The sequence below is a fragment of the Thamnophis sirtalis genome, unplaced genomic scaffold (genome assembly GCF_051295495.1).
Source record: "Thamnophis sirtalis isolate CommonGarterSnake01/CBP01778 unplaced genomic scaffold, rThaSir2_p1.2 scaffold_16, whole genome shotgun sequence".
Taxonomy (NCBI): Eukaryota; Metazoa; Chordata; class Lepidosauria; order Squamata; family Natricidae; genus Thamnophis; species Thamnophis sirtalis.
In genome coordinates this window covers 2,131,124-2,202,437 of record NW_028261396.1, presented here as the reverse complement: position 1 = coordinate 2,202,437, position 71,314 = coordinate 2,131,124, and the positions used below count along the sequence as shown (strand labels likewise).

The following is a 71,314-nucleotide window of genomic DNA, read 5'->3' as shown; positions in this document are numbered from 1 at the left end:
AAGCGCGTCGCTGACGTCATCAGCAGCGCGACAACAACGACCGCGGAGAAAAAAGGGCGCTTTAAAAAGCGCTTTTAAAGCAAGCCGATTCACGTTAAGGTAAGGGTTAGGTTTAGGGTTAGGGTTAGGTTAAGGGTTAGGGTTAGGTTTAGGGTTAGGTTAAGCGTTAGGGTTAGGGTTAGGGTTAGGGTCAGGTTAAGGGTTAGGTTTAGGTTTAGGGTTAGGGTTAGGTTTGGGGGGGGTTAGGTTTAGGTTTACGCGTTAATTTCAGCTTTACCGCTCACAGCGTGCTTTTTTTGTCGCGCTGTGATGACGTCAGGTACGCGGTTTCGTCGTGCGCGCTTTAGTCGACCGCGGTTTTGTGGTGGAACCAATGAAAAGTACCTCATCTTTTAAACTACATTTGAGAGAGAGTACCACATCTCAGGACTGGATTTTGAGCACCCTGAACTGAACATCTCTTTAAGTCCAGTCAATCATCCAGTTTCCCCTCTTTCCTGTAGGCCAGGATGATCTCTGCTATCAGCGTTTGAAAATCTTGCAAGTACAGAACCTGTTATTAAACAAGTAACAATTCCAACACATGAATGGAAAAGCTGAACCACAAAATAAACTCCGTGCGGTTGCTGTCACTGCTTTTCTTAGAAAATGTCCTATTTTCTGCTGGCACATAGCACTACATTTCGGTCCACACTGCCATGATCAGAGTCTATTTGTTCACCTATAGTTTAAAGTGGCACCTTAGCATGCAAGCAATCTCCTGTTCTCGTGTCCAGTGCATAATAAAGAAAGTAGTCCTTGAATTATAACAACCATTGGGACAGGGAAATTCATTGTTAAGTGGCAATATATGACCACACCTAATTTTCTGACCTTTTTTGCTAGGGCTGTTAAATAAGACATTTTGTGATTGAGATTTGAGACCTTACTCACTGACTTTGCTTGTCCAAACTGGCTGGGAAAAATCACGAATCATGATCAACGGACTGCCGGAGGCCGCAACCATCAAAAATGTAAAGAGGTTGCCGAATCACAGTCATGTGATCACAAGGATGGTTTGCGAGTCACTTTTTTTCCAGTACCGCCGTAATACGCTTCAAGGCGCTAGTCGTCACTTATAAAGCCCTTCATGGTATTGGACCTGGGTACTTGAGAGACCGCCTGCTGCCAATTACCTCCTCTAGACCGATTAGATCCCACAGATTAGGCCTCCTCCGAATTCCATCCGCCGGCCAGTGTCGACTGGCGACTACCCAGAGGAGAGCCTTCTTTGTGGCTGCTCCGACCCTCTGGAACAAGCTCCCTGTGGAGATTCCGACCCTCACCACCCTCCAGGCCTTCCGCAAAGCCCTTAAAACCTGGCTGTTCCGACAGGCCTGGGGCTAAAGAGCTGTTGCCCCTGTCTCGAATGGTATGACTGTTGTGTGTTTTAAATTATGCATTGTTATGTGTCGTTTTTTTAATTTTTTGTCTGTATCCCCCTTCCCTGGTTTGAGTTGTGAGCTGCCCTGAGTCCCCTTCGGGGGAAAAGGGCGGCATATAAATATAATAAACAAACAAACAAACAAACAAACAACAATATCTCACTAGTTAAACAATTGTAAGTTAAGGACTACTTGCAAATCCCTTTTGTGCCTTAGATTAGAAATTGTTCTCCTTCCTCAACGTGCTTCTACTTCTACAAGGTGCATAAAAACTACAGCATGTTGTCACCTACTATTATTACCATGTAGATCAGGGGTAGTCAAGCTTTTTATACCTACCACCCACTTTTGTATCTCTGTTAGGGTTCACCGACAAATGCACAAACGACAAAACCGCGGCGAGAAAACTGCAACGTCGAAATCGCGCCCACAACAGCACGCCGACAACAGCGCGCCTTCAACAAACAACGTGAAAATAACGTAAGAACCCTAACCCTGGACCTAACCCTAACCCTAACCCTTACCTTAACCCTAATCGCGGTTTTGTCGGCGCACTGTTGTGGGTGCGATTTCGATGTCACGGTTTTCTCGCCGCGGTTTTGTCGGCGCGCTTTTGGCGTGCGCGCATTTGTCGGGTCACGCTCTGTTAGTAGTAAAATTTTCTAACCGCCCACCGGTTCCACTGTAATGGTGATTTATAAAGTAGGGAAGTAACTTTACTTTATAAAATTTATTAAAGCAGAGTTACAGCAAACCCCCCCACCGCCTACCATGAAAGCTGGAACGCCCACTAGCGAGCGGTAGGGACCAGATTGACTACCACTGATGTAGACAAAGTATGCATATAACCAGAGCACAGTTCAGGAGTTCGATTCAAAGTACAGGCTCACCTCCTTCCCTCTGATCACTAATTGGTGTTCACCATCACCCACCCACCCCTTGGGATTGGGTCATAGGATCTTTTCCCCCGTGCCAACTCAGTGAAGCGGTTGACGTGATGTGCCAGGACCTCGAGGCTGTTAGGGACTGGATGGGGGTTAACAAGCTTGTACTCAATCCAGATAAGACCGAGTGGCTGGTGTGCTTCCCTCCTACTAATTGGCCAAGTGTTCCATCTCTCAGGCTGGGGGGTCAAACAGTACGCCCCTCAGACAGGGTTCGCAATTTGGGAGTCCTCCTGGACCCACAGCTGACTTTTGAACACCACTTGTCGGCTGTGACCAGGGGGGCATTTGCCCAGGTTCGCCTGGTGCACCAGTTGCGTCTCTACCTGAACCGGGAGGCCCTCACAACAGTCACTCGCACCCTTGTGACCTCTAGACTGGACTACTGCAACGTGCTCTACATGGGGCAGCCCTTGAAGAGCATTCGACAACTCCAGCTTGTCCAGAATGCAGCCGCGAGAGCGATCGTGGGTGCACCTCGGTTCACCCATGTAACACCTATCCTCTGCGAGCTGCACTGGCTGCCTATTGGTCTCCGGATATGCTTCAAGGCGCTAGTCGTCACTTATAAAGCCCTTCATGGTATTGGACCTGGGTACCTGAGAGACCGCCTGCTGCCAATTACCTCCACTAGACCAATTAGATCCCACAGATTAGGCCTCCTCCGAATTCCATCCGCCGGCCAGTGTCGACTGGCGACTACTCAGAGGAGAGCCTTCTCTGTGGCTGCTCCGACCCTCTGGAACGAACTCCCCGTGGAGATCCGAACCCTCACCACCCTCCAGGCATTCCGCAAGGCCCTTAAAACCTGGCTGTTCCGACAGGCCTGGGGCTAAAGAGCTGTTGCCCCCGTCTCGAATGGTATGACTGTTGTGTGTTTTAAATTATGCATTGCTTTGTGTCGTTTTTAATTTTTTGTCTGTATCCCCCCTTCCCTGGTTTGAGTTGTGAGCCGCCCTGAGTCCCCTTCGGGGGAAAAGGGTGGCATATAATTAAAATAAACATTCAAACATTCAACATTCAACATTTTCCGGGGGGGGGGGCAATCTTTCTTGGTTTTCAGCCAGAAAAAAACAAACCCGAGAGGTCAGTAGAAGAGAGAGGTTCTGCTTCTCGGAATAATCACTTTCTCTAGTGCTGTAATAAATGAGGTTAGCAGTGGCCAATTTTAAATACTTAGCAATCCAGAAGTCAAGTTGTCCCTTCAGCGCATAACATAAATACCAGACTCTGGTTCACAGGCTATTTCTGCCATAGGATTTCCCTAAGCATGTGTAATTATATCTGTCTGACCTGGAATCTGTTTTGGGATTTGGTCAGTTACTTTGAGAGCCAGGTTAAATTATATTTAATTCATTTACGTTTTGAAAAAATGGCTACACACGGGGATTAATGATTGGGTGCCCTCTCCTTGTGTCTTCCTTGCTTTAGCCCATCAAGTGTTCAAACGGTGAGTAGAAGGAAGAATCAAGGAATCAGTACGGAGAAGCCAAGAGAAAGAGTGATCCTTGGAATCTGACCTACCCTTTGGACCAAATTACACCCGATATGAGAATAGATACTAATATTTGTAACTCCGAGTTGGCATAAAGGGGTCCTTGCTGCTCTCTGAGCTTGTTTTCTTGCAGGTGTTTCATTACCCAAACTAGGTAAGCCGAGGTGGCGCAGTGGTTAGAGTGCAGCACTGCAGGCTACTTCAGCTGACTGCTATCTGCAGTTCAGCTGTTCAAATCTCACCGGCTCAGGGTTGACTCAGCCTTCCATCCTTCCGAGGTGGGGGAAATGAGGACCCGGATTGTTGGGGACGATATGCTCACTCTGTAAACCACTTAGAGAGGGCTGAAAGCCCTATGAAGCGGTATATAAGTCTAACTGCTATTGCTATAGGTAGCATTGGTGCCAGCAGAATAGGTATATCCTGCTGGATGGTGATGTGCCAAGAGCTGGCTGGCCGGGTAGGTAGGAAAAACCAACAGAGCTGTGAAAATTGGTCCATTTGCAACAGAGGTGAGTTCCTACCAGTTCGCACCTACTCGGTAGAACCGGTCCGTCAAATCTACCGAACCGGTTAGAAGAGGTTCCACCAGTGGACCCGGAAAGCAGGCCACACCTACAGAAGAGGCTCCAAACTTTTTTTGAAACCCACCACTGCCACACACACAGACAGACAGTCAGACAGACAGACAGACAGATTGACACAGAGAGAGAGAGAGAGAGAGAGAGAGAGAGAGAAGAGAGAGAGAGAGAGAGAGAGAGAGAGAGAAAGGAAGGAAGGAAGGAAGGAAGAAAGAAAGAAACAAAGAAAGAAACAAAGAAAGAAAGAAAGAAAAAAGAAGAAAGAAAAAGAGTGAGAGAGATGAAAGAAAAAAAGAAAAAAGGGACAGAGACAAAAGGAAGGAGAGAGAGAGAGAGACAGTCAATCAGACAGACAGACAGACTGACACAGAGAGAGAGAGAGAGAGAGAAAGAAAGGAAGACATAAATAAATAAAAAAAGAAAAAAGAAAGAAAAAGTGAGAGAGAGATGAAAGAAAAAAAGAAAAAAGGGACAGAGAGACAAAAGGAAGAAGAAGAGAGAGAGAGAGAGAGAGAGAGAGAGAGAGAACACATGGCCGGCAAGCCACTCCCACAAAGGAGGCCACACCCACAGAATAGGTTCCAAAAAATTTTGAAACCCACCACTGATTTGCAAATACAAGGAATACATTTTGGCAAGGAATTGCAGCGATCGACAGAGGCCTAGGATAGGCCCCTGCGTTAACAATACTCAGTTTTAGACAATTTTGTATATAGGGCTTTAAACTTATACTGCAGGAGGAACGTGGCCTCCTGGGAACGCTGAGCCATTGTTTGTGCTTTCCACCCCCAGATGTTTTAAGGAAACTATTCCTGGAGTACAGTCTCAGGTTCGTACAAGAAATTCAGATTTTGGTAATACATTACGGAACCAAGTACCGATTAAGGGAGTAGCCACAAGAGGGCGCTGCTTTATAAACACTCTGCTAAAAGAAAACAAGGATTCATTCCACCAGCAAAAATCTGGAACTAAATTCAGCATATTTTCAAAATCCAAATGTCATTTTCACCATTTGGTGAAATGGTGGCGCAGTGGTTAAATGCAGCACTGCAGGCTACTGCTAGATCAGCAGTTCGGCGGTTCAAATCTCACCGGCTCAGGGTTGACTCAGCCTTCCATCCTTCCGAGGTGGGTAAAATGAGGACCCAGACTGTGGGGGCAATATGCTGACTCTGTAAACCGCTTAGAGAGGGCTGAAAGCCCTATGAAGCGGTATATAAGTCTAACTGCTATTGCTATTAATAAAGGCCTCAAAGAAGTCCTTTGACCCATGAATATCTCCCCTAAAAAAGCATGGAATTTTCCGCATTAATTACATCCCAAAGGCAAACACAGACATAAATAGATAATAAGCTCTCGGTGATGACTCAGAATTGTTTCTAACTCACTAGGTTCTTCCTTTTCCTTTCAGGACACCAAATGTTCCCAAAGGCCAAATATGAATAACTGCAGATATGCAGGATATTAAATTACATCCACACTGTTGCCATGAGAACAACATAGATAGAGTCATGTTAGTTCCCAAGAGCCTAGATCGGCTTGAATGAGACTTTCTTTGTTACACATAAAGAAGAAAGTCCCGGGGGGGATTAAACTGTTCTAATTAAATAATTAGCTTTTATGAACCAATTTCAGTCTGGTCTAGGGAGCAAAAACGGCTTATGTATGCAAGATGAGTGACAGTAAATTAAGTTGTACAGAACGTAGGGTAGAATTCATGCTTTACAGTACACAGAATTCACTGCTATTGCATGGTTCACCGACAAATGCGCGCTCGACGAAACCGCGCCAACGAAACCGCGGAGATAAAACCGCAAGTTCAAAATGGTGCCGACGAATGAGTGCGCCGACAGAAGCGCGCTCTAAACCTAACCCTAAACCTAACCTTGAACCTAACCCTAACCCTAACCCTAACCCTTACCCTAACCTTACCCTAACCTTAACCCTAATCGCCCTTCCGTCAGGGCTCTTTGTCGGCGCGCCTTTGTGGGCGCGCTGTCGACGTCGTTTTATCGCTCCGGTTTTGACGGCGCGCTGTTGTCGGGCACGCATTTGTTGGGTCACGCTATTGCATGGTATCCTTGTAGTGCAGTGGTGGGTTTCAAAAATTGTTCGAACCTACTCTGTGGGTGTGGCCTCCATGGTGGGAGTGGCTTGCTGCCCATGTGACCGGATGGGAGTGGCTTGCCGCCCATGTGACCGGATATGAAGATGCCGACAACATTTGTCAGAACCACCTTAAATTACCTCCCACACAGCACTGGCATGCATAAGAATAGGATGTAAACTTGATTTTTAAAGGGCATCTTTGGTTTGCGTTAAAACAACTTCAACACACGCAATGTTCTGATTGCACCACAAACGCAGTAGTTATCCTTACCTTTCACAGAGGCCCTGAGTTTTATAAATAGGAGCATGATAGTGTAGAATAATCATATCCAAGGACCAGTGGTGGGTTTCAAAAAAGTTTGGAAGCTCTTCTGTAGGTGTGGCCTGCTTTCCAGATCCACTGGTGGAACCTCTTCTAACCGGTTCGGTAGATTTGACGAGCCGGTTCTACTGAATAGGTGCGAACTGGTAGGAACCCACCTCTGTTGTAGTGTCTCAAAATTTCAATATCCAATGGAAACTTCCATCAGCAAGAGGTGATTTCCTTTCCTGCCTACAGCCCGTTCAGAAGCTCCAGAGTGTTTGGGGACCTTCTTGGAAGCTGATAAGGACAAAATTGGGCGGCAAGGAATTATGATCAATCAGTTTGCCAGCATTATATCATACCAACTTGTCAACTCCGAACCCACAACAACGTTATCAGTAAGAACTATGCAATCTACTACAAAATCCTTATTATGTGGATGGAAACCATCACTCCTGAATGAAGCTTCTGCTAATTTGAATCAACAGGTGCCAGGAACCTAATGCTGTTCTAGTGATGCTGCTTTCCTGATGGCCTGTAAGATTTTGCTTTACACTAAGGTATGAAGTTGGGAGCTATAGCTCCAAGCAATACTTGGAATCAGGGCTTAATAGTACAGCCTCATCTGAGAGATGATCCGATCGAGAATCAAGCAAACTTGGAATTGGAATAATCTCGTTGAAAACTGTTTTATTTCATTTTCATTTTCATTTTATACAATCACTTATATACTGTGCATTTAAAAAAAAGCAATAAACACAACTCATCTTCCACCATGGAAAACCAACATAACACTTCAATCCTCCATACACCCTTTCTTCTCCCCCTCCAACTTTCATTTCTCCCCTCCAACATTCCCCTTTTCTACTTCCCTTCCCCCTCAGACATTCCTTTCTCCCCTTCCCTCCATCTCACCCTCCTTACGTTCCCCTCTCACTCCCTCTTTACTTCTCCCTCTTCTTTCCCTCTACTCCTCACTTTGGTGTGTTATTTCTACTATTCATTAATCTATTCAATTTATATTTTACACTCAAATTGAAGAAAAAAAAAGGAAAAAAAAAGGAAAAAAGAAAAAAAAAGAAAAACAGTATACAACAGTATACAAGTGCGTTCTTATTGTTCTGAAAATTGAAACTATATTTCCACCCTCCCCCCCTCCCCCCCATAAACCCCCCTCCCTAACCCCCTTCCGACTTCCCGGGTCCCATACCCGGCATAACTCTTTATCAAGCACAGTCTGGAGTATATTAAAACCAAATAGATTAGAAATTAAAAGATAAAAGATAAAGGGGAAAAAAAGGGAATAAAAAAAAAACAAAAAAGGAAAAACGAGAAAATCAATAAACTCTCTACATTGAGCTCAGCTTCCCATCATTATTAAAACTTAAACAATGTACATCATTCCTAATCTCAATTGGAATAATCAAGGAACTCACAGCAATGGGTTTGAGCCAGTCCGGGGGCCAAATTGTGCCTCGGATGAGAAATGTGTTTTGCAATCACGCACGGACTTTCCAATTTGCAATTATTTTATTTGTAGCCCATTTCTTTATAGCAATAGCAGTAGCAGTTAGACTTATATACCGCTTCATAGGGCTTTCAGCCCTCTCTAAGTGGTTTACAGAGTCAGCATATCGCCCCCACAGTCTGGGTCCTCATTTCACCCACCTCGGAAGGATGGAAGGCTGAGTCAACCTTGAGCTGGTGAGATTTGAACCGCCGAACTGCAGATAACAGTCAGCTGGAAGTGGCCTGCAGTACAGCACTCTAACCACTGCGCCACCTCGGCTCTTTAATTCAATACACGTTTTATCTACAATGATTGACAGTCATGGATGTTTCTCCCATATTAAAAACAAGTTAATATAGTGGATAATTTGGCTTGCCTGTGTTTCAAGCCTGTTTTAGATCAAAAGGCTTGGACATAATATAACAATCGGATTTTGTGTTTTATTTATATATATATATTTATTTTATTTGAGAAAATAAACATAGCATAGGTCATTCCTTTCCTCTGTGTTATACTCGTAATAAATCTCGGTGGGAGGATAGATTAGTCTTCAAATTGTGTCGGCAAATTTCATTTCCCGTCAGCTTCAAACGGTGTGGCTGTATTCAAGAATACTGTAGCAGAGCGCAAGCTTGCGCTCAATCCAGACAAGACCGAGTGGCTGTTGTGTTTCCCTCCCCAAAATTTGGCTAGTATTCCATCACTCAGGCTGGGGGGTGAAATTTTACGCCCCTCAGACAGGGTTCGCAATTTGGGAGTCCTCCTGGATCCACAGCTGACCTTAGAACATCATTTGTCAGCTGTGACCAGGGGGGCATTTGCCCAGGTTCGCCTGGTGCACCTACCTGAGCCGGGAGGCCCTCGCAACAGTCACTCATGCCCTTGTGACCTCAAGACTGGACTACTGCAATGCGCTCTACATGGGGCAGCCCTTGAAGAGCATTCGGAGACTTCAGCTCATCCAGAATGCAGCCGCGCGAGCGATTATGGGTGCACCTCAGTACACCCACGTTACACCTATCCTCCGCGAGCTGCACTGGTTACCGATTGGTCTCCGGATACGCTTCAAGGTGCTAGTCGTCACTTATAAAGCCCTTCATGGTATTGGACCTGGGTACTTGAGAGACCGCCTGCTGCCAATTACCTCCAATAGACCGATCAGATCCCACAGATTAGGCCTCCTCCGGGTTCCGTCTACTAGCCAATGTCATCTGGCCATTACCCGGGGGAGGGCCTTCTCTCTGGCCCTTTGGAACGAGCTCCCCGGAGAGTTTTGGACCCTCACCTCTCTCCAGGCCTTCCGAAAAGCCGTTAAAACCTGGCTGTGTTGGCAGGCCTGGGGTCGATGAGTTCCCTTCCCCTCTCGAATCGTGTGGCTGTTGGTTGTTTTAAATTGCCTTGTACTTTTTTGTTGTAGTTCTTTGTGTTTCCGTTTCCCTTCCCCTCCTTTGGGTTTGTGCGCCGCCCTGAGTCCCGCTGGGAATAGGGCGGCATATAAATAAAATGAACCTTGAACCTTGAGAGTTTGAAATATCTCAAAGAACGATCAGGTTTAGCTGTAACAGGTACCTGGCTGATCTCAAAAACTTAAGCCAGTGTTTCTCAACCTTGGCTACTTGAAGATGTCTGGACTTCAACTCCCAGAATTCCCCAGCCAGCGAATGCAAACTATTTTGGTATATGGGTGCTGAGAAAACAATTTGGACAGACCCACAAAGCGACTAGGGGTGCCCCCTCACTCAGTGGGGGCTGTTTTAATTAAATACAGGAAAACTAGCTAAGAGTTCAATGACACCAGTTGTGACTTTGATGGCTGTACAGCACAGGTAGTCCTCAACTTACGACAGTTCATTTAGTGACTGTTCAAAGTTACAACGGCACTGGGGAAAAAGTGACGTGGCCATTATTTTTCACAGTTATGATCTTTGCAGCATCCCCATGATCACGGGGTCAAAATTCCGATGCTTGGCTATTGGTTCATATTTATGACCCTTGATGCATCCCAAGGACATGTGACCCCCTCTTTGGCAGCAAGCCAGATTCACTTAACAATTGGGTTACTAACTAATCAATGGCAGTGATCCACTTCACATCTGTGTGTGTGTGTGTGTGTAGCCAGATTCACAACAATTGGGTTACTAACTAATCAATGGCAGTGATCCACTTCACATCTGTGTGTGTGTGTGTGTGTGTAGCCAGATTCACAACAATTGAGTTACTAACTAATCAATGGCAGTGATCCACTGTACATCTCTCTGTGTGTGTGTGTAGCCAGATTCACAACAATTGAGTTACTAACTAATCAATGGCAGTGATCCACTTCACATCTGTGTGTGTGTGTGTGTGTGTGTAGCCAGATTCACAACAATTGAGTTACTAACTAATCAATGGCAGTGATCCACTGTACATCTCTGTGTGTGTGTGTGTAGCCAGATTCACAACAATTGGGTTACTAACTAATCAATGGCAGTGATCCACTTCACATCTGTGTGTGTGTGTGTGTGTGTAGCCAGATTCACAACAATTGAGTTACTAACTAATCAATGGCAGTGATCCACTGTACATCTCTCTGTGTGTGTGTGTAGCCAGATTCACAACAATTGGGTTACTAACTAATCAATGGCAGTGATCCACTTCACATCTGTGTGTGTGTGTGTGTGTGTAGCCAGATTCACAACAATTGAGTTACTAACTAATCAATGGCAGTGATCCACTGTACATCTCTGTGTGTGTGTGTGTAGCCAGATTCACAACAATTGGGTTACTAACTAATCAATGGCAGTGATCCACTTCACATCTGTGTGTGTGTGTGTGTGTGTAGCCAGATTCACAACAATTGAGTTACTAACTAATCAATGGCAGTGATCCACTGTACATCTCTGTGTGTGTGTGTGTAGCCAGATTCACAACAATTGAGTTACTAACTAATCAATGGCAGTGATCCACTTCACATCTGTGTGTGTGTGTGTGTGTGTGTGTAGCCAGATTCACAACAATTGAGTTACTAACTAATCAATGGCAGTGATCCACTTCACATCTCTCTGTGTGTGTGTGTGTGTAGCCAGATTCACAACAATTGAGTTACTAACTAATCAATGGCAGTGATCCACTGTACATCTCTGTGTGTGTGTGTGTAGCCAGATTCACAACAATTGAGTTACTAACTAATCAATGGCAGTGATCCACTTCACATCTCTGTGTGTGTGTGTGTGTGTGTGTGTGTGTGTAGCCAGATTCACAACAATTGAGTTACTAACTAATCAATGGCAGTGATCCACTTCACATCTCTGTGTGTGTGTGTGTGTGTAGCCAGATTCACAACAATTGAGTTACTAACTAATCAATGGCAGTGATCCACTTCGCATCTGTGGCAAGAGAGGTCGTACAACGGGGCAACCCCCCCCCCAACCAACGTCTCCCTTAACAAGGGAAATTCGGGGCTCCGTTGTGCTCCTAAGTCCAAAACTTCCCGTGCAACTGAGGGTCGCCCAGATGTTGGGCAACGTTTTCCAGCAGCCCCGCCAGTTCAGCCAACGCAAAAATAGCAATAGCAATAGCAGTTAGACTTATATACCGCTTCATAGGGCTTTCAGCCCTCTCTAAGCGGTTTACAGAGTCAGCATATCGCCCCCAACAACAATCCGGGTCCTCATTTCACCCACCTCGGAAGGATGGAAGGCTGAGTCAACCCTGAGCCGGTGAGATTTGAACAGCCGAACTGCAGAACTGCAGTCAGCTGAAGTAGCCTGCAGGGCTGCATTTAACCACTGCGCCACCTCGGCTCAGGTGGTGCTGGGTGTTGCAATTGGCAGCCCGACCTATAAAGACGCGCATCCCTCCGCTTCGTCCCCCGCTCTTTCCCCGCACGCATCCCAGCCACGCTCCCTCCCCGCCGCTCGGCCAAGCAGGTTTACCTCCGCCGCTTCCCGCTGCCTCCCGATCTCCTCGCCGCCGCCGCCGCCCTCTGCCCGGCGGCGGGAGTAGCAGTCTCCGGAGCCCCAGCGGGGCGCGGCGGCGGCGGGCAGGAGCCGGGGACCGTCCGCCTCCTCCTCCTCCTCCTCGCACTCCTCCAGCACCTGGTCCAGGAGCTCCGAGTCCGAGTCGGGCTGCTGCAACGGGGGCGCGAGCGGAGAAGCCCGGCCCGCAGCGCTCGCGTACTCCGCCTCCCCGTCGTCCGCCGAGCCCGGCCGAGAGGGGGCGCTGTGGCTGCCGCTGCCCCTGCCCGGTCCGGGACCCGTCGGGCTGAAGACGCGCGCCTTGCCCTCCCTGCTGCTGCCGGTGCCCATGGCGCTGGGCTCCCCGTGCGCGGTTGCAGCTGCCCCGGAGCCGCTGGGCTGCTCCCGGTTGCTTTTCCAGATGGTTCTGATTCCAAAGCCCAACTGCTGCGGCTTCCTGGCGGGCGGCGCCCCCGATCCATCCTCCTCCGCCCTTTTCCTTCTCCCAATAAGGTTCCTTTGGGGTTTAAATCTGCTGGTTGGGGATTTCCCCCCCCCCACAAGCAACCCACCCCCAAATCCCCAGCCGCTTCTCCGCTCCCCACCGCAAAGGGCTAAAAGGGAGGGAAAACGTATTTTAAGTTTATTTCCTTTTCTTTTTTAAAAAAAGATTTTTTTATTAACAAACATGTAAAACACACACACACACACAAAAGTTAGACGTACACCACGTTTACACAATACAATAAGAACAGGAGCTTCCTGTTCTTTCTAATAACAATCATCCATCGATACCGCTCACCTTATATCATATATGTGTGTGTATATGTATGTGTGTGTATATGTGTGTGTGTGTGTATGTATATATGTGTGTATATGTGTGTGTATGTATGTATGTATGTATGTATGTATGTATGTATGTATGTATGTATGTATGTATCAGGGCTGGGTTTCAACCGGTTCGCACCGGTCCCTGCGATCCGGTTGGTCGCCGAACCCGGAAGTAAGTAACTTCCGGGAACGGCGAAGCCCCCCCCCCCCGCGCCCGCGTGCGCCCGCACACCCGCGCCCGCTCCTTACCCGTTTTTTTTGAATTTCGCGCTTTCCACGCATGCGCAGAACGCCTGCGTGATCCTCCAGGAGCAGCTGGAGCATCGCGCAGACGCTAATACGCATGCGTGTGCCGCGTGCGTGCACACGGCGCCGCGTGCGTACGCGAGGACGCCGCCGGCCTCGTTCCAACCGATCCGGTTGGAACGGGGCGAGAAACCCACCCCTGGTATGTATGTATATAAAGTCACAACCCCTGGTATGCCCAAATATGGGAGGAAGTTCACTGCTTCCATTCTCTGTCCATTGGCTCGTCATAAGAGATCATCCAGACAGAAACCCAATATTTTTACTGTTGCCTTTTTTACATATATATATGTATGTATGTATGTATGTGTGTGTGTGTGTGTATGTGTATGTATATATATATGTGTGTGTGTGTGTGTGTGTGTGTGTGTGTGTGTGTGTGTGTGTGTGTGTGTGTGTTGTATTTGTGCTGATAAATAAATAAAGGGAGACTAGTATAGATCTATTTCAAGGTATTTAGCTCTCATCAGCTAGCCATACCCTTACTGGGATTTGAACCTGGGCTATATTACATCCTAGGCAAACTTCTTAGCCATTAGGCCACAGGCTCTTATCCGTTATCAGCGAAGCCACCCTGGTGTGTGTGTGTGTGTGTGTGTGTGTGTGTGTGTGTTGTATTTGTGCTGATAAATAAATAAAGCACAAATACAACACAAATGTAACAAAGGCAATGTAACAAAGGCAACAGTAAAAATATTGGGTTTTTACAGAGAAAGACAGAGAAAGGAAGCAGTAGACTTCCTCCCATATTTGGGCATACCAGGGGTTGTGACACTATACACACACACACACACACACACACACACACACACACATATACATATATACATTGACACTATGTGACACTAAATATATATACATATATACATATACACAAATACAACATACATATATACACACCTTCTATTGTATTTCATTTGGATTTCACCATTCTTAACCCTCTTATACACAACTATTGTTTTTTGAGTTTTATTATATTCCTTCATTGATTTTTATTTCTTTCCTCCATTCACCTATACCATTTATCCCATATCTGGTAGAATTCTGATTCTTCTTTCCCCTGGATTTCTTTAGTTAGTTTATTCATTTCGGCACAGTCCATAATCATTCTTATTATTTCGTCTTCGCTTTGGATTCATTTGTTTTTTCCATTTCTGGGCAAAGGCAATCCTTTTTTTAAAAAAAATATATATTTTTCTTTTCAAAACAAACATACAAATCCTCCTTCTTTACATACTGTAGAAAGTGTAGCAGCTGGTTGCAAAAGGCTTTCGTGCATCTCTTCCACCGTCATCAAATATAATTCATATTAATTCTAATATCTTAACTCGGATATTTATTATATTACCATCATCATCATACCTCCACTTTTATTTGACTATGATTTATGTAATCGTTCCTTCATCATAAAATATACCAAGATTTAATACGTAACCACATACTGGCATTTCATTTGCTTACTTATAAAATCCTCCATTAACATTAAATCCTCATATCCTATTTCGTTTTCTTATTCCCTCTTTTCTGAAATCTCAAGCATTTGGTTTTGGACAACTGTGCATGGGTGTAACCTTGGAAGGAGGCTAGATTTCAACAAAGGAAGGGAATGCCAAAACGCTGCTCTTCGGCCTTACTTGGCCTTAGTTTAGCCGTAGATAGTTTTACTATTGCTAGTAAAAGAAGAAAAAGAGTAACAAAAAGGGTTATCTAAACGATTCCAAATAAATGGGCTTTTGCAATAAATATTGTGGGACTTTTGGTGACAGGATACTGACCGTATATCTCGAGTTCCCAAAAAAATGTTTTCTTTTCATAACAGCTCAGGAATCCAGCAAGTTTGTTTTTAAAAGTTCTTCATTATCTTTTTTTTTTCATTAGCAGATTTTTAAAATTATTTTTTCCCTTCTACAAACACCTTACAGTCATTACATCAACATTGTTATGTCATCATACCTGTACATGTGTATAATATTTTGCTTCTATATTTACACACCTTTATACACGGTTCTATATATATTTATATATATAGTTTGTTGGCTTAATTAATTTTATTTTTGTTTTGCAGCCATTTGTACCAATTGTTCCAAATTTCATAGTATTCCGACTCTTCTTTATCTTTTAATTTCAGTCTTAATTTGTCCATCTCTGCACAATCCAAAGTTTATTTTATCACTAATTTGTCCGAGGGGGTATTATTTTGTTTCCAGCATTGGGCAAATGCTATTCTAGTTGTAGTTAGCAGATGTGTTAATATGTATGTAATTTTCTTTGTATATTTCCCTTTGATTATTCCCAGTAGAAAGATTTCGGATTTTATCTGTTCTCCTGTAATTTCTTGCACCCATTTCCAAATTTTTGTCCAATATTTTTGTGTTTCTGGGCAGCTCCACCATACGTGATAACAATTCCCTTGTACTTTTTTACACTTCCAGCAGGTCGGCTTCATGTTTGGGTGCATTTTAGCCAATCTTCTTGGTGATAAATGCCAACGATAAAACATTTTGCATATATTTTCTTTAAGTGCTGCTGATCGTGTTAGTTTATCATTTGTGTTCCAAATTCTTTCCCAATCCACTAGATCTATGTTGTAACCAAAGTTTTTGGCCCACGCTATCATGCAACCTTTAACTTTTTCTTCTTCTAAAGTTACTAGGAGCCAAGGTGGCGCAGTGGTTAAATGCAGCACTGCAGGCTACTGCTAGATCAGCAGGTCAGCGGTTCAAATCTCACCGGCTCAGGGTTGACTCAGCCTTCCATCCTTCCGAGGTGGGTAAAATGAGGACCCAGATTGTTGGGGGCAATATGCTGACTCTCTGTAAACCGCTTAGAGAGGCCTGAAAGGCCTATGAAGCAGTATATAAGTCTACTGCTATTACTTCTTCATTATCTTAACCACATTTGTCAAAGTGAATTGCATAATGATAGCTAGCCATTGTACGTGTCTCAATTTACATTCAACCGAGCATTCTTTGGGATAAATGTGCCTTTGAAGCCTCTTGCTTTTTTATTTTTTATTTTAATGGGAGGGCTTAGATGTGGAGCAAAGAAAGACAAAAAGGAAAATATATTTTAAGCATGAGAAGATTGTTATTACAAGCGAAGAAAACCATAGATCTAGAGGGGGAGGTATGCTTGAAGAATGTATAATTGTACGATTATTCTGGTTTCCAAAGATTAAAATTTTACTTCTGGGATTTCTGTTTTACTGGTGTTCACTTTTAATATAGTTGAGAATTTCCAGAACAGTTAGGTCAAATTGCAGGATATTTTCTGGGGAGGAAAAAAAAAAGAATAAAGGCTAGGGTTATCATTGGAAAAACACTGCTGTTGGAAAAAGAGCTGGAAAAACAGAAGCGCCAAGGAGATTTGGACAGAATTTTACCAGCTGTAGAATAACACTTTTTCTGGCTTTAAGAACCCTGGTTGGTTAAAAATAGATCTCACATAGCTATTTATGTAGACATGAGCTATTAGGAGCGTTTTCTTTTCCTCCAAAATGAGTTTGGCAACTGTACATTTTCCATCCTTTTCTTCGCATTTGGAAAATCTGAGAAGGGAGGAGAGACTGCCTAGGCTTGGTTCCAATAAAAGGGACTTTCTTTAACTAGGTAGCTTTCAACATACAACTATAATGGAGAATTCCATGTCATAACAGCCATTAGGTGAAATGTCTCCCCATCCCTGCTTTCCCCATTAATTGTTAATGACACTTGTGGGTCATTAAGCGGAGTGTGGGATGCCTTAAGGGTGGGGGGGAGGCCCTTGAAGGCCTTGAACAGCTTAGGTCTGCCTGGCCTGCTCCCCCCCTGGTGTTCCCCACACTAGTAGGCACCCCGTGTTCTACTTCCTGCCTATTGGGCCCCCGCAGGCTTAATTCCCACCCCACCAGGCCAAACACTCTCCTCCTCCTCTCCACTTATTTTTAAAGACCTCCAAGGCCAGAGTGCTAGAATGCATCTCAAGGATTCAGAGGGCAATTCCTTTTGTGTGATACATTCCTCTCTGAATAGCACACGACCCAGAGATTAGCAGCAAAACACTGGCCCCCCCTCGCTTTTTTTTTGCTAGAAAAAGTCTGCAAAATCTGCTTCATCTTTTTCAGCAGTTTTCAACAGTGCCAAGTTAACTTGTTTTCTCTGGAATGGATCCAGGAACTCAAAATTCAGGAATGAATGACTAACCCCTTTCTCATTAGAATTCACATGGTGTCCTGCAGATTATTAGCAAAGCCAAAATCAATAGGTGCTGGTCGCTACTTACATGGCATCGGACCTGGGTACCTGAGAGACCGTCTCCTGCCAATTACCTCCCAAAGACCGATTCGATCGCACAGGCTTGGCCTTCTCCAGATTCCATCTGCCAGCCAATGCTGGCTGGCGACCTCCCGAGGGAGAGCCTTCTCTGTTGCTGCTCCGGCCCTCTGGAACGAGCTCCCCGTGGAGATCCGGACCCTTACTACCCTCCTGGCCTTCCGTAAAACTACTAAGTCCTGGCTGTTCCGGCAGGCTGGGGGTTGTTGAAGTACCCACCCCCGTTTCAATTGTGACTGTTGTGGATTTTTAATATTGTTTGTATTGTCTTATTTATTCCCCCCCCCCCCCCGTTTATTGTGAGCTGCCCGGAGTCCTTCGGGAGTGGGCGGCATACAAAACCAATAAACCTAACCTAACCTAACCAATAGACTCCTTGGGTTGTCTTTAAATCAGAAAAAAAAAGGGAAATAGGCACATTTTCTCACCTTCAAAATAAATAGCAGTTATTCCCCTGGAGGCTGCATTCCTGCAACAGGGGTGCAAATATTGGTGGTTATTCCAGTCAATTCACATATTGAACCCTTATTAGCAAATAAGAGGTATTTAAGTATACTGCTGCTTAATGAAGTTATCAAACAAGAAAGAGAGAAAAACAGGTATGGCATGTGGAACAACTTAGTCTAAAGTGTAGAAAGCTATAGCAATAGCAGTTAGACTTATATACTGCTTCATAGTACTTTACAGCCCTCTCTAAGTGGTTTATAGAATCAATAGAGCAATAGCAGTTAGACTTATATACCGCTTCATAGGGCTTTCAGCCCTCTCCAAGCGGTTTACAGAGTCAGCATATCGCCCCCAACAACAATCCGGGTCCTCATTTCACCCACCTCGGAAGGATGGAAGGCTGAGTCAACCCTGAGCCGGTGAGATTTGAACAGCCGAACTGCAGTCAGCTGAAGTAGCCTGAAGTGCTGCATTTAACCACTGCGCCACCTCGGCTCTTATATGGTTAAAAGTACCATATTTGCACTTGGTTAATGCTTTTCCCTGTTGAAAATGGAACAGGTGTATTCCTTTTAGATCCAAGAGAGAGGAGGGAGGGAGAGTGAGCGAGCTTCAGATACACCTTAACACAACTGAAGGAGACTGGAGGTATCAGAAATTCAACAAATAGACAGCTAAATAGAACCACATAGGCACTGCTTCTTTGGAATATCAGAGTACAGCAAAACGTTCTGAAGATTATATAGCAATAGCAATAGCAGTTAGACTTATATACCGCTTCATAGGGCTTTCAGCCCCCTCTAAGTGGTTTACAGAGTCAGCATATTGCCCCCAACAACAATCCGGATCCTCATTTTACCCACCTCGGAAGGATGGAAGGCTGAGTCAACCTTGAGCCGGTGAGATTAGAACCGCCGAACTGCAGATAACAGTCAGCTGAAGTGGCCTGCAGTACTGCACCCTAACCACTGCGCCACCTCGGCTCATTCATTCTTATAGGAATGAGTGTTATTCACTATGACAGTTACACTTTTCTTTATTTGGAAAGAATTGCATTTATCTAATTAGACTCATTGCCTTTGCTCCTTCGGGTGGCCAGGAACCACACAAAGCTGTTTGTTTACACTATTAAATGTAAACAAACATTATAGAAATATTTGCTCCAGCAGATGTTCAGGACTGCCACGATCCTCCTTGGTCAAATTCAGTACATCAAATTCAGCGATGTGCTCTTTTGTGGATACAAAAAATAAATAAATAACACAACATGCACTGCTGAGGTTGTTTTAGATATTTATGCATGTATTAAATGATATAAATTAACTGAATTGGATTGTAAGCAGCAGGAATACCCGACATGGTTTAGCGGCTCTGGCTCAGAAAGCACTATTTGTAACCAGTAGCTTCCAACTTTCTCTGACCCAGCACCTCCGCAGAAGACGGTGGCTCAGCAGTCCTAGATAAATCGTCTATCCGCTTTGCTCTTCGGTGGTTCCCTTTCACAAATCTCAGTAGTTGACAAACAGCAGCTGGCGTAACCCCAGGGATGCGGCTGATGGCACCGATCTAGAACCAGAGAAGGCAAAAGAGCAGGTTTTATAAATATAACTGTCCCGAGGCTATTCGATGCACAAAGACAGAAGACTACAGAAATACAGGGATTTTTAACTTTCCCCGTTTTAAGTCCCTGCTGTTCTCCTTGTCGCCCACATATACCATAAGTTCCAACTAAGATAATGTTCCGTTTCTCCTTTGTCCCTCAGCCAACCTGTCGTTCTGTCCATTTCTGCACATTCATAGATCTTTTTAATTATAGCATCTTCCGACGGTATGGTAGTGGATTTCCAAAATTGTGCATAAGTTATTCTTGCGGCCACAATTATATGTAGGCTCAAATGCCATATTGAATTGCTCATGTTTTCTGGGGAAAGTTAAAAGTGAACATGGGTATTGCAATAGATCCCTGAATTTTGTAATGAGAAGATGTGGCTTAGAGACCTAACAATGAGGAAGGAAAAAAAGTTGGGCTGTGAATGACTGTCACCGCGGGGGGGGGGGGGAGGGAAGGGGGGGTTGTATGTTTAAAATTGTATTTGTATTTGTATGGTTTTACTCTTAAAAAAATGTATAACTAATAAAGATTACTTTAAAAAAAGAAAAAGAAATACAGGGATTATGAGAATGACAAGAGCTTACAGAAATGGTTAAACCGACCTGCTTGATTCAAGAAGAAGCAATTACTACCTTTATAAAAGATTGGAAACCCTTTATGGTCTTTTTTTTTTTTTGCGAGAATGAATAAAAATGAGCTGGTGAAGTCCAGATTTACCGATTAAAAAAGGGATGTTTATGGGAAGATAACCAAGATGAACAATTTTGGGAGAGTGGACATGGTAATTATTATCTCTGTAACTGCTACAAAGTAGATTGGAAGTGTTTCTTTAGGTTCCACCACAAAACCGCGTTCGACTAAACCGCGCTCAACGAAACCGCGTCGCTGACGTCATCACAGGGCGACAACAGCGCGGAGACAGAAGCACGCTGTAAACGCTAAACCTAAAATTAACCCCTAAACCTAAACCTAACCCCCCTTAACCTAACCCTAAACCTAACCCTTATCCTAACCCTAAACCTAACCCTTAACCTAACCCTAAATCTAAACCTAACCCTAAACCTAACCCTTACCTTAACTTGAATCGGCTTGCTTTTAAAGCGCTATTTAAAGCGTCCTTCTTTCTCCGCGCTCACTGTTGTCGCCCTGTTGATGACGTCAGCGACGCGGTTTAATCGGGCGCGCTTTAGTCGAGCGTGGTTTTGTCGTGCCACGGTTTCTTTAGATATATTTCTCCTGTTTTATTTCAAATAAAGGCAGACAGGTTGTGGATTGAGGTCTACTTGTACGTAACACCACATTTGAAAATTTCTAACTCTTCCAGAATACACATCACACCGTTCACACAGCCTTCATTAAGCTTTCTGCCTCCTCCAGGAATTTACCGTTGCGGGGCGGTGGGCCTGCAGTATCTCTCGCGCTTCCTGGGATAGCGATACATCGACAGTGAGATAATCCAGGTCCTCAGGTAAACGGAGAGCCTCATCTTGACGTACTTCCTCTATTTCCAGCTTTTGATTGGCCACGTGGAAACCATAAACAGCTGGTAGGAAAAGCCATGAAAATAATAATTAAAAATAAAAAAGATTGAACCAGCAAAAAATAGGGTACAGGGGGAAAAAAAACCCTTAACTGTATACTCTGGCAATTGCTTAGGATTTTTTATTTATTTATTTATTTTTCAATAAATTTTTATTTATTTATTTATTTCCAAAACAAACATATGTTGTAAAAAGTATATCAGCTGGTTACAAAAGGCTTTTGTGCATCTCTTCCACCGTCATCAAATATAATTCATATTAATTCAAATGTCTTAACTCAAATATTTACTATATTAACATCATCATACCGCCACTTTTATTTGACTAGTTATTTAAACATCCTTCATCCTTAAATATACCAAGATTCAACCCATAAAAACATGCTGGCATTTCATTTACTTATTTGTAAAATCCTCCATTAACATTAAGTCCTCGTATCCTGTTTTAGCTAAACTTCCATAATATTTAATACCAAAGATTTCTAATCCTCCATGTATATAATTTATTATCATTATCCTTTCTTTATTTAATTATATCCTATATCATAGCATTTTCCCTCTATTAGTTAAAATTTAACTGTATAGTTTTGTTATGATAATTATTGTTATTAATAATCTTTATATATAGTCCAAAAATATTTCTAACCTTCCCTTCTCATATCCAATTATTACTTATCATATCAACTCAACATTGTATACATTACTATCATTATCAATTTTTATTTAACTAGATTTTTTATTTATTTCTTAATGTAAATGGAGAATAAATGCCTTATCATGAGCAATAATATCACAAGAAAAGTGATGTGAGTAAGCTTGGCTTTTTTCAAAGCCACAAGTTAAGGTTGGAAATAATTCCATTATATTCAATTTCGCTTTTTCCATAGTTCACATAATTAATTTCCTTCTGCATTGCAAAAACATTTTCTTTCTACAGCACCTATTTTTCACAGAAATTCAGTGTGCCACCAGTTTGACAAGACTTTACGACCTATGTCTTGGGCTAAATTGTTGTAAAAGAAATTCTAGGACTATTATAATTATGTGTCGCCAATAAAATATTCTGAACCTTCTATTTTCAGCCTTTCTGCCAATGGTTTCCATTCAGTGATTTTTTTCATGGATTCTGGGAGCGCTCTAGCTAAAACATCCATACTGATCGCTGGATTCTGGAAAACTTCTAGAGCACTAAACGAAAAGAAACAAACCATTCCATTATTCAGTGAAATAATCTCTAAATCACAATAAATGAAACAAGTATATACCCAGGAACTCTTTTCTATTTTGAAATTTTGATTACATTTGAATCACAAGCTTTCAGCAGATGACTCCATTTTTCCTATAAAATATTATTTACTATAGTTCCTACTTCATCTAACTGAAGTTGTCAGCACACAGGCCCACATCCTACTAAGGACATTTATCTATCTATCTATCTATCTATCTATCTATCTATCTATCTATCTATCTATCTATCTATCTATCTATCTATCTATCTATCTATCTATCTATCTATCTATCTATCTATCATTATCTATCTATCATCTATCTATCTATCTATCTATCTATCTATCTATCTATCTATCTATCTATCTATCTATCTATCTATCTATCTATCTATCTATATTTATTTGACTTATATACCGCTTTATAGGGCTTTCAGCCCTCTCCAAGCGGTTTACAAATTTTTTAGCAAATTGAGTCAGCGTATTGCCCCCACAGTCCGGGTCCTCATTTCACCCACCTCGGAAGGATGGAAGGCTGAGTTCGACCTTGAGCCGGTGAGATTTGAACCGCTGAACTGCAGATCACAGTCAGCTAAAGTGGCCTGCAGTACTGCACCCTAACCACTGCGCCACCTCGGCTCAATACTAGGTGAAGGTAAAGGTTCCCCTCGCACGTATGTGCTAGAGTCATTCCTGACTCCAGGGGGCGGTGCTCATCTCCGTTTCAAAGCCGAAAAGCCAGCGCTATCCAAAGACGTCTCAGTGGTCATGTGGCTGGGCATGACTAAATGCTGAAGGCGCACGGAACACTGTTATCTTCCCACCAAAGGTGGTCCCTATTTTTCTACTTGCATTTTTCACATGCTTTCAAACTGCTAGGTTGGCAGAAGCTGGGACAAGTAACGGGAGCTCACCCTGTTACACAGCACTAGGGATTCGAACCACCGAACTGCCGACCTTTCGATTGGCAAGCTCAGCGTCTTAGCCACTGAGCCATTGTATCCCTTAAGGACATGGTTACATAAGGAGGTTACTTGAGGAGTGCCTTTTCCCATATGCACCTCCTTGAGTCTTCAGTTTTTCCAAGGTGGGGGGTGGGCTCCTTGAAATCTTCCCACCAAAGAGGTGGGAAGTGGGTCTAGACCAGGAAAGATTGCTTCCTCTGTGATGGCACTTATAAAATGCCCTCCCGGAGATGCTCAAGTGACACCGACATAAGCAGGGGTGGGTTTCAACTGGTTCGCGGCGGTCCCCGCGAACCGGTTGGTCGGCGAACCCAGAAGTAAGTAACTTCCGAGAACGGCGAAGGGCCCACCCGCCCGCCCGCGCTCCTTACCGGTCTTTGAAGGCTTCTGCGCTTCCACACAGGCGCATGGCACATACAGCGCCTGCGAGATTCTCCGCGAGCAGCTGGATGGCACATACAGCGCCTGCGCGAGTCTCCGCGAGCAACTGGAGCATCGCGCAGGCGCTAAGACGCATGCGTGAACTGCGCGCGTGCAGGAGGACGCCGCCGGCCCCGTTCCAACCGAACCGGTTGGAACGGGATTAGCAACCCACCCCTGCACATAAGCATCATTTTGACACCAGATGAAGAAGACCCGTGTATTTTCTCAGGCTTATTAATTGGTTTTTGCTTGCAATTTAACTCACATTTTTTTTAGAATTGGAGCGAACACCTTTCTGCTGCCTAGTTTGTGTAGGCAAACTTTTTATTTTTGCTGTGAGCCGCCCAGAGTCCCAATGGGAGTGGGCGGCATACAAATTTTATTAAAGTAATTAAAGTAAAGGATGCTTTTATTTTACATTTCATTTATTGTTGGGGCATTTTTATCCAATTTGCATCTTTTAGTGAGTTTTATTATAAATGCCCGGAGAGACTATGCATGGGGCAACTTAAACTTTTAAACAAACAATGTTCAATCCCTCATGGATCTGGGCTCATTCAAATCAGTGGGGAAGGAAATGTATTTATGTTTTCGAAGAGACACCTGGGCAGCTTTGTGCACTCAAAGAACTTCTTAAAATCCATACATATACTAGATTGTTCCAGGAAAAGGTGAGAAATCGAATGCAACAGAGGTGGGTTCCTACCAGTTCGCACCTATTCGGTAGAACCGGTTCGTCAAATCTACCGAACCGGTTAGAAGAGGTTCCACCAGTGGACCCGGAAAGCAGGCCACACCTACAGAAGAGGTTCCAAAAATTTTTTGAAACCCACCACTGGTCCTTGGATGTGATTATTCTACACTGTCATGCTCCTATTTATAAAACTCAGTGCCTCTGTGGAAGGTAAGGATGACTACTGCGTTTGTGGTACAATCAGAACATTGCGTGTGTTGAAGTTGTTTTAACGCAAACCAAAGATTCCTTTTAAAAAACAAGTTGACATCCTATTCTCATGCATGCCAGTGCTGTGTGTGAGGTAATTTAAGGTGGTTCTGACAAGCGTCGTCGGCATCTTCATATCCGGCCACATGGGCAGCAAGCCACTCCCATCTGGTCACATGGGTGGCAAGCCACTCCCACAAAGGAGGCCACACCCACAGAGTAGGTTCGAACAATTTTTGAAACCCACCACTGGAATACAAGCATGATGGCGATATGCCCCCGTAAGCAAAATTCTAGAATAAGAAAGCAATAAACCACAACCTGCGAGGGAAATTATGGTGATGATTCATTCTGGCCTCCGGAACGAGCTGCCGCCACATTTTATAACCAAACCGAACAGACTTCAGGGCTTCCATTCCTTCTTTCAGCATTTCTTTCATCAAAGAGGCTTGTTCGTACCGCTTTTGTGACACGCAACCAGCTTCGTGGTAGCCTTGAAATGTATACCAAAAAGAAAGAAAGAAAGAAAGAAAAAATGAAAGAAAGAAAGAAAGAAAGAGAAAGTGGCACCTGGAATGAGGACAGAATGAGGAGCGCATCAAAACAGAAATTAAAGGAGTGACTAATGGGGAGGGCCTTCTCTGTGGCTGCTCCGGCCCCCTCTGGAACGATCTCCCCGTTGAGATCTGGACCCTCACCACCCTTCCGGCTTTCCGCAAAGCCATTAAGACCTGGCTGTTCCGGCAGGCCTGGGGCTGTTGAATTTTTCAGCCCCATCGGAGGTTATGACTGTTGCTGTTTTTTAAATGTGTTTGTCTTTTTATTTTTATTCTGTACCCCCTTCCCCTTCTGATTGTTAGCCGCCCTGAGTCTCTCGGGAATAGGGCGGCATACAAACTGAGAGACCGCCTCCTGCTGATTACCTCTCTCAGACCAATTAGATCGCACAGGTTGGGTCTCCTCCGGATTCCATCTGCCAGCCAATGTCGGCTGGCGACTCCCCGGGGGAGAGCCTTCTCTGTTGCAGCTCCGGCCCTCTGGAACGAGCTCCCTGTTGAGATCCGGACCCTTACTACCCTCCCGGCCTTCCGCAAAGCCACCAAGTCCTGGCTGTTCCAGCAGGCTGGGGGGAGCTGAGAAGCATCTACCTCCACGGAAATTGTGAATGTTGGTTTTGTTTTTAATATGTTGTCTTTGTCTCATTCCCCCCTTTCCCTTGTCTTTTGTGAGCCACCCGGAGTCCTCCGGGAGTGGGCGGCATACAAGACAAATAAATAAATAAATAAATAAATAAATAAATAAATAAATAAATAAATAAATAAATAAATAAATAAATAAATAAATAAACTGAATAAATCAAATCAAATCAAACCTCGGAAGGTGAGCCTGCTATCGGCATTATCTGGACGCAGGGACATCCGAAACTCTGCCCGGCTGGTAAACATCCGGTATGGTTCTTTGGTGCCAAGAGTGGTAAGATCATCAATCAAAACTCCAATGTATCCCTCGGTGCGACTGATGATAAAAGGTGGCTTCCCTTGGATCCGCAAGCCTGCATTGATTCCAGCAACAACACCCTGCAAGATGACCAATAGGAGTTATAAGGAAAATATGACTGGATAGCAAATATTATTGGTCTGTTTGATGGATGCTGCTCCCCAGAGCTACTTTATCTGTAGAGCAGTAGTAGGAGCAGAGGTGGCGCAGTGGTTAAATGCAGCACTGCAGGCCACTTCAGCTGACTGCAGTTCTGCAGTTCGGCTGTTCAAATCTCACCGGCTCAGGGTTGACTCAGCCTTCCATCCTTCCGAGGTGGGTGAAATGAGGACCCAGACTGTGGGGGGCGATATGCTGACTCTGTAAACCGCTTAGAGAGGGCTGAAAGCCCTATGAAGCGGTATATAAGTCTAACTGCTATTGCTATTCAACCCAAATATTCATTTGTTAAGGATGTTTCCTCTTGAATATTAAGATAAGTGACTGGAACTACGGCAGCCAGAACCCCAGATTTCCTCTAGGACAAGAGCAAATTTCCTCACGCACTGTTGTGTTCCAAGAAAGCCCTAACAAGAATGAGGAGCAGTCGTTTAATCTGAATGAACTATTAAAGTGTTTTGTGGCTGAATGTCACTGATGAAATTAGTATCAGAGATGCTGTCAGCCTCTGCTTTGCTGTTGCTTCGGCTGCCATGAAACGGGGAGGGAGGGCATGGTATTTGGGAGGGGTTACTAATTGTGCTGGAGGAAGGTTCTGGAGCTCAGCTGCCTGTCGGACTACGCATGCGGAGGAGGTTCCCGCCAGGTCTAACGGCACCGACATTCCATCTTCGTGATGCCTTTTGAAGTTATCTCACACCTGAGACTTGGGAGAATTATGATTGGACTGTAACTGGGATGCCAAGGGGTGGGGAATGGGTTATTCTATATATCAATCGCTTTCGCGCCTAAATAATCAGACTTCGCTTCGCTATGCCTTTAATCATTTATAATTAGTAAAAGTACACTTGATTTCTATTCATGGAGTCTCGTGGTCTTCTTTCCTAATTACCTAATGGAGAGGTTCTGACAGATGCTGACTCTGAATCCTGGTCCATTTCCTGCATGCTAGAGCCAAGGTGGCGCAGTGGTTAAAATGCAGCACTGCAGGCTACTGCTAGATCAGGTCAGCGGTTCAAATCTCACCGGCTCAGGGTTGACTCAGCCTTCCATCCTTCCGAGGTGGGTAAAATGAGGACCCAGATTGTTGGGGGCAATATGCTGACTCTCTGTAAACCGCTTAGAGAGGCCTGAAAGGCCTATGAAGCGGTATATAAGTCTACTGCTATTGCTATTGCTATTTCTCAAGTCACCCACCTGTGCTGCAGCTTCCTCATAGCCTGTCGTGCCATTGATCTGTCCCGCAAAAAACAATCGCTGCACCAGTCGAGACTCCAGGGAAGCGCTCAGCTGACGTGGATCCAGAAAGTCATACTGAACTCCGTAGCCTGGTATGGATACAACGCACAAAGTAGTTTCGCGAACAATTGTCTGTCAAATGCACTTAGAAAACGTAACTCTACAAACCTAACCGTTAAGTATTTCTATGGGCGCTGAACAGGGGTGGGGTTTCTCGCCCCGTTCCAACCGGTTCGGTTGGAACGGGGCCGGCGGCGTCCTCGTGCACGCGCGCAGTGCACGCATGCGTACTAGCGTCTGTGCGATGCTCCAGCTGTTCCTGGAGGATCGCGCAGGCGCTGTGTGCGTCCTGCGCATGCGTGGAAGCGCAGAACTCAGTCAAAACCGGGTAAGGAACGCGGGTGGGCGGGTGGACCCTTCGGCGTTCCCGGAAGTTACTTACCGCGAACCGCCTGAAACCCACCCCTGGCGCTGAACAACATGTACAGGTTGATTAGTGAGCCGTTTCTCTGAAAGGAGGAAAAGATCCCTCCACAGTGAACAGATAAAAATCCCTCTATGAGCAGGAGGACATCGGAAGTAACACGATTTCCCAAATCAAACTGCTTACCCCAAAACATGACCAACTTCTCACCTGGCTGTATCATCTTAGCATGTTCCAAGCCTCTGATAAGACTGATGATTTTTTCCTGGATCTCACAAGGGAGGGTCAGGGACATTCCCTGTGGGTACGTGACATCGGAATCCAGGCCTTCGGGCTCCAGCCAGACCTGATGCTGGCGATTCGGAAAACGTAGAACTTTAGACTCAAGGGAAGGGCAGTATCTAGATACAGGATAGACAGCTAAATCAGGAGTTAAGTTTAGTTTGTAAGTTTAATTTTATTTATAGGCCGCCCCAATCCCAAAGGACTCCGGGCGGCTTACAGAAGGGAAGAGAAAGAAAATTAAAAAAAAGTAAAAATAAACTAAGACAAGTTAAAATGACACAAATACATTCATTTCATCTGGTCCTTAGCAATTCTGAGCCGAGGTGGCGCAGTGGTTAGGGTGCAGTACTGCAGGCCACTTCAGCTGACTGTTATCTGCAGTTCAGCGGTTCTAATCTCACCGGCTCAAGGTTGACTCAGCCTTCCATCCTTCCGAGGTGGGTGAAATGAGGACCCGGATTGTTGTTGGGGGCGATATGCTGACTCTGTAAACCGCTTAGAGAGGGCTGAAAGCCCTATGAAGCGGTATATGTCTAACTGCTATTGCTATTGCTATTAAAAAAAGGTAAATGCAATCTCAGATGAACAATAAGATGTGACATATTACACCAATTTGGTGTGGCTTATAGCAAAAATGTTAAAATAATAACAGAAAACAGCAGTAACTCTCAGACTGAACAACCAACAGCCAATACATATTAATTTCTTAAAAGAAACGGAAAGCAAGCACCATCTTTATTCCCAAAGGGAATATGCTGGCTACTGCTCATTTTTAAAAATAAAATTTTTATAAGACATGTTTAAAAACCTTCTTTTTGGTTTCTGCGGTGCTATACAAAACCATGACAGCGTTTGCCATTTGGAAAAGTTGCACTTCTTCACACATGAAGAAATGTTATAAGAGACTCACCGGGGTCCTTTTACTGTTTCTTTGATGTGATTGCTCAGGTGAAGATTTTCCTGGATGATCTCCTCTACCTCAGGGTTGGTGTGGGTCAAATAACAGGGCAACTGATCTTCTGGCTGTAAAAGAATTGCCGGGATTTGGTGAATGCATTAAATAATTTTTATACAGGCCAAAAATACACTCGGTCGACTTTGGATTCCGCCCACCGGAAAAATAATAATCAAAAGCTAATTAGAATTCCTACGCCAGCTAATGCAGGTTCCACCACAAAACCGCGTTCGACTAAAGCGCACTCGACAAAACCGCGTAGCTGACGTCATCAACAGGGCGACAACAGCGCGGAGACAGAAGCACGCTGTAAACGCTAAACCTAAAATTAACCCCTAAACCTAACCCCCCTAAACCTAATCCTAAACCTAACCCTTAACCTAACCCTATACCTAACCCTAACCCTTAACCTAACCCTAAACCTAACCCTAATCCTAAACCTAACCCTAAACCTAACCCTTACCTTAAGTTGAATTGGCTTGCTTTCAAAGCGCTATTTAAAGCGCCCTTCTTTCTCCGCGCTCGCTGTTGTCGCCCTGTTGATGACATCAGCGATGCGGTTTAATCGGGCGCGGCTTAGTCGAGCGCGGTTTTGTCATGCCACGCTAATGCAGAATGTTGCTGGTGACTAGAGGAATCAAATGTCATTCGGAAAGCTAAAGCATCTGGTTCTTTCCAATGGTAATCCATTTTTAAAATTATTCTTTGCTCAATAAACAATCATGTTAAATACAATCATGGCTGCAAAGTCCCCAAACATTCTTCCCATTTCACAAAACATACTTGATTTTAAATATATAATAATGAACTTAATTAATTTATGGTACCTCTAACCACCAGTTTTTTAGATGACGACTTTCCTTTCCTTTCTCTGTCTATCGGCTCATCTCAAGAGACCATCCAGACATAGGGGTTGTGACACAAAATTACATACCTATTTCCCTGGCTCAGCTGATAAAGGAGGAGAACCTGTGGCTTAGTGGCTAACACAACTGCCTAATATGTAATAAAGCACAGGTTCAAATCCCAGTAAGGGTGTGGCTAGCTGATGAGAGCTAAATAGCTTGAAATAGATCTATACTAGTCTCCCTTTATTTATTTATCAGCACAAATGCAACACACACACACACACAAACACACACACACAAAATCAACAGTCAGCTCTAACGTCAATGATGCTTTAGAGAAATTGCTTCTGTAAATCTTAGCAATTCCTAACATAGCGATAGAGAAATACCATCTTCAGATTCCTCCATTCCGCATATAGAAACAGACAGGAAGGGAACTGTAACCCATGCACCCTGCTTTGAGATATTCTCTGAGAACTGTCACTGACTGCTGCATTGGATGTGCTTTGGCCTTGATTTAGGAGGGGTTCTTTTATGAAATCCCCTAGCCATTCAGATCCCTTTCATATGAAAACAGCCATGTCTTTTCATGCGCTGGAAAAGACTAGGACTATATGGCTACCCATGTGTTTCGTCCTCGCGCTTACGACTGACAGCCGGCAACAGCCAAGTCGCGCCTGATTGGCTAAGGCGCGGCTGGCTGAGCGCGGGCTGTCAGATGCGCGGCTATTGGTCGCCCTGCTTGACAGCTCCGTATAAATAGCTGTCAAGCAGGGCGAGGCGCTGAATCGCTACTTACTAGTTGTGTCGATTCTCTGTTCTAGTCTGTTTACACAGGGCCTCAAGATCCCATCCTCGTCGCCAGTGAAGTGGACCGAGGAATTACGAGGCAAGAGGCGCCTGAGGTAAATTGAACAGCTTTATTGCAAACAGAGAATCAAAACAGCTACTAAGTAGCGATTCAGCACCTTGCCCTGCTTGACAGCTATTTATAGGGAGCTGTCAAGCAGGGCGACCAATAGGCGCGCGTCTGGCAGCCCGCGCTCAGCCAGCCGCACCTTAGCCAATCAGGCGCAACTTGGCTGTTGCCGGCTGTCAGTCGTGAGCGCTTTTAAAGACGAGGCTCTGAGGTAAAACAAGTCAGCTTTATTGAACGAAGAACAGGCAACAACAATTCAGAACACGAACAAAAGGAGCCCGCCTGACAGCTATTTATATTTGACAGCTGTCAGGCAGGTAGCAAATCGGCAGCCGGCATTTCTCCCGCCGGCCGGCTGGCGCGCCAGAGTCAATTAGGCGCCTGAGGCTCTGGCCGCGCCTGCCGGTTGCGTCGGGAGGACGCAACAAGCGCGAGGACAAAACAACATGCACTTCCCTGCATTTTCTGGCCCACCTTAATCCACACAGCTTCACTGAGGAAACTGAATGGCACAGGAGGGTTATCTGCCTCCTGCTTCTGAAGATGAGTGAAATCAATGGAGTCTCTCAGCAATCGTGGAGGAGTTCCGGTCTTCAGTCTTCCCATGGTAAATCCAATCTTCTCCAGCGTCTGAGCCAGGCCGACGGAGGGCTGGTCTCCCATTCGCCCCGCAGGATGCATTTCCAATCCGATTAGAACCATCCCTCTCAGAAACGTCCCTGTAGTCAGAATGACACTCCCAGAATGGATTTTTGTTCCATCTTCTGAGGATGGAAAAAGAAAATGAAACCGACCATGTATCATACTAATATCTGCCCCGATAGTAGAAAATTATTATTTGCCAGGATTTAGATCAATACAGATAGCCACAATTTAGAAAAAAAAACCACAGTTAAAATTGTTTAAAATCCTAAAGCAGCTCTGGTATTTTTTGTGTACTGTAATTATTTTTGTCTCTGCATAACTTAAGGATATTTCTGTCAATTTGAACCAAATTTCCAGGGAAGCTGTTTTCATACTTAGAAAACAACAACAAAAACAAGAATAGCTGAAGGAGAGCTGAAGAAAATTCTTGGATGAGAAGCAAAACATCTTCAAAGACCAGTTCAATGGCATTGTGACTTCCCAGAACCCAGGGGTGAAGTGGGTGTGGGTGTGTAGTAACTGTGAGAGGGATCTTGGAGTCCTAGTGGACAACCATTTAAATATGAGCCAGCCGTGTGCAGCAGCTGCCAAAAAAGCCGACACAGTTCTAGGCTGCATCAACAGAGGGATAGAATCAAGATCCCGTGAAGGGTTATTACCACTTTATAAGGCCTTGGTAAGGCCACACTTGGAATACGGCATTCACTTTTGGTCACCACGATGTAGAAAAGATGTGGAGACTCTGGAAAGAGTGCAGAGAAGAGCAACAAAGATGATTAGGGGACTGGAGACTAAAACATAGGAAGAACGGTTGCAGGAACTGGGTACGTCTAGTTTAATGAAAAGAAGGACTAGGGGAGACATGATAGCAGTCTTCCAATATCTCAGGGGTTGCCACAAAGAAGAGGGAGTCAAACTATTTTCCAAGGCACCTGAGGGTGGAAAAAGAAGCAATGGGTGGAAACTAATCAAGGAGAGAAGCAACTTAGAACTGGGGAGAAATTTCCTGACAGTTAGAACAATTAATCAGTGGAACAACTTGCCTCCAGAAGTCATGAATGCTCCAACACTGGAAGTTTTTAAGAAGAGATGTTGGATAACCATTTGTCTGAAGTCGTGTAGGGTTTCCTGCCTAGGCAGGGGGTTGGACTAGAAGACCTCCAAGGTCCCGTCCCACTCTGTTATTCTATTCTATTCTCACTCTTCATCACATATGTCCCTTATTTTAGAAAGGATAAAATGTGGCCCAGATGATATAATTGTTGGTTTTATAATTCACTGAATAACCATTTCCACAAAGTTAGAACAATCAATCAGTGGAACAGAAGTTGCCTCCAGAAGCTGTGGATGCCCCAACACTGGAAGTCTTTAAGAAGATGTTGGATAGCCATTTGTCTGAAATGGTATAGGACAGCAATGGCAAACTTTTTTGGCTCATGTGCCGTAGGTGGGGGGAGCGCAGGAGGGTTGTGTGTGGGTGTGCCGCACCCATAATGCAATGCACAACCCCCCCAATGTTCATGCGCGCAGTACAGGCGCAACCCCCCATTTTTTGCATGCTTTTTTCGCCCTCCCCAGGCTCCAGAGGCTTTATAGGAGCTTGGGGAGGGCAAAAACAGCTCCCTCCCCCCCCCAGAGGCCCTCCAGAGCAAAAAATGGCTTTAAAAAAGGGTGAAGTCAGCTGGCCAGTGCACGCATCCGCGCTGACCAGCTGACAGGGCAACGCCTCGCGTACCGTGACAAATGGCTCCGCGTGCCACCTGTGGCAAGCGTGCCATAGGTTTGCCATCCCGGGTATAGGGTTTCCTGCCTAGGCAGGGCGGGTGGACTAGAAGACCTCCAAGGTCCCTTCCAACTCTGCTATTGTATTTGTATTTAGAAGTCCTAGTCATGAGAACCTTATGCGCCAATTATTACTGGCAGCAACTAGGCTTCTCCAGTCCCTGGAAATAGATTTCCCCAGCAATGATTCTCAGTGGAGAGGGATGGAATCCTTGATTCAGCAAGCAGCCCTTTCTTCCAATACTAACCCAGAATGACTCCACTGACGGAGGATTTGCCAGGGTGATTTTGCTCTGGTACAGTCAGCAGCAGATCTTCCACTGAAGCTTCACAAGTGGTGAGGAGTGGGGTTTGCAGAATTTCTTTCTACTGGGGAAGGAAAAAGAATTGAACACCTTCGCTTGGTCAAAAATGAAAAGCAAAGAAAATATGGAATGAAAAGCCAAGAAAAACCTTACAAGGACTAACATGGAACCTTTCTACCTATCCATTGGGTAAAATAAAAATTCAGATTCTACATCTGCCATGTTTTCCCCCAAAATAAGACAGGGTCTTATTTTCTTTTGATCCCCCCGAAATAAGCATTTGGTTTATTTTTGGGGAGGTCTTATTATTTTTTAGGTGCGGGAGGCGGCAAATGTGATCATCTCATGGCTGATGCTGTGTTGCAATATTTACTGGGGGGGGGGCATATTTTGGGGGGGAGGGCTTATTTTAGTGCATAAAAGCCCGATTGGGCTTATTATCCGATTGGGCTTATTATTTGGGGGAAACGGTACTTTGCTTCTGATAAAATAAATCTTTTTTTTTGGGGGGGGGGGGTTAAGGATATCTCAATTGCCCTGAGGAATTTTCCACGTGACTTTATTAAAATATAAGCCAATGGATAAGCACAATGTATTCGATTTTGTTAGTTGGCTTATTGCACTTTCCTAAAGATTTACAATTTCACTATTTACAGTTTAACTAGCAACATTTAAGAAAGAGGGACAAACCTCCAAAAGGATATTTCATGAAACAAGAAAAGCTTCCTTCCACACTTGCAGATGGAAGCAGCATTATTCACTATGCTTTGGTGGCAATTGTGGCAGAGCCGAGGTGGCGCAGTGGCTAGGGGTGCAGTACTGCAGGCCACTTCAGCTGACTGTTATCTGAAGTTCGGCGGTTCAAATCTCACCGGCTCAAGGTTGACTCAGCCTTCCATCCTTCCGAGGTGGGTGAAATGAGGACCCGGATTGTTGGGGGCGATATGCTGACTCTGTAAACCGCTTAGAGAGGGCTGAAAGCCCTATGAAGCGGTATATAAGTCTAACTGCTATTGCTATTGTGCATGTACATGACACTCAGAAGATTGAGAAGCAAATTCCCAGCAAACCGCATAAAGTGTTTGGGAGATACATGAGCCCTGGCATCTTAAGCAATAGGATTAGACAAATGCTTTGTTCACTTTACAAAGTGCTCTGTTAAAGGATTTGTACAATGGAGTACTGATAAATTAGAAAGAAAATTTAGACTCTGCAAGTGAAGCCTTGAACAAAACATCCCCCTTTCTATTTTTCTTTTCTTTTTGAGAAAAAATCAGCATTCCTATTAAGCACAATCAGCCCTGATTTTTTTTTTTAAGAAGAGATCTTTTCAAGCTTTTAACATTCCCATGTGTTTGGTTAATGGGGAAAATAGAATAAACCACACCTATGGATTAAAGGCAGTCTTCTAAACCAATGGAGCAATTCTGTTAATAGCACAAAGATCGCTGCTTGTAAATTGCTTGTGCCCTACATGGGGCAGCCCTTGAAGAGCATTCGGAGACTCCAGCTCGTCCAGAATGCAGCCGCGCGAGCGATTGTGGGTGCACCTCGGTTCACCCACGTTACACCTATCCTCTGCGAGCTGCACTGGTTACAGATTGGTCTCCGGATACGCTTCAAGGTGCTAGTCGTCACTTATAAAGCCCTTCATGGTATTGGACCTGGGTACTTGAGAGACCGCCTGCTGCCAATTACCTCCCAAAGACCCATTAGATCACACAGATTAGGCCTCCTCTGGGTTCCGTCTACTAGCCAATGTCATCTGGCTACTAGCCGGGGAAGGGCCTTCTCTGTGGCGGCTCCGGCCCTTTGGAACGAGCTCCCCGCAGAGATTCGGACCCTCACCTCTCTCCAGGCCTTCCGAAAAGCCGTTAAAACCTGGCTGTGCCGGCAGGCCTGGGGTCGATGAGTTCCCTTCCCCTCTCGAATCCTGTGGCTGTTGGTTGTTTTAAATTCCCTGTACTTTTTGTTGTAGTTCTTGTGTTTCCCTTCCCCTCCTTTGGGTTTGTGCGCCCGCCCTGAGTCCCGCCGGGAATAGGGCGGCATATAAATAAAATGAACCTTGAACCTAAAAATTCCTGTAGAGAAATTGAAACCATTTGGAATAGGGCTGCAAAACCGGGGAGGGGGGAATTGGTAAAACCTTTTCCAGATTGAGTTATAAATTTTAAAAAGTACAATTATAAAAAAACATGAAGAGACATTTTCCCCATGCATTATTACAGCATGGACTTCTCACATTAAAGCCTTTGTATCCGAAGCCTTGTGTATTCCTTCAGTATCTCGTAAGAAGCAATAAGTACATTTTAAAGATTATTAAATGAGATTAGTGTACATTTTCAAAAATCTCTCAGAACTAATACTATAAGAAAGGCTGTGTTTTTTTTTTAAATACTTGGAATCCACAATGAACTCATGTATCTTTTATTTACACATTTAGCAGTTGCTTTTTTTTCCATTTGACATCTGGTAAATCAACTGGATATTAGACTTTCTTCCTGGAAATGAAATGGTAAGTCTAGGACAGTGTTTCTCAACCTTGGTGACTTTAAGTCATGTGGACTTCAATTCCCAGAATCCCCCAGCCAGCTATGCTGGCTGGGGGATTCTGGGAGTTGAAGTCCACATGACTTAAAGTCACCAAGATTGAGAAACACTGGTTTAGGATAACCTATTTTCCTACTCCGCTTTTTCCCATCTCACCTGCATGTTCTCTTTGTAGAGTTTTCGGTCAATCTGTGCCCTGTAACCCCAAACTGCTGGCCCTTTTCTTTTGTTCAGCACTTTGTAATGCACTCCAGACTGATCGCAGATCCGGCCACAGAGACCATCCAGTGCATCCACTTCTCTTATGAGATGTCCTTTCCCAATTCCACCAAAGGAAGGGTTGCATGACATTTGTCCTGCACCAAATACAAGGTTCAATTTTTAAATAGAGGTATATATAAAGGCACACACACACACACACACACACACACACACAAAAATGGGTGTAAAAGGTGACAGGCAAAAAAAAACCCCCAGTTCCTATGGATTGGAAAAGCAACTTCCTTACAATTTAGTACTAGGACATGAGTAACAATATGTTTATTAACAAAGTCTGACATACAGCAAAAAGATTTAACAATTCTATACACCTACAACTGTGTTATGGACACTACCAGAGGTGGGTTCTTACCAGTTCGCACCTATTCGGTAGAACCGGTTCGTCAAATCTACCGGACCGGTTAGAAGAGGTTCCACCAGTGGACCTGGAAAGCAGGCCACACCTACAGAAGAGGTTCCAAAATTTTTTGAAACCCACCACTCACTCACTCACACACACACACACACAGACTCACACAGAGAGAGAAAGAGAAAGAAAGGAAGAATGAAATAAATAAAAAAAGAAAAAATAAAGAAAAAGTGAGAGATGAAAGAAAAAAAGCAAAAAGGGACAGAGAGACAAAAGGAAGGAAAGGGAGAGAGAGAGAGAGAGAGAAAGAGAAAGAAAGGAAGAATGAAATAAATAAAAAAAGAAAAAATAAATAAAAAGTGAGAGAGAGATGAAAGAAAAAAAGGAAAAAGGGACAGAGAGATAAAAGGAAGGAAAGAGAGAGAGAGAACACATGGCCGGCAAGCCACTCCTACAAAGGAGGCCACACCCACAGAGTAGGTTCGAAATTTTTTTGAAACCCACCACTGGACACTACGTTCTAACATTTATTACAACATTCTACATTATTGGGCAATTGGAAGAATGGCGAAATAGTCTACATTTGAAATGTAAGAAAAAATATTTAGCAAACACTGTTGGAAAGAAGTTTGAAAGTAAAACATAGGTATAGTCACCTAGCCTGCTTCTCATGCTTAAATTGTTAACTGGACCGTAGTTTACACAATTAATCCAATTACCCTACTTGGCTATGCCCAACGCAAGAAATCCAACTAGCTATAATGGATGGGATAACAGAGATAAGCGCCTTAGAGTCCCAAAAGAGATTTTTTTTCAATGACTTTCTGATTTTTTCTTTTGAAGACGTTTCATTTCTCATCCAAGAAACTTCTTCGGTTCTTCTTCAGCTATTTTTTGTTGTTGTTTTTTTCAAAGCATTAAGACAGCTTCCCTGGAAGTTTGGTTCAAATGGACAGGAATATCATTAAACTATGCAGAAACAAAAATAATTAAGTACTTATAATTATAGCTGTTTCTCCGATGAGAAGCGAAACGTTTTCAAAAGAAAAACCAGGAAGCCCAGTTGCCTCTTGAAAGAGCACCTTTGGGATAATCATGACCTGGATCAGGGGTCTCCAACCTTGGCCACTTTAAGACTTGTGGACTTCAACTCCCATAATTCCTCAGACAGATTTGCTTGGCCACTTTAAGACTTGTGGACTTCAACTCCCAGAGTTCCTCAGGCAGCTTTGCTTGGCAAAGCTGTCTGAGGAATTCTGGGAGTTGAAGTCCACAAGTCTTAAAGTGGCCAAGGTTGGAGACCCCTAACCTGGATGACTGAGAATCTCCACATTTGCTAGTCTAATGTGGTTGACAAGCTTCTGTTCAACTATATTCACATCCTCATGCTGCTTCAAGGGGAGGCTTTACCTATGGAGTCTATTTTCTGCGTGATGAGCAAAGTCCGGGCTCCCACCCGCGCAGCCGCAGCAGCAGCCTCCACGCCAGCATGGCCCCCGCCGATGACGATGACGTCATATTTCGCGCCGGGCTCTTCTGCCGATCTCCCGCTGCTCCGCGCACGCTGCAACCGCGACCCGATGACAGCCGGTACCGCGAGGCGGTGCAATCCGCGGCCGAAGGGCAACATCCGAGAGGAGGAGAAAGGTGAATTAAATCACCGAGGAGGCGTCGGGGGAAACCGCGGCAGGAACGGGGTTAAATCGAGAGCCCGGGAGCGTCAGCGCCACTTCGTTCACTGGACGCCGCCATCTTGCCTCTGACGACAGAAGGATTCTACGTCATGGGGGCTTGGGAAGGTTTGCGCGTGCGCACTGGAAAGTGGCTGGGGCACTTGTTGGCGAAACGCCAAAGATTCTGAGCAAGCGAGCAGGATGAAATGCTTGGGCCGGCTTTAACTTGCTCCATGCTGGCTCTGGTCCGTATTTTGAACGATCCAAGTGGTTATTATTTGCATTCGGCACTTTTTGCAAGCCTTAGGCCAGTGTTTCTCAACCTTGGCGACTTTCAGTCCTGTGGACTTCAACTCCCAGAATTCCCCCAGCCAGCTATGCTGGCTGGGGGATTCTGGGAGTTGAAGTCCACAGGACTGAAAGTCGCCAAGGTTGAGAAACACTGCCTTAGGCTATCCTAGGGGTTAATTCGGGCTCTTATTGGGTTAGAATTCAATTTAATAGATTTAAAGACGGTGCATTTTCCTGAAAGTTGATGGGAGCTTCCACGCTCCCTTTCAGGAAAATGCAATTTATTTCCAAGCTGGAGGCTCTATTTGAAAACCACAAGACACATCAGAATTCCGTTGGCAGACTTCGACGTGGGATTACGGCTCAGGTATAAAACAAGTGGATTTGAGATCCGTTCAGGAGGCTATAATAATTAATAATCAGTCACATTGCTGGGCACTCACTACTGTACAAGAGCCTAACAATCTTCTGCTGTGATGGCACAAAGCCTCAGTACCATAGTAACAGGCATGGAAGTGGAGAGCCTATTGTAGGAAGTTATCACCCAGCCCTCTCCCAGAAAAATGAAATACCCTAGGAAATATTGAAAAGGCAGAATATTTTTCTGGATGTGAAAAGAAAGAAACATGTTTTAAAATACATAATAGTTGCCTGTAGCTTCCTGCCCATCCACACTTTGTCAATGGGCTATTAAGAAGGTCAGGCTAGTCCCTTTACATAATAAAGACTTCTCCACTGCAGCTGCAGGGGGAAGGAATGTTGGAACTTTACTCAACTGATCACATGGCATCTGAGAACTCATCTATACCTGGATTCAAAACAGCTAGAGAGTATCCCCTGCATGGGCCCATGGGAGTCTGACAACCAGTCAGAATACATTTCTTACACAGGAACAGGAAACAGAGAGGTGAGACTGAACAGGTTATAAAAAGCCTAGCAAGCCCCTCCCTCAGCCCTTCTCTTCTTCTCCACCAACATTGAAGCATGTGATCCCCTTTTCTGTTCAGGGCTCAACCCATGTGGTCCTGTCCAACAATAAACCATCTTTCCAAGCAGCCTCCATGTTTCCAGTGTCTTTTTCCCCACCGTTCACGTCAACAATTCAAAGCATTTTGTCAGCAAAGTTTGGAAACTAAAATTGGATCTGGATGAAACTATGGTTTCTTACGATGTGACTTCATTCTTCATCTGCATTCCAACAATTGAAGCTGTCACAGTAGTGAAAAGATATCTTGCTGCAGGACAGAACCTATCCTTCCATCCCGCTCACCATCACCACGGATGAAGCTTCTTGGATGAGAAGCAAAATATTTTTTCTTCTTCTTCCTCAAGGAAAAACAGTCAAGTTGCCTTTTGGAAAAAGCACTTTTGGGACAAATATGATCTGGATGAGTGAGAAATCTCCACAGACCTTCCGCCTCTGGTCTTTAGTTTTTCCTCATTTTTTTTTTCATTCTGCCCTCCTTGCCACGCATCTTTTTTACTTTCCCTTCTTTCTAATCTTTCTCTTTTCTTGTCCATCTTCGCAATGTTTTGGGGAACCTGGCAACACCTGCCTGATCTTATCTATCTTATCTATCACCAGCCAGCAGAATTGGAGGAGAGACATCACACCAGGGTAGTTTGTGGAACAATGAAGACAGGACTCTTTCTAGCATTCTACATTAAAATATTTAATAAAGTTGGGATATCAATAAATAAGATTGCCTTGGTACCTTGTTGAAAAATGAAGGAATAACATCTTTGTTTGAAGGTACGATGTACAAGGACAATAATGAACATAAGCATACTCGATGGTTGATTGGTGGGATTATACATAATTGAGAACAGTGATATACAAATATAAACGGTTGGTAAATCTCTTTCATATCGGGGTCTGTGATTATATAAAGGTGTATTCTTATTAAACAGACAATCAAGAATGTAAGGGAACTAGGTTTATTGAAAAAAAAAATTAATTGTAGTTGAATATACGTTGTACAATGAAAGTGAGGTATTTAGTTATATTAGAGGAAAAATCTGTGATTGTAAATGCAGTTGAGAATACGGATGCAAAAAACACTTGTAACCAAACGACATGCTGTATGTAATGGATGAGATCATCCTTTTTACATTGTTTTTTTATGTTTGAAAATAAAAAAAAAACAGATTACAAAAAGAAAGAAGGATTGTTTTTCCTTGAGAAGGAAGAAGAAAATGTTTCGCTTTTCATCCAGGAAGCTTCATCGGTTGTGATTTGAGTGGTGATGGGGGGGAGAGGAATGGAAGGACAGGTTCTGACAGTTGAGACTGGATGATGGGGAGATAAATATGACAATTGAGACTGGAGGGTAGGGTGGGGATAGAAGGATTACATTTCTTTGCAGTGACTGGCTGTTAATACTCCGTCTGAGAGCTGTTGAGGAGAATTGGGGGTTATTTGCTTTATCTTGTTGAAAGAAATGTCCTTCTGGGTTCAGCTCCAAGTGGGGGAAAAGACACTGGAGACATGGAGGCTGCTTGGAAAGATGGTTTATTGGTGGACAGGACCACATGGCTTGAGCCCTGAACAGAAAAGGTGATCACATGCTTCAATGTTGGTGGAGAAGAAGAGAAGGGCCGAGGGAGGGGCTTGCTAGGCTTTTTATAACCTGTTCAGTCCCACCTCTCTGTTTCCTGTTCCTCTATAAGAAATGTATCCTGATTGGTTGTCAGACTCCCATGGTGCCATGCAGGGGACTACTCTCTAGGCTGTTTTGAATCCAGGTATAGGTGAGTTCTCAGATGCCATGTGGAGAGTTGAATAATATCCCTTCCCCCTGCAGCTGCAGTGGAGAAGTCTTTATTATGTAAAGTGGGCTAGCCTGGCTAGTCTTAATGGGCCTATTGACAAAGTGGGGGTGGGCAGGAAGCTACAGGCAACTATTCTGTCTTTTAAAACATGCTTCTTTTCACATCCAGAGAAATATTCTGCCTTTTCAATATTTCCTAGGATATTTCATTTTTTTCTGGGAGAGGGCTGGGTGATAACTTCCCACAATCTGTACTGTCCCTTTTTAAGCCCACTTGCAGTTGGGCGTGACGGACTTCTCTGACGTCTTTTGAGGGAAAGCATCCAGGCTGATCTCCATTGGGCCACTGTCCATGGGGATTGCTTGACTTCAGGGATGCCATGTGGTTACACACCAAGACCCATGCCACAGCCCTTCACTGAGCCACAACATTGAAAGAGGACATGTATTGTTCCTTTTGGAGACTCCCTGGCAGGGTTTATAAATGAGAGAAATTATGTAATGGTTTTTTTTCCTTCCCTGTTTTCCCTCCCCCCCCCCCCCCGTTGGCATATATCGTGCTAGACGTTGGCATCAGAATTGGCATGTTCTTTCCAGGTTCTACAATCATTTCTAAACTAGCAGTTTCTCTGATCATCTAAGCCATCACTGTGACAATTGATCTCCTCCAAGGAGAGACTGTCAGAAGGGCTGGGTGGTGTTACCAATAAATACCTCCCCAATTGCATAATGCAAAGCTGGCTGAGGAACTCTGGGAGTTGAAGTCCACAAGTCTTAAAAGTTGCCAAGGTTGGAGAAATTTCTAACAATTTGTCCTGTGTCCCGGGGCGTTTTTAAAAAGTCCCAATTTTCCGGCTTCATGTTGAAAGCCCAGTGGATTTGCTTAAGAAATCCTAACCGGGGGGGCAAGACAAAAGACACCCTGTCTAGCTAACCTCTCTCTCTGTCTCAGTACTTTCATTGAAGATATTAAAACTTTAAAGCAAGAAAACGGACCCCCCCACGCCCCTTTTGTTAAAAAATAAATCCCTTCCCAACTGCATAATTCTAGGAGATAACGGCTTAAGAAAGGAAGTTTTGCAAAGTCACTGCCCTGCATCTTTTGCATTACAATTGCCAGAGAGAAACTTTTTGGCTTCTGAAAAACAAAAAAGACAGACACAATTCAACATTTCTACCTAATCACCCATTACGTAATTTAAATTGAAGAGGGTGAATTATTGCAATGGATTTAAAAATGGCCTGTTTAACAGTCTTTTACCGCCACCTTTTGTGAGTTTGTGTCGCTGCACATCAGACTAGAGATTACCACAATACCATTTCCCCATCCTAATCTTTATTTGTATCCTGCCTTTGTTATTTTTACAAGTAGACCCAAGGCCAAACCCATATCCAGCACATCTTCCTCCTCCTATTTTCCCCACAACAACAACCCTTTTAGGTGGGTTGGACTGAGAGTGAATTACTGGCTCAAAATCACCCAGTTGGCTTTCATAGCTAAGGTGGGACGTGGACTCACGGGGGTCTCCCACTTTCTAGCCTAGTGCCTTAACAACAAGACCAAAGTGGTTTTAATCAGTAGCTTCAGCAAACATCATTGCAGTGACAAAGAATAGAGATTGTATATATCATGCAGAAGGCAAAATACAGTGCACTTTCTCTGGACCCCATGGCAAACCTTTCTCCATGTCTGTCAAAGAGGCCTCATCCAAGACTTTGCATAAATCCCAGGGAACTCCTAAAGGAATCCTTGGGGAAAAAATGAGCACCTTTGAAGAAGAATGAAAGGCAAATAGGATTGAACATAGTTGAGTGCCTTTGATAAGGATTACAGGTGAAACTCGAAAAATTAGAATATCGTGCAAAAAGTTCATTTATTTCAGTCATGCAACTTAAAAGGTGAAACTAATATATGAGATAAGACTCGTTACATGCAAAGCAAGATAATTCAAGCCTTGATTTGTCATAATTGTGATGATTATGGCGCACAGCTCATGAAAACCCCAAATCCACAATCTCAGAAAATTAGAATATTGCATACAATCAATAAAACAAGGATTGTAGATAGAAGAATATCGGATCTCTGAAAAGTATAAGCATGTATATGTACTCAGTACTTGGTTTGGGCCCCTTTTGCAGCAATTACTGCCTCAATGCGGCGTGGCATGGAAGCTATCAGCCTGTGGCACTGCTGAGGTGTTATGGAAGACCAGGATGCTTCAATAGCGGCTTTCAGCTTTTCTGCATTGTTCGGTCTCATGTCTCTCATCTTTCTCTTGGCAATGCCCCATAGATTCTCTATGGGGTTCAGGTCAGGCGAGTTTGCTGGCCAATCAAGCATCGTAATCCCACGGTCACTGAACCAGGTTTTGGTGCTTTTGGCAGTGTGGGCAGCTGGAAAATGAAGTCAGCATCCCCATAAAGCTCGTCTGTGGAAGGAAGCATGAAGTGCTCCAAAATCTCCTGGTAGGCGGCTGCGTTGACCCTGGTCTTAATGAAGCACAGTGGTCCAAAGTCTTGTTGCTCAGTGATCCAAAGTCCTCTTTTCTGATGAGAGCAACTTTTGCATCTCATTTGGAAACCAAGGACCCAGAGTATGGAGGAAGAATGGAGAGGCCAATCAAGCACAGTAATCCCACAGTCATGGAACCAGATTTTGCTGCTTTTGGCAAAAGCTGCTCTCATCAGAAAAGAGGACTTTGGATGTAATGAGTCTTATCTCATATATTAGTTTCACCTTTTAAGTTGCATGACTGAAATAAATGAACTTTTGCACGATATTCTAATTTTTTCGAGTTTCGCCTGCACCTCTTGTGACAAAAGTGGTAAAACAGTTATTCCCCCACTCCTCCTGCATTCACAGATTGCAAAATGATTGCCGTGTTTCAGGTGACAAGAGTCCCTCTTGGGTAGGGAGAGGCCAAAGAAGCATCAGTAGGGCTGTGGTGGCATAAATTTCGTTTTTGTTCAGATTCGTCCAGGCTGGATTCCCAACTGTGCAAGTTCTATGATGTTGACAGACGCAGATCTGGCTACTAAATTATGTGGAAGGAGGTTGAATCTCTTGATTTAAAGGAAGTGGACAGTGTCCTCAGGGTTATGAGGGCAGCCACCTATATATTAGAACAATGTCCTTCTTGGTTGTTCATGGCTTGCTAAAAGACATATAGTTGGGTCCAAGCAGTAAGAATTGATATCTGATGAAAGGTCTGATAGGAGATACTAATATATCTTTTACTCAAGAAGCCATTGCTTGGATCCAACAATACTGTCTCCAACCTTTTCTTTATGGCATTGAGTATACTTGTGAACATTCTCTGGCAAAATTTAGGATAGGGTTGTTGAAAGAAATGCCCTTCTGGGTTCGGCTCCAAGTGGGGGAAAAGACACTGGAGACATGGAGGCTGCTTGGAAAGATGGTTTATTGGTGGACAGGGCCACATGGCTTGAGCCCTGAACAGAAAAGGGGATCACATGCTTCAATGTTGGTGGAGAAGAAGAGAAGGGCTGAGGGAGGGGCTTGCTAGGCTTTTTTATAACCTGTTCAGTCCCACCTCTCTGTTTCCTGTTCCTGTGTAAGAAATGTATTCTGATTGGTTGTCAGACTCCCATGGTGCCATGCAGGGGGCTACTCTCTAGGCCAGTGATGGCGAACCTATGACACGCGTGTCAGTGCTGACACGCGTAGCCATTTGGGGTGACACGCACAGGATTTCATGCGATTCATCCTCGGCTCCTGCACGGCCGCCGAGGATGAAAGAATCTGTGCTGGAGGAACGGGGGGGGGAACGTGTGATCTCCCCCACCCACACTCACTTACTGTATCGCCGCCGCCCCTTTCTGAGCGCAGGGGCTGCTGGTAAGGCGTGCGTGCCGTGCGCACACACGTCATCAGCGTGGCGAGGGAGGACCCACAGGAGAGGAGCGCGGGAACAGTGCGCGCCTCTCTCCAGTCAGGCCGGCACAGAGAGCCTTATGTTTTTGTCGAAGTGACACACAACGCAAGTTATGCTCGATTTTTTGCCGATTTTTGACACACCACGCCAAAAAGGTTGCCCATCGCTGCTCTAGGCTGTGATGAGTTCTCAGATGCCTTGTGGTCAGTTGAGTATATTATCACGCCTTTCTGTAGCTGCTGGTGAAGTCTTTATTATGTAAAGTGGGCTAGCCTGGCCATCTCAATGGCCCATTAACTGGGGATGGGCAGGAAGCTACAGGCAACTATTCTGTCTTTTAAAACATGCTTCTTTTCACATCCAGAGAAACATTCTGCCTTTTCAATATTTCCTAGGATATTTCATTTTTTTTCTGGGAGAGGGCTGGATGATAACTTCCCACAGGGTGATGCATTAATCCCGATTCTCCATGATCTCTCAGCCTCAATCATAGTATCCACCTGGACTGGCAAAATGGGCTGGCAGTGGGAAACTAAGGTATTGCAATGGTTTATTAAAAATAGTTTTAAAAGAAGGGAAGAGAGGGAAGGAGAGAAGGAAGGAGAGGGAAGCAGAGGGGAAGAAGGGAAGGGAGTAAAGGAGAAGAAAAGAGATGGGACTGCTGTAAAATCAAAAATGTGATGTATTATAAAGGAAAATGCATAATAAAAAAACTTTTAAAAAAATAGCTTTACCAAATCTAAATCTGGCAACAAACCTATTGCTATTTATCCAACACTGATTATGATAGGTTTAATTGCAGTGCTTGGAAAAAATCTATATTTGAAAACTATTCTTTCACTGCATAAATTCTTAGTGCATATAGAGGGGGAATTGTCACGCCATTCTCTCTCTTTTTTATTATTATTATTATAAACATTGTGAGAAGTTTTGAGGACATTTCTTGACGCGATTTTGAAGAATTCGCCCCCTCTAACCAATAAAATCGCATTTAATACATTGTTTCATTCATTTGTGGAGATTCTCAAGTCTGGTTTGTCCTGAAAGTGTTTTTGTTTTTGTTTCCAAATCAACAAAAGTTCAGTTGCAGTTCTTTTTTTTTTAAAAAAAAGCATATTTGGGTTATGAAATTATGTCTCTTTGTTTTTAACTTTTTCTATTTTTTAAATGTATTTGTTGTAAGCCGCCCGGAGTCCTTCGGGATTGGGCGGCCTATAAATTCATTAAATCCTAATCATGAATCAAATATGGCAGTGTTTCTCAAGCTTGGCCACTTGAAGATGTCCGGACTTCAACTCCCAGAATTCCCCAGCCAGCGAATGCTGGCTGGGGAATTCTGGGAGTTGAAGTCCGGACATCTTCAAGTGGCCAAGGTTCAGAAACACTGAAATTCCCGCATTCAGCAATCTCGCGTTGCTTCGCGGGCTCATTCAATGCAACACTCCGAAGACGAGGCGGGGCTTTGCTTCAGATTTCCCGCGCTTGGGGCACAATGGGGCGCGCGGCTCAGCCAATGGCAAGCCGCGAAGAGGGCTCCCAACCCTTTTGCGATTGGCCGAGCCGGCGTTCTGGCGCCAAATTCGAAACTGATATAAAGCGGCGAGCGGGCTCGCCTGTCGCATTTCTCCACTGTCGGCTGTTCCCTCGCCAGCTTCTGCTATGTTCTCTACGCGCAACCCTCTCTCCGTTCGGAATGAGCCGCAGCAGCAGCCGCAGTTCTCCCCTAAGAAGAAGGCGGCTTTGAACGACAAGGAGAACACGGTGAGGCTTATTAAAAAAGGGGACGCGAAGGATGAATCCTCCCGGAAGGGCGAGCTGTTTAGGACGGGGAAAAAGAGCCCCTTTGTTATGGGATGGAGAGAGAGAGAATCCGGAGGGAAAACGAGTCGAAAAAGTTGTCTTGAGAAGCTTTGCTCGGACGGGAGACGGTGCAGATTATATTCGCAGCACAAATGGAGGAACATGGGGTGGTGGGTGGAGAGGAGAAGGCGGCTTTCTTGAGCCCATCATTTGGGTAAATGAATGCGGCTCCCCTTTGTTAAGACAGCCGCGGCATTTTGCTCGATTTTAGCTTCCCGTTATTTGCGGAGCTCTAGCGGGAGACGGTGCAGATTATATTCGCAGCACAAACGGAGGAACATGGGGTGGTGGGTGGAGAGGAGAAGGCGGCTTTCTTGAGCCCATCATTTGGGTAAATGAATGCGGCTCCCCTCTGTTAAGACAGCCGCGGCATTTTGCTCGGTTTTAGCTCCCCGTTATTGGCGGGAGCGATTTCCCGGGGAAATAAACCTTCACCGGGCATTCAAAAAGTCTCCACGCCGATGCATCGAATTGCAAACTCCCGCCGTCCTTTGCTTTTTTTTGGCGGCTCTTCACTGGAATGACGGGAGCCGAGATCCGTCCCAGATCCCGCCCTTTCTCAGCCGGGGAAAGAGTCCTTCAAAGACTTAAAAGGGGGAGAAAAAAGGCGCTCTCGAAAGGGCCGTCGGTGGATTCCCCCCGTCTTTGAAACCCACCACCCTTGACCCTCTCTTTTTATCTTCTCCGTAGCCCCCCTCGCTCAACGCCACCCGGGTCCTGGCGAGCAAGACGGCGCGGAAGATCTTTCGGGAGCCCGGCGCCGAAGCGGTGAGTCTGGAAAGGCTTTGGGAAAGGGTGAGGTGGGGGGGGGGAATCGCTGGAAGGGTTTGGGAGGGGGACCCGAGAGGAGAGGGGGTCCTTTGGGTGGAAACCCCCCCTCCCAACCTTCCCCTCTTTCCCGCCGCCTAGGAACGAAGGAGGGCGGGATTCGGTTGCTATCTATCATCTATCTATCTATCTATCTATCTATCTATCTATCTATCTATCTATCTATCTATCTATCTATCTATCTATCATCTATCATCTGTCTGTCTGTCTGTCTATCTCATCTATCTATCTATCTATCTATCTATCTATCTATCTATCTATCTATCTATCTATCTATCTACATATCTCTCATCTATCCCATCCATCTCTCTCTTCTATCTATCTATATCTATCTATCTATCTCTATCTATCTATCTATCTATCTATCTATCTATCTATCTATCTATCTATCTATCTATCTATCTATCTATCTATCTATCTCTATCTATCATCTATCTATCTATCTATCTATCTATCTATCTATCTATCTATCTATCTATCTATCTATCTATCTATCTATCTATCTATCTATCGTAATAGCAATAGCAGTTAGGCTTATATACCGCTTCATAGGGCTTTCAGCCCTCTCTAAGCGCTTTACAGAGTCAGCACATTGCCCCCAACAACAATCTGGGTCCTCATTTTACTCGGTGAGATTTGAACAGCCGAACTGCAGTCAGCTGAAGAAGCCTGCAGTGCTGCATTTAACCACTGCGCCACCTCGGCTCTTGCTTGCTTCTTCTGCAGCTTTCGCGCCAAATGCCCCATTACGCAAAGAGAGAGGCCTTAATTGGCCTTTCCTGCTAAAGGAGGAAAAGGGAGAGTAAATCTTTGGACTCTTTCAAGTAGGCCCTAGCTGGCTCTTTTTTCCCCCCCTTTAAGGGATTAAAGTTTATTTTTTTAGGTTTAGCAAGACATTTAGAATGCTTTGTGAGAGAGTTGAATCAGCTGAGCAAGCCACAGTGGTCTCCAAACTTGGCAACTTTTAAGACCTGTGGACTTCAACTCCCAGAGTTCCTCAGGCAGCTTTGCTTGGCCACTTTAAGACTTGTGGACTTCAACTCCCAGAGTTCCTCAGGCAGCTTTGCTTGGCAACTTTAAGACTTGTGGACTTCAACTCCCAGAGTTCCTCAGCTAGCTTTGCTTGGCAACTTTAAGACCTGTGGACTTCAACTCCCAGAGTTCCTCAGCCAGCTTTGCTTGGCCACTTTAAGACTTATGGACTTCAACTCCCAGAGTTCCTCAGCCAGCTTTGCATTATGCAATTGGGGAGGTATTTATTGGTAACACCACCCAGCCCTTCTGACAGTCTCTCCTTTGAGGAGATCAATTGTGACAGTGATGGCTTAGATGACCAGAGAAATTGCTAGTTTAGAAATGATTGTAGAACTTGGAAAAGAACATGCCAATCCTGATGCCCAAAGTCTAGCACAATATATGCCAACAAGGGGGGGGGGGGAGGGAAAACAGGGAAGAAAAAAAAACCATTACATAATTTCTCTCATTTATAAACCCCGCCAGGGAATAAATGGGAGTCTCAAAAAGGAACCATACATGTCCTCTTTCAATGTTGTGGCTCAGTGAAGGGCTGTGGCATGGGTCTTGGTGTGTAACCACATGGCATCCCTGAAGTCAAGCAATCCCCATGGACAGTGGCCCAACGGAGATCAGTCTGGATGCTTTCCCTCAAAAGACGTCAGAGAGGTCCGTCACGCCCAACTGCAAGTGGGCTTAAAAAGGGACAGTACAGATTGTGGGAAGTTATCACCCAACCCTCTCCCAGAAAAATAAAACATCCTAGGAAATATTGAAAAGGCAGAATATTTCTCTGGATGTGAAAAGAAGCATGTTTTAAAAGACAGAATAGTTGCCTGTAGCTTCCTGCCCACCCCCACTTTGTCAATAGGCCCATTAAGACTAGCCAGGCTAGCCCACTTTACATAATAAAGACTTCTCCACTGCAGCTGCAGGGGGAAGGGATATTATTCAACTCTCCACATGGCATCTGAGAACTCACCTATACCTGGATTCAAAAAAGCCTAGAGAGTAGCCTCCTGCATGGCACCAGCCAGCTTTGCATTATGCAATTGGGGAGGTATTTATTGGTAACACCACCCAGCCCTTCTGACAGTCTCTCCTTGGAGGAGATCAATTGTCACAGTGATGGCTTAGAGATGACCAGAGAAATTGCTAGTTTAGAAATGATTGTAGAACTTGGAAAAGAACATGCCAATCCTGATGCCCAAAGTCTAGCACAATATATGCCAACGTATTTGGAATTGACTATCATTAAATTCAGTGAGAATTTTGAATAAACATTGATAGGAATGTAGTACAAGAGCGAACCAGATTTCTACACTGAGAAGTGAGACCAGTGGTTTCCAACCTTGGCAACTTTTAAGATTGTGGATTTCAACTCCCAGAGTCCCTCAGCCAGCTTTGCTATTAATTTCTTAGGATCAACAGGAAGTGGATAAACAACTTCCTCCATGTGTTTTCCATTGCAATATGCAAATGCTGTTGAAACATGTACAAACACATCTAGATTCTTCATTTTCTGAGCCAAGAGGAGAAGCTGTTGTGTTGCAATTACATTGAGCTGAACAGCATCCCGTAGGATTTCATTGAATCTTAACAGTAGCAGCACAATGAAATATAATATTAAACATAATTTAGAATATTCTCCTTCTCTTCCTCACTAAGGGCCATTTCCACTTCCGTAAGATCACTAGCAACCGGAAATGATTTTCTGTTTAAATTCTGGTTGCTCATCTCGTAATCTATCCAAAAGCTTGCAGCTGATCATTCCTTCTACTCTTTCTTGAGATGTCTCTCCTGATTTATATCTCACCAAAACATACGTTGCCTAATTTATCTTTGGACACGATCCTAGTAACTTTCCTAGAAGAACTTTTCCCGTGAAACCGGTAGCACCAGTGAAGAGGACATTCTTGCCTTCATCGTATTCCGGGATAGATACCATTATGTCCCAGAGGTTTTACTTCTCGCCTCTACCGGCGCCTCTGCAGCTTTGCTGGCTGAGGAACTCTGGGAGTTGAAGTCCACAGGTCTTAAAGTTGCCAAGGTTGGAGACCACTGCTTTGAAGGAGAAGACAGACTTCATGGCCATTGCAGTTTTTCTTGGGGGCCTCATGTCCTGTCCTAGTCTAATTTCTGACCTGGCCCCACTCTAACTTGCCTGGTATAGATTTCATGTTGTGTGTGTGTGTGTGTGTGTGTGTGTGTGTGTGTGTGTGTGTGTGTGTGTGTGTGTGTGTGTGTGTGAGTGAGTGAGTGAATGAATGAATGAATGAATGAATGAATATATGATTTTTACAACTCCTGGTAAGCCCCAATTATGGGAGGAAGCTAACTGCTTCCATCATCTGTCAATCGGCTCGTCACAAGAGTCCATCACGACAGAAACCCAATATTTTTACTGTTGCCTTTGTTATATTTGTGTTTTATTTGTGCTGTGATACTAGTCTCCCTTTATTTACTTATCAGCACAAATAAAACACACACACACACATATACATATACATCATATACATATACCTATACCTATACATCATATACATATACATATACATATACATATACATATACATATACATATACATATACATATACATATACATATACATATACATATACATATACATATACATATACATATACATATACATATACATATACATATACATATACATATACATATACATATATATATATATATATATATATATATTTATTTAGTGTCACAACTCCTGGTAAGCCCCAATTATGGGAGGAAGCCAACTGCTTCCATCATCTGTCAAATCGGCTCGTCACAAGAGTCCATCACGACAGAAACACAATATTTTTACTATTGCCTTTGTTATATTTGTGTTTTATTTGTGCTGTGATACTAGTCTCCCTTTATTTATTTATCAGCACAAATAAAACATATACATACATACATACATACATATATATATATATATACACACACATACATACACACACACACACACACACACACAAACACACTGTTTTTTTTATACACAGGTTTTGTATATAGACAGGAATTGAATGTTCCGCAGAGGATTTAACAGAGATTTTCTTGAGTGTGTCATCTTTTTTCTTATTTTTCTCTTTTTACTTCATCTTGTTCTCTGCCCCTTAATCGTTCTTGTGCCTTTTGCATTCTAACTATTATCCTCTCTGGACCATCCAATTCCTATCTGTATACAAAAGGCATCTCTCTTTTTTATGATTCTTTTTTTTAAGTATGTAAAGTGGAATCTTAAGAGGTTGGGCTTTTGTTGTTCTCTCTCTTAACCCCCCCCCCTCCCCCAAGATTCAAACACGGTTTTATTACTGAATTTGTCTTAAATCTATAACTATTGAAAATGTGTTTTTTTTCTCCTCATAGGAATGCTTCTAACATGGTAATATAATCCCGCTTGTACTTTTCAGGAGGTGCCTAACGGAGTGACGCCACTTCCATCAAACGATGTGCAGGATGAGCCCCTCTTAAGGGACAATCCTCGGCGTTTTGTCATTTTCCCTATTCAATACCATGACATCTGGCAAATGTACAAGAAAGCAGAGGCATCATTCTGGACGGCTGAAGAGGTGAAGGCCTTTTTATTCTCTCTTTCCTTTGAGGCTCTGGAGCGACGATAGGAGCAACACTAACAAGATAGGTGTAGGGTAACTGTCAGGAGAGCCAGTCTGATCAGATTGATGGATTAGGGTTCCACCACAAAACCGCGGAGGACAAAATCGCGCTCGATGAAAGCGTGCATTTGACGTCATCACAGCGCGCCGAAAACATTGCGCTGTGATCGAAAAATGTAAAAATAAAGCGAAAACCTTACCCTAACCCCCCCAAACCTAACCCTAAACCTAACCCTAACCCTTAACCTAACCCTAAATCTAACCCTAAACCTAACCCTTAACCTAACGCTAAACGTAACCCTAACGCTCTAAACCTAACCCTAACCCTTAACCTAACCCTAACCCTTAACCTAACCCTAACCCTTACCTTTATGTGAATCGGCTTGCTTTAATTTTAATTTTATTTCATTTTTTAATTATTTTCGTCGCGCTGTGATGATGTCAAATGCGCACTTTCGTCGAGCGTGATTTTGTCCTCCGCGGTTTTGACGGGTCACGTGGATTAGGACTACAAAAAAATAAGGTGTCATCCTGAACTCAGTCCTGGAAGCTCACCAGAATGGTCTTTTAATTAATTACTATCTGTGCAATCAATCTTGGATTTATCTCAGAGATTAAAATGGAAGGAAGAGTGCTACTTAAATTATTATTCTTTTAAAAAGTTTTTTTTTAAAGTAATTGCTTGTATTGTTACTATTCTCACTGGCTGTTTGGTGTTTTTAGGTTGATCTTTCTAAAGATCTTCAGCACTGGGAGTCCTTAAAACCAGAAGAGAAGTATTTCATTTCACACGTCTTAGCATTCTTTGCTGCAAGTGATGGCATTGTCAATGAAAACTTGGTAAGCGTGTTCAAATTTTACATCCAATATGCCAAAACAATTACCTGAATTTTCTGTATGTAGGTATATTAATTGCCAATGTCCTTTAATAGCAAGACCAGACTCTCGATGGCTGAAAGCCAAATAAAGAAATAGATAAGGACTTTGGCAGCAAGTCCGACAAACCTTGGCAGCAATGCAAACAAACTCTGGCAGCAATCCAAGTTAGTTTCTCTTTAGTCCAAGCGTTGACTTCTGCAAGAAGGGCATGGCACAAGCAGTCTCTTTTATAGTCTGGGAGAGGAGCTTAATGACCATCAGCTGAGCGTAATTACCTCCTGTAATTATGTAGTTCTTGACGCAAAGTAGCCCTTCGACAGCGTGCATCCTGGAACAACTCACAGTTGGTTTCTGGATCGCTCTCTTGTCTCCTCCCCATTGATCCAAGGCTCAGGCGCCACCTGGTGGCCAACCAACCTCTCTGCGCCCTGCTCGGAGTTGGAACCCTGTCCAGGGTCCTCCACATCCTTCAGAGCCGACTCATAGGGCCCCTCACTTTTGGAGTCTGGTGGCAGCTCCAACGGCTCCTGCCGGGCCACAACAGGAATCTATCATTGCCAATGGCTCGGGGCAGAGAGGAAAGGGCAAAGCTAATGTTTGTGGCCTTTTCATTTAGCCCACCAGCCCTATCATTCCTAATCTTGCTTACGATTGCCTTCCCCTCTATAAGAGCGTAGGCTATAGCCAGTAAAATCTGAGCCAGATTGACAGGCTACACTGGGAATGATAGCAGTGGGGAAGTGAAGAAATGATTGCATTTGTTCTATCTAACCCCTCATCATGCAGAATTTCCAGCATGGTGTGTTTTATTCTGAGTTTGAAACAAGCATTGTCATGTACTTTCCTAATTTTAGCAGAATAGATTTCATCAAGAAATACCTGGCATATGTTGTTGCAAAAAAATCTGGAAGAAAGCAATTTCTTTCACAATGCCAAGAAAAATACACGAATCAGCCTGATTCAAAAACATTTTCCTTTTTTTTTTCACGGTGCAAATTTGAGTTGAGTACATCTACTAATCTGACTTTAGATGTAATAAAACGAGTAATTAGAATGGAAGGGGAGCAGCTAAGATTGATGTCTTAGCCTATTAAGCAAGTAAACACGAACATGTGTTTGAGTATTTGTTTAATTTTCAAAAACTAAATTTAATAACGGTCTGTTGGCAGAACTTGGCATGTTTTTGGAAGCTAAAGGACATTTGTATGACATATGCAGGGAACTAGTCAGAAAAATAACCTAATCGAATGAAATATATGCATTCTAACATATTGCAAATATCTTCTCCTCTAGGTGGAGCGGTTTAGCCAAGAAGTACAAATCACAGAAGCCCGCTGTTTCTATGGCTTCCAGATTGCCATGGAGAACATTCATTCAGAAATGTATAGTTTACTCATTGATACTTACATTAAGGATTCTAAAGAACGGTTAGTACTGTTTTCCAGATACATACTTGAGCATGCTGCACTAAATATTTATTGAATGTGCACAAACACTTCAAACATGAAAACCACAGCTTAGTTTTATAGAAATTCTGCAAATAAGGAGGTTTTTTTTTGGTCTAACAATACAAGAAAAGATATGTATTCTGTTTTGCAAAACAGAAACGAGAGAATCCTATAGTGCCTAAGCAGAGATCTGAAGGGGTGGGGGAAATACCTTGGAGTCTGAAGGATGAGAGTACATCTTTCTGTTGTCAGCTCAGATCATATAATTTTTTTTGGTGCCACAAGGTTTAGAAAAAAGAGGCAGCTTCTTTAAGGAGTTGCTGATGTAACATAAGTATATTTGCATATTCCTGTACACATTCTTCCTTTCATATCTCGATTGCTGCAAATGTAAGTGTGTGGTTAATACTGAGGTTTTCTGAACCGCTAGCCTTTCTGTTGCTTAATCCTTTCCAACTCCGTTTAAAACTTGTCAAAAGATAGAATGAGGCATTAGTGAGGGGGAAGATCATGTCTTGAAGCACCAGTTGCTAGCTATATCCAAAGGTGCTGGATTGAAATTGCATTTCTCCGTTCTTGCATTAAGCAATGCCACTGGCATCGTAATACAGTAGAACCTCTGGCCACAGCCATAATTTGTTCCATAACTTTAGTTGCAAACCAATTTGGGTGTGGAATTTCCACCTAATTGGAAATTTGGTGCTAACAAAAAAAAAAAAATGGTGCGGAAGGGGAAATTGCTGTGGAAATTTTTTTTTCAAGTAAAATGTTTTTATTTTTCATTTTCATACAGTCACTTATATACTGTGCATAACCGGGGCCATACAACATTAAACAATAATCACAGCAATTCCTCTTGTCAACAGTACCCCCCAAAATAGAAACCCAATATACCTCTTCGACCCTCCATACACCTCTTTCTTCCACCCCACTCCAACTTTCTATCTTCCCTCCATCATTCCCCTCGACCCTACTTCCCCTCCCCCTCTACCACTCCTCCCTCCCGATCCACTCCCTCCCTCCCTTCTCATCCTCCCTCCCATCCTCTCTCCCGCCCTCTCTCCCCCTCTTTCTTCTATCCCACTCCTCCTCCCCTTGGGGTATTTCCACTATGTCAATATATTCAGCTTGTCCTATTTTTACAGAGAGAAAAAAAATTGATTTTTTCTTTATCAGAACCATTGGTCAGAAGTATTCATGATCAGAGGTTCTACTGTAGGTTCTGTCACAAATCTCAGTTTAATCGACCAGTGGGATGGTAGGGAGATTGTCATTAGTTTTTGTTCAAATGATAGGCTGCCCCAACATCTGAAAAACCCTTTATGTAAGCTGAAAAGTGGTTTGAATTTTGTTTATGTAGTTTCAGGATGTTTTTTCTAAACTTTCCAGTGCTAATCCATATTATGACTGAGCATTTCCAGACTGTACCTATTCTCTTTCAAATGGGGATCTGCGCTGAGAAGAGAAGTTTGACTTTCGAACTCCTCCCCAGTTAGTGTAGAATCTCCTCCAATTGGCTCCTCGCAAGAGCAGTTACGAGAAGAGAGAGGTTGCAGCTCTCAAAATAGGCAAATCGGGATAAACTCTTTATTACCACTTTTAGAATGGCCAACGAGACCAATTGCAGGGAATTTACCTTCAAAAGGGTTGGCAAGCCAAGGAGAAGAATCGGGCCAGTTTTCGTTTTTATTTATTTTTCTAACAGACAGTTTTTTTTTAGAGAAAGTAATGCATTCAGGGAAGAATATTTACTTAGCAGAAATTATAGGCATGATAGCAATAGCAATAGCAGTTAGACTTATATACCGCTTCATAGGGCTTTCAGCCCTCTCTAAGCGGTTTACAGAGTCAGCATATCGCCCCCAACAACAATCCGGGTCCTCATTTCACCCACCTCGGTAGGATAGAAGGCTGAGTCAACCTTGAGCCGTTGAGATTTGAACCGCTGAACTGCAGATAGCAGTCAGCTGAAGTGGCCTGCAGTACTGCACCCTAACCACTGCGCCACCTCGGCTCTGATAACTGCAGAAGCATATCAATCTTCACTATCTTCTTGTTTTAGGGAATTTCTGTTCAACGCTATTGAAACCCTCCCATGTGTGAAAAAGAAAGCTGACTGGGCCATGCGATGGATTGGCGACAAAGAAGCTACTTATGGTGTGTATTGTCCTAGGTTGACTTTCCAGGTGTGTTTCCCGCAATCTGGGCGTCCTCCTGGATACGCGGCTTAGTTTAGAAGAACACCTGATGGCAGGGGGGCCTTTTACCAGGTTCGCCTGGTACGTCAGTTGCGCCCCATTCTGGATGGGGATGCTCTGTGCACAGTCACTCATGCCCTCATCCTTTCTCGCCTGGACTACTGCAATGCTCTCTACATGGGGCTGCCCTTGAAGAGCACCCAGAGGCTTCAACTGGTCCAGAATGCGGCTGCGCGGGTTATCATGGGGGCACCCAGGTGCTCCCATGTTACACCCCTTTTAGGCGGCCTGCACTGGTTGCTGGTTGTCTTCCGGGTGCGATTCAAGGTACTAATTATGACCTTTAAAGCGCTCCATGGCTTAGGCCCAGGGTACCTGCGAGACCACCTACTGCCACCGGTAGCCTCCCACCGTCCAGTTCGATCCCACAGAGTTGGCCTCCTCAGGATGCCGTCAGCCAGACAGTGTCGGCTATCGACCCCCAGTGGGGAGAGCCTTCTCTGTGGGAGCGCCTTCCCTCTGGAATGAGCTGACCCCGGAGCTTCGTATAATCTCCGACCTCCGGTCCTTCCGACGCGCCCTAAAAAGTTTCCAGCAAGCCAGCCTGGCCTGAACAAAACAAAATTATTGATTATTGTTAATTTTAATTTGAATTGTTTTAAAAAAAATGTGTCATTGTTAATTTTAATTGGGTTCGGGGATATCCTATTTAATTTCTTTTTAACTTTTGTAGTATGTGTTTCTTTTAATGTTGTACGCCGCCCTGAGTCCTTGGGAGAAGGGCGGCATATAAATCGAATAAATCTCAACCTCAAACCTTAACCTTCTTTATGGCATTTGAGCTAGTCTTCACGTCCACTGCTTTTTTCTCTCTCTCAACAGGTGAGCGTGTGGTAGCATTTGCGGCGGTTGAAGGAATCTTCTTTTCCGGCTCTTTCGCATCAATATTTTGGCTGAAGAAACGAGGTCTAATGCCTGGGCTAACTTTTTCGAATGAGCTGATTAGTAGAGATGAGGTATGGCTTGTTGATCAAGGAAACTAAAAATGTGTTCTGTAAAATTGAAAATCTGTAGTGTCAGCGCTTAATAGCAATGGTAATTATGTTTGTATTGTTGGTGGTAGCAATAGCAATAGCAGTTAGACTTATATACCGCTTCATAGGGCTTCCAGCCCTCTAAGCGGTTTACAGAGTCAGCATATTGCCCCCAACAACAATCCGGGTCCTCATTTCACCCACCTCGGAAGGATGGAAGGCTGAGTCAACCTTGAGCCGGTGAGATTTGAACCGCCAAACTGCTGTTAGCAGTCAGCTGAAGTGGCCTGCAGTACTGCACTCTAACCACTGCACCACCTCGGCTCCAACGGTTCCACCACAAATCCGCGAAGCCCTTCTGCGCGAAGACATAAGCACGAAGACTAATTCGCGCCGTTCTAAGCGCTAAGGAAAAACGCGACCCTATCGCGATAACATAATCGCGGAGGGCAAAATCGCACATTCCCAAGCACTTAGTACCCTAAACCTAACCCTAAACCTAACCCTAAAACAAACCCCTAAACCTAATCCTAACGCTTACCTTAAATGAAGTCGGCTTTCTGCCGCAGCACTGTTTTAAAGCGCCCTTCTGTTGTCGCGGCGGTGATGACGCGCGATGATGACATCGCGGCTTTAGCGACGCGCTTATGTCTCCGCGGATAAGGGCTTCGCGGTTTTGTCGTTCCACAGAATTCTGGGAGTTGAAGTCCACAAGTTATAAAAGAGCCGTAGCTCCCCATCTCTATTCTAGATCAAAGGTGAGGCTTGCTCTTGATGCTTTCAAATTTACAGGAGACAGTGAGAGCTGTTGCGCCAGCCGTTTTCAACGCTGTCCAGGCCAGAAGATGATTAAAAGCTTTGTTATTGTCAAAGTGCAGCAAATTAGCTCCTTGTCTACTTCGCCGCTTTATCGCCGCGATTTTATCGCCGCGATTTTGACCATCGCGGTTTTGTCGTGCCACGGGCTCCAACGGTAATAAAGAACATTGCCCTAACTGATTGTATGGAATTTTTGTAAAGTCTTTCAACTAGTGTGCAATTTTGGAGTTTTTTTTGATAACGCATATATACAGCTTCTTCCAATTCTTTAAAATATCTTCCAATTATTCTTTACAGGGCTTGCATTGTGATTTTGCTTGTCTGATGTTCAAACATTTGGTGCACAAACCAGCTGAGGAAAAAGTAAGGCAGATCATCACAAATGCTGTCGCAATAGAGCAGGTAATTGGGCAGTCCTTTCTGGTATCGCTAAAACATTCTCCCGTGAAAGTAGAAGAAGCTTAAAACTTAGCAGGGCATTTAATTGTCTCTACGGTGCAGTGTTCATGTGTTAAGATACTTGTGTTTACTTAAATGCAGGAATTTTTGACAGAAGCATTGCCCGTAAACCTCATCGGCATGAACTGCATTTTAATGAAGCAGTATATTGAATTCGTAGCAGACAGACTGATCCTGGAATTAGGTTTTAACAAGGTAAGTCTTGTGCCCTGCTTTCTTAAGAAGTACCATGCAATCTGTTTATATTTAAGTCTGCCTTTTTTGCCACTAAGTAGTACTACTTCACGGTTAAGCAGAGCACTAGCAGTAGCAGTTAGCAATAGCAGTTAGACTTATATACCGCTTCGTAGGGCTTTCAGCCCTCTCTAAGCGGTTTACAGAGTCGGCATATTGCCCCCAACAATCTGGCTCCTCATTTCACCCACCTCGGAAGGATGGAAGGCTGAGTCAACCTTGAGCCAGTGAGATTTGAACCGCTGAGCTGCAGAACTAGCAGTCAGCTGAAGTGGCCTGCAGTACTGCACCCTAACCACTGCGCCACCTCGGCTCACTGTTGCAATGATACCCCTTATTTATCTCAATTTATAGTAAGCTCAATAGTGAACTCTGTGCAAATGCATCTTAATGCCATTGCAACTTTGCACTGCTGAGCCATTTTGTTTTAAATAACTATTTCCAGACTATCTCCGGCTTTTAAAGATATTGGACCTTTGTATCCAATCTTCACATCCAAAGTGTTAATGGTGGATTTAAGTAGCAAGGTGTACTTCCTTAATAGCTCTTGCTTTATACTAAAAGTAGAACCCACATTCTGTTTTCTTTTCAGAGTAATTAAGAGGTAAATTATTGAATTGAATTTTATTTGTATGCCGCCCTTCTCCGGGAGGACTCAGGGCGACGAACAATTCAAAAGGGGAACATAAAACAAAATACAGATAATTAAAATAAGCAAGAGTCACACAACCATACAAGTCGAGAGGGGAGGGAACTCATCAACCCCAGGCCTGCCGGCAACTCGAACCGGGGAAGGGGGATACAGACAAAATTTTTTAAAAACAACAAGCATAACAATATGTAATTTAAAACTCACAACAGTCATACCATTCGAGACGGGGGGGAAAAGCTCTTTAGCCCCAGGCCTGTCGGAACAGCCAGGTTTTGACGGCTTTTCGGAAGGCCTGGAGAGAGGTGAGGGTCCGAATCCCTGCGGGGAGTTCGTTCCAGAGGGCCGGAGCCGCCACAGAGAAGGCCCTCCCCCGGGTGGTAGCCAGGTGGCATTGGCTAGTAGATGGAACCCGGAGGAGGCCAACCCTGTGAGATCTAATGGGTCTGTGGGAGGTAAAATTATGAAACCCGTTCCACTTTTATATTAAAAGTGGAATAGGAACAATGTTGTGATGCACTGGGGAACACTACAGTGAATATATATGCATTTGGAAACGAATCCTTTTTTATTTATCTTTAAGAGAATTCTAGTAGGGAGAATTATATGCAGAAGGTAACTACAAGACATTGCCAAGGTAGAGCTTTAAACAAAAACAGGGATGTTGTGGAGTAGTCGATAATAGCTGTTTTGAGATGGTTTGAAATTCTAAGCAAAAATGGCTTATATTGTTTTGCTTTTAGTAAATAACCTTATGCCTTAATTATCAATTTCAGATATTCAAGGTTGAGAATCCATTTGACTTTATGGAGAATATCTCTTTGGAAGGCAAGACTAACTTCTTTGAAAAGCGTGTAGGGGAATATCAAAGGATGGGTGTTATGTCAAGTCCTGGAGATAACTCGTTCACTTTGGACGCGGATTTCTAAAGGAAGTAAGACTTTTGTAGCTGGTTTGAAGTGACTGGCTAGTGATTTTGGCAGTAGTAACAATTGTAATGTTACTAAAGTGGTATGTTCTGTTAACTTAAGAGTTCTGTTCCTGATATAAATTGCAGCAATGCTCAAGGACATGTTGTAACAGTAATGCCCAATACAGGTTTTAAATATTTACTATTAATAGTTTGTACATAAACATAGCACTTTAAAGGTCCTAGACCAGTGTTTCTCAAAAGGGCTGGTGGTATTGTGAGTTTGGAATAAACTCTTTTTAGTCTGCATTATGTTAATTTCTTTTACTTGCATGTAAATTAAATCAATGTACTGAAATGGAAACTTACTTGATATGTATTTTAACTATTTTGGCGGAGTACTTTGTATAGAAGTAAAAACTTCATTAAATTCCATTTTTCAAGCTGCTGGATCAAAATATTACTGAGTTGCTGTCAGGTGCTCCTTCGTTTAATAATCAGGAAAGAAACCACTCGACTCCCTGCTTAGAATTAAGTGTACTTTTTACTCATTACAAACGATGAGTAGCAAAGCAAAGCTGAGTCTGAATAAATGGGCGCAAAAGCAATAGTTATCATGTATGATTCAATCCCCTCCCCTTGGCACCCCATTTCATAGTCCAATCATAATTCACCCAACTGTCAGGTGGGAGATGTCTTCAAAAACGTGGCACGACAAAACCGCGCTCGACTAAGCCGCGCCTGATTAAACCGCGTCACTGACGTCATCAACAGGGCGACAACAGCAAGCGCGGAGAAAGAAGGGCGCTTTAAATAGCGCTTTGAAAGCAAGCCGATTCAACTTAAGGTAAGGGTTAGGTTTAGGGTTAGGTTAAGGTTTAGGGTTAGGTTAAGGGTTAGGTTTAGGTTTAGGATTAGGTTTAGGGGGGTTAGGTTTAGGGGTTAATTTTAGGTTTAGCGTTTACAGCGTGCTTCTGTCTCCGCGCTGTCGCCCTGTTGATGACGTCAGCTACACGGTTTCGTCGAGGGCGCTTTAGTCGAACGCGGTTTTGTGGTGGAACCCTTCAAAAAGCATCATCAGGATGGAATGCTGGACAGTTGGCCTTGGCGGGAAACTCCCCTCTTCCACATGCACAGATAGATAGTCAGGGCAGCTCCCAATAACAATCCTCCAGTACATAATGATTCCCCTCCCCAATACCATGCCCCCCCCATCCCGTTTCAACGGCAGCCGAAAAGCAGCAGCCAAGCAGAGGCTGACAGTTGCTTTCTAAGTAAAAAACTCCCCATCCCAAATTGTTTTCCCTGCTTACTTTTTTATCATCTTTAGAATTTTTCCTTTTTAGCTGGTACCCGAACCATTATTAATTTAGGATACAGCCCAAAAGTACATTTGAATTGGATGAGAGGGCATGTACCATAGCGCTTATTTGATAAAGGAACAGGGCCTGTACCTGGTGGCCCCAGCTATTTTCTTCTGCTTACTCTGATCAGGTATACATATTGCTATATTAGCAGATAGACAAAACTGTAACTAACCCTAAAAAATTTTCTGCACTGAATAGCAATAGCAGTTAGACTTATATACCGCTTCATAGGGCTTTCAGCCCTCTCTAAGCGGTTTACAGAGTCAGCATATCGCCCCCCACAGTCTGGGTCCTCATTTCACCCACCTCGGAAGGATGGAAGGCTGAGTCAACCTTTGAGCCGGTGAGATTTGAACCGCCGAACTGCAGAACTGCAGTCAGCTGAAGTAGCCTGCAGTGCTGCATTTAACCACTGCGCCACCTGGGCTCTGAAGAAATTAGGATATTTGCAGCACTTTACCAGATTCGTCTTTTGATTTTTATTATTACAGAAAAAAAATTCTTCTTTCATTTATGCAATTTTTAATTTATTAAATTCTATGTTTGTTAGGCTCTCAACAAATACTGGGTGGTTTACAAATTGTTAAAAACACTTAAAATACAAAAGAAAAGGAACAAAGACTGCAGAGAATAACACATCCAGATAGGAAAAAAAACAAGGGCTTTTTTAAACATGCTTGGCCAAAAGGGTTGGGTAAAAATAAGGACTTTTCAGCACTTATTGGAATGCCAGTAAAGGTGGGAGCCATATGGAGTGGGCTCATTCTAGAGCAGTGTTTCTCAACCTTGGCAACTTGAAGATGTCCGGACTTCAACTCCCAGAATTCCCCAGCCAGCATTCGCTGGCTGGGGAATTCTGGGAGTTGAAGTCCGGACATCTTCAAGTTGCCAAGGTTGAGAAACACTGTTCTAGAGGGCAGGTGCTGCCACATAGAAAGTGTGCTTTTGGAGTTCCAATAGATAGCAATAATAATAATAGCAATAACAGTAGACTTATATACCGCTTCATAGGCCTTTCAGGCCTCTCTAAGCGGTTTACAGAGTCAGCATATTGCCCCCAACAACAATCCGGGTCCTCATTTTACCCACCTCGGAAGGATGGTGGAAGGCTGAGTCAACCTTGAGCCGGTGAGATTTGAACCGCTGAACTGCTGATCTAGCAGTCAGCCTGCAGTGCTGCATTTAACCACTGCGCCACCTTGGCAGACAAGTACAAAGAGAGGAAACTGTTCTGACTCCCCTCGTCCTACACCAAAGCACGCTGAGACAAAGATACTGCAAGGATTTATTAACACATAGACAGGACCTTGGCAGCAGGCCAGACATAGCAGCAATCCAGCAGAGACAAGACGTTGGAAGCAATCCAGCACAGACTAACCTTGGCAGCAATCCAGCCTGTCAAGCTAGCCATGAAAGTTCTCCAACTTTAGTGAATACGTCGACTCCTACAAAAGGGCGTGTGCGCAATCATTCCTTTTATAGTCCCGAGAGGAGCCTAATGACCACCAGCTGAGTGCAATTATCTCCTGTAACTGCGTAACTGTACGTTACGCCTATTAGCTCTTTGGTGCCGGGCATCCAGGAACAACTCACTGTGCTGACGTCCGGATCACTCTCCCTTGTCTCCTCCCCACTGGTCCAAGGCTCTTGGTGGCCAACCAACCTCTCTGTGCCCTGCTCGGAGTCGGAACCCTGTCCAGGGTCCTCCACATCCTCCAGAGTCGACTCATAGGGCCCCTCGCTGTCGGAGTCTGGTGGCAGCTCCAACGGCTCCTGCTGGGCCACAACAGATCTCCATATAAAGTCTCCTCTTTTAAATTCCTGGGAGTCCATCTCAGCGAAGACCTTACTTGGAAACACAACATGACCAAGGGGGCCAGGAAGGCCCAATGGAGAATCCATTTCTTTAGGGTCTTGCGTAAAAACAGGGTGGAAGAACCACCGATGACCAACTGTTGGAAGAAATGGCCTTGTCCCAAAATAGTGACTGCTTGGGGGAAAAAGCAGTTTGGCCTAAGGACACAACCTTTGCAGACCCGTTTTCCCCAGAAGTCTACAGATCCACTTTTTGATCTATTTATTTAGAAATGAAAAGGGGCAAAGTAATGTTTATGTATTATTTATTTATTTATTTATTTATTTATTTATTTATTTATTTATTTATTTATTTATTTATTTGTCTTGTATGCCGCCCACTCCCGGAGGACTCCGGGCGGCTCACAAAAGACAAGGGAAAGGGGGATAACGAGACAAAGACAACATATTAAAAACAAAACCAACATTCACAATTTCCGTGGAGGTAGATGCTTCTCAGCCCCCTCGCCCGCCCCCCCAGCCTGCTGGAACAGCCAGGACTTGGTGGCTTTGCGGAAGGCCGGGAGGGTAGTAAGGATCTCAACAGGGAGCTCGTTCCAGAGGGCCGGAGCTGCGACAGAGAAGGCTCTCCCCCGGGGAGTCGCCAGCCGACATTGGCTGGCAGATGGAATCCGGAGGAGACCCAACCTGTGCGATCTAATTGGTCTGAGAGAGGTAATCGGCAGGAGGCGGTCTCTCAGGTACCCAGGTCCGATGCCATGTAGGGCTTTATAGGTAGCGACCAGCACCTTGAAGCGGGTCCGGAGACTAATAGGTAGCCAGTGCAGCTCGCGGAGGATAGGTGTAACGTGGGTGTACCTTGGTGCACCCACAATCGCTCGCGCGGCTGCGTTCTGGACTAATTGGAGTCTTCGGACACTCTTCAAGGGCAGCTCCATGTAGAGCGCATTACAATAATCCAAACAAAATTGTTTATCTTTGCTAGACATCTTTATCTATTAGGCATTTCCACACACCAGAACTGATTAAAGCTGTTGGAACAAGTTGTGTGGGAGAGCTGATGGCTAGACAATGGGAATCTGTGGTTGTCAACATGTTGCTATCCTTTCTACCAAACTACCAAACTGACTCTTGGCAGTTATGACACAGAAGATTTGATAAGCTGCAAAGTTTGCAAAGCGGCCTCGAACCGTCTGCACATTAGAAGCATTCTATCCAGTCCTATTAATTCTTTTCTCATAATACCGATATAGTTTTGTTCTGTGGTGTTGTAAGCATGTTGCCGAGATAGCTTTAAAGCTCGTGGAAAATGCCTGTAAGAAGAATTACAAACTGCATCTTGCGTTGATTCCTTGGGAGTTGTACCTGGTCCTTTTACTACATTTTAAATTGTTAATTCCCACCCTCTTTTTCCTGTTTTAGTCATTGGGTGTGTGTGTAGAGATGCTTGAAATTAAAATAGCAATAGCAATAGCAGTTAGACTTGTGTACAGCTTCATAGGGCTTTCAGCCCTCTCTAAGCGGTTTACAGAGTCAGCATATCGCCCCCACAGTCTGGGTCCTCATTTCACCCACCTCGGAAGGATGGAAGGCTGAGTCAACCTTGAGCCGGTGAGATTAGAACCGCCGAACTGCAGATAGCAGTCAGCTGAAGTGGCCTCCAGTACTCTCAAGCAGTCCAAAGAAACAACCACATTGTTTTAACATTTTTACACAGAGGCATTTAGAATCCAGAGAAACCGATCACTGCCGGGCCACATTTTATTAAAAACCCCAGGACCTCTGGAGCAGCAGATAAGAGGCCGAGAACCAATGAATGCTTATGAGCCTTTCATCTTTTACATAATTCATGTCGGCGCGGAATAAACGGTTGCCCTCTGGATATAATAGAATGTCAAATGCAAAGGGGAATAAACAGACCAGGACACTATTTGCAAAACCTCGCCTGCTGAATGGCTTTCTAAATAACAATCCTCTCATATGGCCGATTCCCTCCATCCAGGCTTGCTGAGGCCAATAACCTGGGATTAATTTTTACACTGCCTTTCTTGTCCGGAGTATTGGGGTTGCCTTCACTGCCTCCAAATCTAGCTGTACCACACTTCCTTCCAGGGGTCGGTTTCTCACCCCGTTCCAACCGGTTCGGTTGGAACGGGGCCGGCGGCGTCCTCGTGCATGCGCGCAGTGCACGCATGCGTACTAGCATCTGCGCGATGCTCCAGCTGCTCCTGGAGGATCGCGCAGGCGCTGTATGCGTCCTGCGCATGCGTGGAAGCGCAGAACTCGTCAAAACCGGGTAAGGACCGCGGGCGGGCGGGCGCGCCCTTCGCCGTTCCCGGAAGTTACTTACTTCCAGGTTCGGCGACCAACCGGTTCGCAGGGACCGCCGCGAACCGGTTGAAACCCACCCCTGCTTCCTTCTTACCCACTGTTGGACAGTGATGTGGGACTGCTATACATGAAGAATGGGGGGCTGGTAGGAGCTGTAATTTGGAGTTTTATTGCAACATTAATTGATTTCAGGTTGCTGGTTTATGTCTGGGACACTATTCATCCAGTAACTAGGCTTCTAGATCAGTGTTTCTCAACCTTGGCGACTTTAAGTCCCGTGGACTTCAACTCCCAGAATCCCCCAGCCAGCTATGCTGGCTGGGGGATTCTGGGAGTTGAAGTCCACGGGACTTAAAGTCGCCAAGGTTGAGAAACACTGATCTAGATCAAGATTCCTTAATCCAAGCAATTTCCAGGGGTCTGAATTCGAACCAGCATTCCCAGCAATGCCCAGGCTTGCCAGATAATTCTGGGAGTTAATCCTGTTTGAGAAACAATCTGGGTCATAGTATAGGTAGTTGAGTTCACCACCAACAATTGAGCCCAAGATTTATGTTGGTGAGATAATTTGCTAAGTGAGTTTTGCCCCATTTTACGACCTTGCAACATTTAAGTGAATCTGGCTTCCCCATTGATTTTGCTTGTGACACGGTCGCAAAAGCTGTACATGAGTCCAGGACACTGCAATCCACAGGTGGGTTCCTACCAGTTTGCACCTATTCGGTAGAACCGGTTCGTCAAATCTACCGAACCGGTTAGAAGAGGTTCCACCAGTGGACCCGGAAAGCAGGCCACACCTACAGAAGAGGTTCCAAACATTTTTTGAAACCCACCACTGCTAAAGGGTTAGGGGTGCAAGGATCTTGTAACTTGACAGCTTTAAGACTTGCATGCTTCAATGCCAGAGTTCCTGAGCCAACATGACTGGAGGAGGAATTCTGGGAGTTGAAGTCCACAAGTCTTAAAGCTGTCAGGTTTGAAGACCCCTGGGTTTGTTTTTTCTAAAGGGTTAGGGGTGCAAGGATCTTGTAACTTGAACAGCTTTAAGACTTGCATGCTTCAATGCCAGAGTTTCTGAATAGCTACTTGGACCGACCTAAGTACTAATTCATAATTTTATATCCGGTCACATGGGTGGCAAGCCACTCCCACAAAGGAGGCCACACCCACAGAGTAGGTTCGAACAATTTCTGAAACCCACCACTGCTGCAATCGTCATGAACCAGTTGCCAAGCATATGAATTTTGACCATGTCACCATGGAGATGCTGCAATGGTTAAAAAGGTCGTAAGTCACTTTTCGATGCTGTTGTATGTCGAGGACTACCTGTATGGGAAACTTAAGGCTGGCTTTGAATCTTATTTCCTTGCTATCCAGTCATTCAGTTTAAACTGAACACTCACAGCACCTTACACCTGATCCAAGGGATTATTCCAGTGTAGAGGGCATTGCGTGGGCATTCCCTGCAATATATAAAGCTTATACTTCATTATTTAAAATATTTGAACGTTTCATCCATGTGATATACAAAAGGAGATCTCCAAATTATCAGACATAACAAAGCATTAAAATAGGAGAACAAAGGAGGAAAGCAAATAATAGCCGAGGTGGTGCAGTGGTTAAATGCAGCACTACAGGCTACTTCAGCTGACTGCAGTTCTGCAGTTCAGCTGTTCAAATCTCACCGGCTCAAGGTTGACTCAGCCTTCCATCCTTCCGAGGTGGGTAAAATGAGAACCCGGATTGTTGTTGGGGGCAATATGCTGACTCTGTAAACCGCTTAGAGAGGGCTGAAAGCCCTATGAAGCGGTATATAAATTTTAGAATTTTTTTTTAAAAAAAAAAATATAACCAATGAACACAGTTCAAAAAAGTCCCTTCGTATTTGATCCTATTGCAGTAATGACATAGACCAAGGAAAGGTGATTCTGAAATTAAGCTACCTCCTACTCCAAGAGAATAGGGGCTGGGGGGAAGCAGGCAAAATACAGATTTTTCACTTTGTCAACTTAAATTTGCCAATTTACTATTCCTGCTCAGATTAACAGCCTGTAAAATAAGACTGTTCAGAGAATTAATTCCCATCTGCATATTCCAACTATTCTTTCTCATCCCCATGAACCACTTTCAGCTGTGGAAGTAAACATACACGCCCTAGCAGAGACAATAAACAAGGCAAACTAGGTGATTGGGATAAGGACCAAGAACTGGTGCCAACTACATTGGAAAAACAAGAAAAGAAAGGTTTGAATTTGCAATGCCAGGCAAAGAATTCATCCCAATAGCAGCTAATTTTAAAAGCTTAAGTTTTTTTAAAAACATTATCTTGCACCATAAATATCTGGAACAATTGCATCTTTATCTGGTCTTTTGTTTTCAGTCAGAGAAACTTGTTATCTATCAGAGAATAAGAATTCCCAACTGAATCCCTAATTTAGAGTGAATCATTGGAGGGAACTCGCTACCACAATACTATATACTTACAGCATGTGACAGGTTTTGCTATGTCTAATTATAAGGGTCAGTTACAGTTGAAGATTCCAATGATTTCTACTTCTTGCAAGTAGACAAGTCTAAATCTGACTCAAACTCACTGCTACCCATTCTTCCAATTCCAGATGCAGAGTATGAATGTGTTCATACTGAGGATGATAAAGCTGATAATCTTTCATAAGAATCAACTGATACTAAGTCCAACATGCTTCAGAAATCTGTCTCAATCTCAGTAATGGTTTCCTGTTCTGACCCCCCTCCTTGCTCGTTCAGAAACGACAGCCACACACAGCTTGCCAAGGAATGTCTTTATCAGTCCCCGGCTTTTGCTGGCTGCGAGCCCAAAATAAACATAGATAAATTCTCTGGCAAAAAGTTAAACAGCAAATGCAAAAACAAACTCATCACAGCAAACCAGGTTTATATAAAGCAAATCACTTATCCAAGTGCTCCTTTGAATCATGAACACGAACTAGAACAGGAACGGAACAAACGAACGTTGACTTCTGCAACTAAGGCGTGGCACCATCAGTCTTTTATTCGCAGGAGGAGATCCTTAACGAGCCCCGGCTGCTTGTTATCTTCTCCTGTGAGCATCCTGAAACCACTCACAGGAGGTTTCTGTGTCAGTCTGATAGCAGCTCCAAAGACTTCTACTGAGCCACAACAGTTTCCTATTTAGTTCAAACAATAGGGTCAGTCAATCAGTTTGCAAAGTTCATTCTAATAAGATGGGAAATGGTGTTGTTCAATATCCTAGTACTGCTTGCTTCAGTCAATTTAGTGACGTACCAGATTTCCATTTACAGAGATACTGCTATGGCTGCCCTTTGTATTCTGTAATGCTGTCTGTAGCAAGAGCAGGATATTTTATTGTTATATTCATGCACTAGCTGAACAGGCAAAGCATTCAGGGATTTGCCTAACAGGATTACTTTTAGCATAATCTTTACAAAAAAAAACAACAAACCACTTTTCCTTGTCAAAATGAAATCCTTCCTCGGGTGAAGGGTAGACAGGCTGGTTCATTAACTGAGAACAGACTTAGTCTTATACCTTCTTTATATGTTTGATAAAAGGTTTTTTTTATACCCAGTCTCGGAAAATTCAATTTATAAAAAGATACCGGTAGGTAGGTAAGAATCGCCTAGATTTTATTGTTAGAGGAGTTGCTAGATTCATTAAGATGGTTTAGAAGTTCAAAATGCTTCTTGTAGATCCAGAAGAATAAATTCTTATGCAGCAATGTACAGGTACGTCAAGATTTCTCATTATGCTACCCTCTAGTTCAGGGGTGGGTTCCTACCAGTTCGCACCTATTTGGTAGAACCGGTTCGTCAAATCTACCGAACCGGTTAGAAGAGGTTCCACCAGTGGACCCGGAAAGCAGGCCACACCTACAGAAGAGGTTCCAACATTTTTTGAAACCCACCACTGGTCCTTGGATATGATTATTCTACACTATCATGCTCCTATTTATAAAACTCAGTGCCTCTGTGAAAGGTAAGGATGACTACTGCGTTTGTGGTGCAATCAGAACATTGCATGTGTTGAAGTTGTATTAATGCAAACCA

The 71,314-nt window shown here is 44.0% G+C and overlaps 3 protein-coding genes and 1 pseudogene across 4 annotated transcripts in view; 1 reads left to right on the top strand and 3 right to left on the bottom strand.

Moving 5' to 3' along the window:
* Nucleotides 1-12,784, bottom strand: part of CYS1 (cystin 1) — a 17,730-nt gene extending 4,946 nt beyond the window's left edge. The window contains 2 exon segments of the mRNA XM_087702771.1: nucleotides 12,282-12,706; nucleotides 12,709-12,784. Coding sequence (XP_087558897.1) covers nucleotides 12,282-12,706; nucleotides 12,709-12,784 — 501 coding nt within the window.
* A 3,729-nt stretch (nucleotides 12,785-16,513) lies between these two features.
* Nucleotides 16,514-38,915, bottom strand: MTO1 (mitochondrial tRNA translation optimization 1). 2 transcript variants are annotated; one of them, XM_087702738.1, is made up of 13 exons: nucleotides 38,552-38,915; nucleotides 36,670-36,869; nucleotides 33,907-34,024; nucleotides 31,706-31,995; nucleotides 29,420-29,532; nucleotides 28,435-28,625; nucleotides 27,759-27,889; nucleotides 26,278-26,482; nucleotides 25,227-25,398; nucleotides 22,418-22,536; nucleotides 21,194-21,351; nucleotides 19,549-19,762; nucleotides 16,514-16,709 (listed from the first exon to the last, which is right to left on the bottom strand). In XM_087702738.1, the coding sequence occupies exons 1-12, from the start codon at nucleotides 38,769-38,771 to the stop codon at nucleotides 19,583-19,585; spliced, it is 2,097 nt and encodes a 698-aa protein (XP_087558864.1). In that variant the 5' UTR covers nucleotides 38,772-38,915; the 3' UTR covers nucleotides 16,514-16,709; nucleotides 19,549-19,582. The 2 variants fall into 2 exon arrangements, with proteins under 2 accessions (XP_087558864.1, XP_087558863.1); XM_087702737.1 differs by lacking the exon at nucleotides 16,514-16,709 and having other exon boundaries at nucleotides 19,473-19,762.
* An 8,508-nt stretch (nucleotides 38,916-47,423) lies between these two features.
* RRM2 (ribonucleotide reductase regulatory subunit M2) lies at nucleotides 47,424-62,175 on the top strand. The gene is made up of 10 exons (XM_087702749.1): nucleotides 47,424-47,533; nucleotides 48,323-48,400; nucleotides 52,901-53,059; nucleotides 53,828-53,944; nucleotides 55,277-55,410; nucleotides 57,494-57,588; nucleotides 58,512-58,645; nucleotides 59,780-59,884; nucleotides 60,023-60,136; nucleotides 61,601-62,175. Exons 1-10 carry the CDS (start codon nucleotides 47,432-47,434, stop codon nucleotides 61,751-61,753), a joined length of 1,191 nt encoding a protein of 396 aa, XP_087558875.1. The 5' UTR covers nucleotides 47,424-47,431; the 3' UTR covers nucleotides 61,754-62,175.
* Nucleotides 50,793-51,422, bottom strand: LOC106546684 (fatty acyl-CoA reductase 1 pseudogene; annotated as a pseudogene).
* Nucleotides 62,176-71,314: the final 9,139 nt, after the last annotated feature.

Bases quoted from the DNA above. Each gene is read 5' to 3' on its own strand.
- RRM2 (XM_087702749.1), top strand. From the start codon at position 47,432: ATGTTCTCTACGCGCAACCCTCTCTCCGTTCGGAATGAGCCGCAGCAG. The intron at 58,646-59,779 runs GTATGGCTTGTT...TATTCTTTACAG, and splicing joins AGCTGATTAGTAGAGATGAG to GGCTTGCATTGTGATTTTGC. The intron at 59,885-60,022 runs GTAATTGGGCAG...ACTTAAATGCAG, and splicing joins ATGCTGTCGCAATAGAGCAG to GAATTTTTGACAGAAGCATT.
- MTO1 (XM_087702738.1), bottom strand. From the start codon at position 38,771: ATGTTGCCCTTCGGCCGCGGATTGCACCGCCTCGCGGTACCGGCTGTC. The intron at 34,025-36,669 runs GTGAGATGGGAA...CTTCCCCAGTAG, and splicing joins TCTACAAAGAGAACATGCAG to AAAGAAATTCTGCAAACCCC. The intron at 22,537-25,226 runs GTTGTGGTTTAT...CTTTTCGTTTAG, and splicing joins CACCATAATTTCCCTCGCAG to TGCTCTAGAAGTTTTCCAGA.